Source organism: Coffea arabica, chromosome 6c (assembly GCF_036785885.1).
Source record: "Coffea arabica cultivar ET-39 chromosome 6c, Coffea Arabica ET-39 HiFi, whole genome shotgun sequence".
In the NCBI taxonomy this organism is placed as follows: Eukaryota; Viridiplantae; Streptophyta; class Magnoliopsida; order Gentianales; family Rubiaceae; genus Coffea; species Coffea arabica.
In genome coordinates this window covers 36,750,809-36,822,897 of record NC_092320.1, presented here as the reverse complement: position 1 = coordinate 36,822,897, position 72,089 = coordinate 36,750,809, and the positions used below count along the sequence as shown (strand labels likewise).

At 39.6% G+C, this 72,089-nt stretch overlaps 1 protein-coding gene and 2 long non-coding RNA genes across 3 annotated transcripts; 2 read left to right on the top strand and 1 right to left on the bottom strand.

Annotated features, from left to right (window-relative positions):
• Positions 1–19,701: 19,701 nt before the first annotated feature.
• On the bottom strand, positions 19,702–21,310 carry LOC140008051 (uncharacterized). Its single transcript, XR_011815466.1, has 2 exons — positions 21,249–21,310; positions 19,702–19,936 (listed from the first exon to the last, which is right to left on the bottom strand). It is a non-coding gene; the product is annotated as an uncharacterized lncRNA (long non-coding RNA).
• A 24,081-nt stretch (positions 21,311–45,391) lies between these two features.
• Positions 45,392–46,572, top strand: LOC140008745 (uncharacterized). The gene is made up of 3 exons (XM_072053609.1): positions 45,392–45,493; positions 45,593–45,617; positions 46,115–46,572. The coding sequence occupies exons 1-3, from the start codon at positions 45,392–45,394 to the stop codon at positions 46,570–46,572; spliced, it is 585 nt and encodes a 194-aa protein (XP_071909710.1).
• An 18,857-nt stretch (positions 46,573–65,429) lies between these two features.
• On the top strand, positions 65,430–67,282 carry LOC140008596 (uncharacterized). Its single transcript, XR_011816100.1, has 3 exons — positions 65,430–65,459; positions 66,526–66,589; positions 67,265–67,282. It is a non-coding gene; the product is annotated as an uncharacterized lncRNA (long non-coding RNA).
• The last annotated feature ends 4,807 nt before the right edge of the window (positions 67,283–72,089 follow it).

The following is a 72,089-nucleotide window of genomic DNA, read 5'->3' as shown; positions in this document are numbered from 1 at the left end:
TTTATTTTGCAAATCTGGTCGTGTCTCTCTTTGTGTCAAGTCCGATTGTTATTACAAAAAAAAAAAAAAAAATTCTGTCCGCCTTTGTTGTCTTGTTGAGTCACTCTTTGATTTCTTTTGCTTCGTGTCCACTTCGTGCATTACTTGTTGTGTGATTCTGTCTTGAAGCCTGCCTTCAAGTGTAGCCGTGTTTTGTTCGTTGCATATTCTGTTTAAATATAAAAAAAAAAAAATCTGCGACGGCTAGGGTTTTCACTTGCAACTAGGGTTTTCCTTGGGCACAAGTTTCTTACCGAATCTGTCCAAACTTTAGTTTATTCCACCAAGTTGTTTTCATTAATTTCCTAAACTGATTTTTGTGGTTAAACTTGTTAGGGGTTGGAATCTTGAAGGGGGACTACAATAATCTAGGGTTTCTTGAGTTCCTTGAAACTAATCTTGAAGTCTTGAAACTTTGATACATGTCTTGATAGTTGTTGGAGGATTGAAGGAGAACATTGGTTTGACATTAACATTCTGGAATTTTACCCAAAAACAGCCAAGTAATTGTGTGTTTTAGAGTCAAAAAAAAAAGAAGAAAAGAGAAAAGGCATTCGGGTAGCAAGCAACAAAGAAAGAAGCCGAAATTTTATTGACCAAGCTGTCTTGTTACTCCTTGTTCCAAACCAAACCAGAAACTACACCAGGAAAAAAAAAGAAAAAAAAAAGAAAAGAAACTCAAAAATTCTGTCCAACCTCTTCTTGAAAGTCTCGAACACCTTGCGTTTTGATCACTTGAACAACCCTTGCTTGAGGTTCTTGATTATCTTGGGCCTTAAAAACTTGCACTTGCCTTCGTATAAAAAGTTTCTTGTACGTTCTTGCATCCATACGGGGCTTCCTTGGTTTAGGAGTAAATCTCTTGGGAATTTCTTGAGCAAGCCGCTTGGGGGACTCTTGAGTGACAATACTCTCGTTGTCTTGAGAAGCCATTTCCTTGAAACAAGAAACAAAACTGCCGTGGCCTTGTCTAAGGAAGAGAGAACAGAATTGTGCGTTGCGTCTTGAAGGAGAAAGGCCGAATTGTTGGCAAGCTAAGGGCGGCTGGAGAGAGGAAATTTTAGTGAGGGATAGTCGATTTTTTTTGAAGGCTTAAAGAAGACAAGAAATCTGGAATTTTTTTCGTGGAAGCAATTCTGATTTGATAAGGTAACAAATCTGGAAATTTTCAGCGGTTAGGAAGCTACCAAATTCTGTTTTGCAGCCGACTTTGGAAGGTTTAAAAGGAGCAGAAATCTGGAAATTTTTTTAGCTACCAAATTCTGTTTTGCAGCCGACTTTCGAAGGTTTAAAAGGAGCAGAAATCGGGAATTTTTTTTAGCTACCAAATTCTGTTTTTGCAGCCGACTTTGGGAGGTTTCAAAAGAGAAGGAAATCTGGAAAAATTTTAGGAAGTTCTAGCCGACTTTGAGGGGAATTTAAGAAGAGGGAATTCTGGAAAATTTTTGGGGTTAGGAAGCTACCAAATCTGGAAAATTTTAAGGAAGTCCTAGCCGACTTTAGGGAGATTTCCAAAGAGGTTGTACACCTAACTTGATTCCTAAAATCAATTAGGAAATTAAGTAAACACTTGGGAAACTCCATCATTGTACTTGGACATTTTTTACATCAATTCTTCCTCGTTCCATTACTTGTCGAATTCATATTGTGACGCCCCGAAAAGTATGAGTGTGAGAACCCGGAAATTTTCGATTGAAATGTTACTTGCGCATGAATGTAAGCCTTTTGGGCTAAACTGGCCATTGCCCCTTGTTACCGGTCGTCTTGAGCCAGAAGCGGACTCGGTCAGGCGATTAGGAACTTGGGTGAACGTTTGGTATACTCGAGTATTATCTATGTAGGTTGGTGGAGCCTGGCCAAAAGCCAGGGACGGGGTGAATGAAATGAGATGAATGACCAAATGAGCGAGGAAATGTCAGGAGAATGAATGTATCATTTCATGAATGTTACTATCGCTTTCCATTGTAAATGTTTCTTGAATTATTGATAATCCATATTTACTGTTTTGCAAATGATGTAATTGTTTCTGGACTTATCATTTGATTCATGACATCATTGAAATGAACTATTGTGAAACCGATTTGATTACTGATTTTAATGGTTACTCGCTGAGCTTCTAGCTCACCCCAAAAATATTTTATTCCCCTCCACAGGGTTCAAGGCGAAGGCAGGACTTGTTGTGCTTATTCACGTGAATGGATGGCCTGTATCTTGTACAGTTTTGGATTTGGAATCATTTGATGTATAGTTGGGAATTAGTTTCCGCTGCATTTGTGACATGTAATTATTGGAGACTTGGATGTATAATTGTGGACCATGTGATGTATATTTGAGGTTTATTCTTGTAATTCATTTGAGGACTTTAGTGAACGACTAAGTCCCGGCGAGAGCCGGGCAGGCGGCCCGCCGAACCCTCTGGTTCGCCTTAGGGGAAGGTGGGGCCGTCACAGTTGGTATCAGAGCCATATGCCGACAGTTGGGACTTTAAGTCCTTCGTCTGGAAAAACCCCGAGCCTCTCGTTCGTCAAGAGTCACGAAGCGAAACTCTCCGTAGGGGATGCCCGCGTGCGGGTGGCAAGCTGATAGGTACCCTGTGATGTGACCCTGAGAACTATCACAGTTGGTATCAGAGTCTAGGCTTCAGATCTCTGTAGTGTATCCTAGGCTTGAAGTTTAGGATGCCGGACTGTGGGTTTGGTTTGAAATATTAGTGATTCTTGCCGGATGTCTTGATTGATTAGTACAAGAGGGAATGTCGAGGACGATATTCTTTTAAGGAGGGGAGATTGTGACGCCCCGAAAAGTATGAGTGTGAGAACCCGGAAATTTTCGATTGAAATGTTACTTGCGCATGAATGTAAGCCTTTTGGGCTGAACTGGCCATTGCCCCTTGTTACCGGTCGTCTTGAGCCAGAAGCGGACTCGGTCAGGCGATTAGGAACTTGGGTGAACGTTTGGTATACTCGAGTATTATCTATGTAGGTTGGTGGAGCCTGGCCAAAAGCTAGGGACGGGGTGAATCAAATGAGATGAATGACCAAATGAGCGAGGAAATGTCAGGAGAATGAATGTATCCTTTCATGAATGTTACTATCGCTTTCCATTGTAAATGTTTCTTGAATTATTGATAATCCATATTTACTGTTTTGCAAATGATGTAATTGTTTCTGGACTTATCATTTGATTCATGACATCATTGAAATGAACTATTGTGAAACCGATTTGATTACTGATTTTAATGGTTACTCGCTGAGCTTCTAGCTCACCCCAAAAATATTTTATTCCCCTCCACAGGGTTCAAGGCGAAGGCAGGACTTGTTGTGCTTATTCACGTGAATGGATGGCCTGTATCTTGTACAGTTTTGGATTTGGAATCATTTGATGTATAGTTGGGAATTAGTTTCCGCTGCATTTGTGACATGTAATTATTGGAGACTTGGATGTATATTTGTGGACCATGTGATATATATTTGAGGTTTATTCTTGTAATTCATTTGAGGACTTTAGTGAACGACTGAGTCCCGGCGACAGCCGGGCAGGCGGCCCGCCGAACCCTCTGGTTCGCCTTAGGGGAAGGTGGGGCCGTCACACGTTACTTGAGCTTTCCATTTCTACTTTTGTTCGTTGTTCCTTTGCTACAATTGGGAGCTACTTGATTAAAGTTTGATTGAATTTCCTTGAGAAATTTCTGATTTCTTCAAAGGAAACAATCAATTGGCTTGAGGAGTGAATTGGTAAGAGCATTAGAGTGACATAGGCATTTGAGTGAAAACACGAGAGGAGTGAAACACTTAAGGGATCGAGTGAGGACTGTTCTACTAATTTTTGTTGAGTTTTACAGGTAATAAAAGTATGAGTCAAACGAATGCTCAACTGGAGCTTCACCATCTTGTGCCTAAAGGAGTAAATACTGTGGCATTGCGTGAGATAACTGAGCAATTGGAAATCATCAAAGCTCAAAAAAATTGTGAGGCCCCAGTTCGTTCTACGTTGATATATTCATTAATTGGGCGGTAACGTTTGGTTTTGGGAGTATTTAGAAAACCCTAAGTAGGGATTAAGATTTAAACCCTCAGTTCCGGTTAAGATTGAAAACCCGTTTTCCTACATTTTCTTTATTAGAAAATTCCCCAGATAATTTTTATTGAGTAACTAGAGTTTTTAGATGATTTTTCTAGTATTAGTTAGTTTTTGAGAAATTAAGAACGTATATCGGACGTGGGACCCACTAGTGCGAAAAGTTCGAAAAAATTCGGCCGATTAGGTTAAGTTTCGGATACTGGGTTTAATTTACCGGGTGTTAAGAGATAAGTAGAGGTTGCAATTTGGATTGATATGAGAGAGAAAAGTTAGGTAGATATTTAATAAAAGGTGACAAGTGTCACCATAAGATTTAATCTTACCATAAGACCACTATTCACCTTTTTCTATTTTGACCAAATAAATCACCAAAAATAACCAAAAATTCCTCATTCTTTTCTCCCTCTTGGCCGACTCTCTCTCCAAGCAAAAGAAGAAAAACCTCTCTCAATTCCTTGCTCTAATCTTGCCCAAATCAACAACTTAACCGTTTAATCTTGAACTTACTCCATAAAACCTCTCCTATTAGTGTTAGTAAGTTGTTTAGTGAAGCTTTTTGGAAGAGCTAAGGTGACCAACATCTTCCTCTCTCTTGTTTCTTGGTAAGTGAGGCTTGAAACACCCTACTACACCTAATGATGCTTATGTTATGCTTATTGGTGATTCAAGTGCTGAAATTTCTGGTTTTTATCTTGGTTTGGAGTGATTTGGTGAAGTTTTCTATTTTATGATGATTTTTCTGGTTTAATTGGATTATGATGGTGTGGTTGTTTATGATGATTGGAAATGGTATATAATGATTCTAAAGGGTGGAAAAAGTGGAAGATTTCAAGTAATTTCTGTTTTGGAAGAAATCTGGAAAAATTAGGGTTCTTGGTTCTTCATTCTGTCTGAAAATTTTGGTCATAGATAGAGGCCGAATTTGTAACGACCCCATTTTCCCCTAAGGCGAACCAGAGGGGTCAACGGGCCGCCTGCCCAGCTCTCGCCAGGACTCAGTCATTCCACAGTCCTCGAATGAATTACAAGATAAAACTCAACTTTTACATCATATTCTCCAAAATTTACATATCACAATCGAAGCGGAAACTAGTTCTAAGCGAAAAATGTAGATTTACATCCGATTCAATTCCAAATATTTATACAAGCCCAAAAGTACATAAACCAAAACCAAAACCAAACTATACAAGATGTACGCCATCCAGCCACACAAAGATCCAAATACAAGGTCTTCCTTTACCTCGATCCCTGTGGGGAGAAGAAGATAATAGGGGGTGAGCTAGAAGCTCAGCGAGTGACCAGTAAAATCAACAGCCAAGTATATTTCACAATAAAGCATTAATATGATGTAATGATGCAGTAATCAAATGTTCATTTATTGCTCATGTGAGCCAGTGAAGTTCTTGTACTTAAATATCCAATGCTCGTTTAGATCATGTAACCATGAAACAGAAGTAAGGAGCCATCGTGCTCCAAAGAACGTGTAAACAATAGTGGAGACATTGGTTCTAAGCACAAGACTTTCCAGGAACTCATTGGAGCCAAATTATGTCATGGCACACACCCGAACCCCCAAATGATATGCAATGGAGTAATAAATGCAAGAATTAGTTCAAAAGTAACTTTGGGACAGTCGAGGGATCACTCACACAAAATATAGTGCTTCAAGTATTCACGTTCAACTATACTCCAGGTTTGAAGTCCAGCTCTGCGATAAAAATCCAATTTGAGAACTTGAAACACGAGTAAGATTCGAAACTTAAACGTTCCGTTCATTAAGAATCAACCAATTGAAATTCATTTGAAAGGCATTCGTGAAACACTTGCTCGCTTTTCAAATCATAAGGTTTTGTAGTATAGATACTTGGAAATAACACTTGAGTTGAAAGTACAAGGAAATACAAGTTTACATTGGCCATTATGTCTTTTCCTCAAGGGTACAAGTTCGGCCAAGTCCTAATGTATAACCCTCGTTAAACAAAGTAGCAAAGGTGCTTGCTAGTTCAAGTAATAATCACTTAACTTTACACAAGTTACAAGTCTCGTTTCCTAGTCCTCGAGTATAAATTCGGGCAGCATGCCCTTTGTGTTTACCTAATTTTCCAGCCTTTTAGGCTTCATTGTTTTTCTCAAACACAACCCAACATCATACATATCAGCAATTTATGTCAAGAGCCGTTCCATAGGCTCACAATATCATAATAACAAGAATCGCATTAAGTACAAGTGCAGAAATTCAATTTAGTTCAAGACAGATTTGACGTACAAATGCGGAAATAATATATCCGAGGCTATGCTTATCGGATTAAAAAGAAACCTACTCCGTTTCGAAGCTAAGACACAGAGCTACAACATTCATGAAGATCACTTAGTCCAGTTCCTAATGTAACTTAGTCAAATTCTCAAATTACTAAACCCGAAACCAATTCGTCGGCTGTTTAAATGCAGAACACTGTAATGGACATAACTCAGTGTACAAAAGTCCAATTCAGGTGTTCTTAGAGGAATTTTAAAGCTACTTCAGAACACTACAACTTTCATGTTTTGACCCAGAGCTAAATCAGAATGGATCCTGGTCAAAAAAATGCGATAAACTGAACTTAGCTGAAGAAACGGACTGCTGGGAAACAATTGAAACAGTAGGGGTATTTCGGACCTTTCATGACCTACGTTGCTCCGATTGAGCTGAAATTTTATAGGCACCTATAAAATACCATTCTCTACAACTTTCCTTCTTTGACCCAAGGCCAAATCAGCCTCTAACATACAGTTAAAATTTCGGACAGAAAGTTGGCAATAATTTTCCAGATTCTGAAATTTTCGGTTTCTAGTGAATCTTTCCTTAATTTCTTGGTCTAATCACTACCACAACACCTTATGAAACCTCAATTGCAACATATAAGCATCTTACAATAATTTGGGCAGAATTTCCCCAAGCCCTAGTTCATCAGATAAGAAAGGGGAAAACTACTAAAACATGTTAATCATCCATGATTTCACCGTAAAATCAAGTTACCAAGCTTAATTGAACAAGATTGAAACTAAAACTTGGAGAGATAAGCTCTCTTACCTTGGTTAAAGATCACTAAGGGCAGCCCCAAGCTTTCCCTTGCCAAACTTTCACCACCAAACACTATCTAACCCCTCAAAGACAAGATTAATCGGTTTAGTTCTTTGGATTCCTCACTTTGTAGCTTGAATCAAGAAGAAATGAAGAAAGCTCACTCTTGTTCTTCCCTCTCCCTCTCTCGGCTCCCTTGGCAGAAAATGAAGAGAAATGAAGCTGATTTTTGTCTTATAAGAAGTAAGAAGGTTAGAGTTAATTAAGACCACAATTTGGCTAACACTTGGACAATTCTTAGCCACTAATTTTTTCTCTTTCTTCCCCTTGCTTATAAGCCACAAATTTCGGTCCCCTTAGCTGTAATATAAGAAGATATTTTGGCTCAAATATCAATAAGCTTGTGGTGCAAGAAAGTGGTGGTCCAGTGGTGCGTTCAAATGGTAGTGCGCGGGACCCGTCGTTTCGCGCCGTTTTCCTTAAAAACACCCGCACTAGGGTTTTCACTTCCCATTCACTAACTTTATTTCATTTCTCCTAATCACATATTATTTCTCACTTAAAAGTCACTTTTATTCACCAAATTTAATCCTTGCTCCATACCGAAAATTCATCCGGCGAGAAAATCGAGAAAACCTAATTTTGCTCAATTTGAAACCGAAGTAAAAAATCCTATTTTCTAGGTTCATTGGCACTTATTATGGGGTGATTGAGTAGTATGGCCATTATAAAGTGGTATTTGTCAAAGAAAATGGAATTTTAAGAAAAATATAACGAATTTGCACGGCTTCTGGCCGGATTTTCCCACAAAACTCTATTCACCAGAAATTTTTCCCTTTTCTTCTGCCTCGGGGCGTCACAAACTCCCCTCCTTAAAAGAATGACGTCCTCGACATTCCAACTTGTACTAATCAGATTAAAATAGTTCTTGAAAGTCGATCACGTATTAAGAATCATTTCAATCTCGCTTATCATAATCAAATACTAATCAGATCAAGTATCTAAAAAAAATCAATCACATACTAAGAATCACTCTAATCTCACTTATCGTAATTCATGATCCAGTAAAGCATGGCTTATCAAATAATCACTTATCAAATTCAAGTACTAAATATCACGCCGATCCAACTTATCCAATAGTCATGGTCCACTAGGGAGTTAATCAAGTGATTAGATAAAACAGGCAAAAAGCTTGAGGTTGGACGTAAAGTCCCAGATATTCGGAAGAAATGCAGGATATAGCGAAACTTTAGATCAAATATTCATCCTTGGTGGTGCTGGACAACACAACAAGCTAGCACAACGGCTATGCTTCACCAAAGAATTTCAGTTCAGTAAGTTGGCCCTGGCGGTGATGGACAACACAACAAGCTAGCACAACGGCTATGCTTCACCAAAAGCCTCAGTTCAAGTATTTGTCCCTGGCGGTGCTGGACAACACAACAAGTTAGCACATCGGCTAAACTTCGCCAGAGAATCTCAGTTCATGTATTCGTCCCTGGCGGTGCTGGACAACACAACAAGTTAGCACATCGGCTAAACTTCGCCAGAGAACCTCAGTTCATAATTCCATCTCTGGTGGTGATGGACAACACAACAGGCATGCCTCGCCAGAAGAATGGCGGTGCTGGACAACACAACAGGCAATGCCCCACCAGAGAGGTTCAGTTCAACCGCTACAGAAGAGTAGTAGCCGGTCTACAACCATATGAGTACGAGTAAGTTCACGAGTAGGGTAACAGTAGAGTTCAAACAAATAGGTTCAAAACAGGACGGAATATTTCAGGTTCATGCAGCACGAATAGAAAGAGGTTCAAAAGCAGGGTCAAATGCTTTAGGTTCATGGAGCACCAGTACAATTAAGAACTCACTCGTCCAACTTATGCCCAGCAAATCACATTCTTAAGCAGTCACAAGATTCAAGTTCACATTCCATATATTCAGCCAAATTAGGTCCATCAAGGTACGTAAGGCACACTAGCCTAAACAGGTTCAAGTCTCAAGTAAGCTCAGTCTAATCGGTTTCAGGCAGTTCGAGTTCTCTTATCAACCCAGTACAATACTTTCGGGGTTCAAACTTCCTAAGGTTGTAATATTGGCACAGAACCAACCCTAACATATGTTACGCACAAGAAAATTTCACCAAGTTTCCGACTAGATTAATCCATTATACACTAGTAGATCTGATCTTCGGGTTTATTTTCGATTCATATTCAGTACTAGGGACCTATTAAATTGTATGAATCTGTCCATCAATTTCTCCCATGAATACGGAGTTGGCTAAACCCTCGGTCACAGCCCTTTACTCCTAGCCCTGCTACCATACTTAATAAAAATCTGTAAGTGCAGGAAAAGGATTAACTAAGCATGAAAGAACTTAACACGTATACTAGTTGCAAAAACATTTAAAATCAGGTCATGATTTATTACATATATCAAAAGTTATAACCTGAGTTAAAAGTCATAAAATAGGGCCAATATGTCGGAATTTGTATATAAACACTTAGGTACCATAAAAGATAAAAGCATAGGTAAGCTAGATACAAAAGTCTCACGATGTGGACCACCCTTCCTAGGTCTTCCACATGGTCCAATTATTGCTCATTTCAATCAGATTACATGCCTTCACGACATTAGATCCAAGAAATCCATAACACAAGCCGAAGTCAAAGGTTATCCATGTCGAAGTTCAAAATGCCATCATCTCCAAGAATAACCAATCTTAGGTTCTATAGTACAGTCGCAAGTTCCAAGTTCAAACCCAAGAAATGAATACACTTGCTAACTAACGTGCCAAATGGAACCCAAGTCAATTCACACTAACTTCGTACTCTTGAATACAACCACTCTATATCTCAAAGTTGTCTCAATCCATACATTTTAAAATTGGCTCACTCTTCTTGAAAGTCAAGAATTTTAAAACATAAGATGAGTGTTTAAAGTAATCAAAATCTTATCAAGTTCAGGATTCACATTAGTAAACATAAGCTTGCCATTCTCTCGAAAACTCAGGATATATATATATTTTTCTTCGTATAAAGCATGGACCAATTCAAGTGTGAGAATATGCCGGTATACAATCAAGGGGAAAACTTAGTTTAGAAATTGTTATCCTGGTATTAACCTATCATATACAAAATTCAACAAGCTCATCAGGTATTCACAACTTTTCAAATTTGAACTTCAAGTAAAACTCACATTTTTACTAAAATCGGCAAATTACACATACTTAAAGCATATATATCTTATTTCCAATCATTGCATACAAATAAAACTAGTACATCCTAGCTTTTCTTCAAAATCCCAAAACAAAATTTCTTTAGAAAGTAGGGGGCGAAAATGCATTTTATTCCTTTGGTACTTTTATCTTGGTTCAAAATCATTACTCATAAAATTTGACTATCACATCTCACCTTTTATCCATGGCCATGGCCAGTACTAGGAATCACCTCAATTCCTTCCACACTTACAAACATAATAGAATTCAAATTCGTCCAATCTTTCACTAGTCATCTAATTCCTCAATTTTTTTTCTACAAGTCCCAAATAAGGAATTCTCAAACAATCAATTTCTTTGTACCACTAGGATACAATAGCTCCTCGTTCACATAATATTCAAATTACTCTCACAGCCAAACATCCTAAACTTTAACTCTAGGATACGCTACAGAGATCGGGAACCTAAGCTCTGAGACCAATTGTAACGACCCCATTTTCCCCTAAGGCGAACCAGAGGGGTCAACGGGCCGCCTGCCCAGCTCTCGCCAGGACTCAGTCATTCCCTACAGTCCTCGAATGAATTACAAGATAAAACTCAACTTTTACATCATATTCTCCAAAATTTACATATCACAATCGAAGCGGAAACTAGTTCTAAGCGAAAAATGTAGATTTACATCCGATTCAATTCCAAATATTTATACAAGCCCAAAAGTACATAAACCAAAACCAAAACCAAACTATACAAGATGTACGCCATCCAGCCACACAAAGATCCAAATACAAGGTCTTCCTTTACCTCGATCCCTGTGGGGAGAAGAAGATAATAGGGGGTGAGCTAGAAGCTCAGCGAGTGACCAGTAAAATCAACAGCCAAGTATATTTCACAATAAAGCATTAATATGATGTAATGATGCAGTAATCAAATGTTCATTTATTGCTCATGTGAGCCAGTGAAGTTCTTGTACTTAAATATCCAATGCTCGTTTAGATCATGTAACCATGAAACAGAAGTAAGGAGCCATCGTGCTCCAAAGAACGTGTAAACAATAGTGGAGACATTGGTTCTAAGCACAAGACTTTCCAGGAACTCATTGGAGCCAAATTATGTCATGGCACACACCCGAACCCCCAAATGATATGCAAAGGAGTAATAAATGCAAGAATTAGTTCAAAAGTAACTTTGGGACAGTCGAGGGATCACTCACACAAAATATAGTGCTTCAAGTATTCACGTTCAACTATACTCCAGGTTTGAAGTCCAGCTCTGCGATAAAAATCCAATTTGAGAACTTGAAACACGAGTAAGATTCGAAACTTAAACGTTCCGTTCATTAAGAATCAACCAATTGAAATTTATTTGAAAGGCATTCGTGAAACACTTGCTCGCTTTTCAAATCATAAGGTTTTGTAGTATAGATACTTGGAAATAACACTTGAGTTGAAAGTACAAGGAAATACAAGTTTACATTGGCCATTATGTCTTTTCCTCAAGGGTACAAGTTCGGCCAAGTCCTAATGTATAACCCTCGATAAAGAAAGTAGCAAAGGTGCTTGCTAGTTCAAGTAATAATCACTTAACTTTACACAAGTTACAAGTCTCGTTTCCTAGTCCTCGAGTATAAATTCGGGCAGCATGCCCTTTGTGTTTACCTAATTTTCCAGCCTTTTAGGCTTCATTGTTTTTCTCAAACACAACCCAACATCATACATATCAGCAATTTATGTCAAGAGCCGTTCCATAGGCTCACAATATCATAATAACAAGAATCGCATTAAGTACAAGTGCAGAAATTCAATTTAGTTCAAGACAGATTTGACGTACAAATGCGGAAATAACATATCCGAGGCTATGCTTATCGGATTAAATCGAAACCTACGCCGTTTCGAAGCTAAGACACAGAGATACAACATTGATGAAGGTCACTTAGTCCAGTTCCTAATGTAACTTAGTCAAATTCTCAAATTACTAAACCCGAAACCAATTCGTCGGCTGTTTAAATGCAGAACACTGTAATGGACATAACTCAGTGTACAAAAGTCCAATTCAGGTGTTCTTAGAGGAATTTTAAAGCTACTTCAGAACACTACAACTTTCATGTTTTGACCCAGAGCTAAATCAGAATGGATCCTGGTCAAAAAAATGCGATAAACTGAACTTAGCTGAAGAAACGGACTGCTGGGAAACAATTGAAACAGTAGGGGTATTTCGGACTTTGCATGACCTACGTTGCTCCGATTGAGCTGAAATTTTATAGGCACCTATAAAATACCATTCTCTACAACTTTCCTTCTTTGACCCAAGGCCAAATCAGCCTCTAACATACAGTTAAAATTTCGGACAGAAAGTTGGCAATAATTTTCCAGATTCTGAAATTTTCGGTTTCTAGTGAATCTTTCCTTAATTTCTTGGTCTAATCACTACCACAACACCTTATGAAACCTCAATTGCAACATATAAGCATCTTACAATAATTTGGGCAGAATTTCCCCAAGCCCTAGTTCATCAGATAAGAAAGGGGAAAACTACTAAAACATGTTAATCATCCATGATTTCACCGTAAAATCAAGTTACCAAGCTTAATTGAACAAGATTGAAACTAAAACTTGGAGAGATAAGCTCTCTTACCTTGGTTAAAGATCACTAAGGGCAGCCCCAAGCTTTCCCTTGCCAAACTTTCACCACCAAACACTATCTAACCCCTCAAAGACAAGATTAATCGGTTTAGTTCTTTGGATTCCTCACTTTGTAGCTTGAATCAAGAAGAAATGAAGAAAGCTCACTCTTGTTCTTCCCTCTCCCTCTCTCGGCTCCCTTGGCAGAAAATGAAGAGAAATGAAGCTGATTTTTGTCTTATAAGAAGTAAGAAGGTTAGAGTTAATTAAGACCACAATTTGGCTAACACTTGGACAATTCTTAGCCACTAATTTTTTCTCTTTCTTCCCCTTGCTTATAAGCCACAAATTTCGGTCCCCTTAGCTGTAATATAAGAAGATATTTTGGCTCAAATATCAATAAGCTTGTGGTGCAAGAAAGTGGTGGTCCAGTGGTGCGTTCAAATGGTAGTGCGCGGGACCCGTCGGTTCGCGCCGTTTTCCTTAAAAACACCCGCACTAGGGTTTTCACTTCCCATTCACTAACTTTATTTCATTTCTCCTAATCACATATTATTTCTCACTTAAAAGTCACTTTTATTCACCAAATTTAATCCTTGCTCCATACCGAAAATTCATCCGGCGAGAAAATCGAGAAAACCTAATTTTGCTCAATTTGAAACCGAAGTAAAAAATCCTATTTTCTAGGTTCATTGGCACTTATTATGGGTTGATTGAGTAGTATGGCCATTATAAAGTGGTATTTGTCAAAGAAAAGGGAATTTAAAGAAAAATATAAGGAATTTGCACGGCTTCTGGCCGGATTTTCCCACAAAACTCTATTCACCAGAAATTTTTCCCTTTTCTTCTGCCTCGCGGCGTCACGGAATTGGCCTTGGCTTAAAACATGAAATTTGTAGGTAATGACATTTTATAGGTGCCTGTAAAATTTCAGGTCAATCGGAGTAGCGTAGAGTGAGAAAAGTCGAATTTACCCTTGCTGTTCTGGTTTTGGCCGAATGTAAGAACTGCGATTGTAATTGGTTGTTTTGGTTGGGATTGCTTCTGAATTGGTTGTTATGGTCTTCTGATGAAATGTAGCCTTAAATCTTAGCTTTCATATGGCTTTGGAATGTAACATCCCGAATATTAGGAGGTTGGTTATGAGGAAATATTAAAGTGCATTTCTTTGGGTTTGATTTAAAACCTAGTTTTGTTTAAAAAAAAAGACTAGAAACCCTAATATTGTAGCCAAAAACCCTAGTTTACTTGTGACTAACCGGTTTTCCTAAATCTCTCACATTTTAATTGAAACCCTAATTTTAAATTACTGGAATTGGAAAATTCCTCACGTTTTCTTAAAAATTTCTTTTATTTGAAAATTATCAATTATTAAAACCATACTATCCAATTATTCCATGATAAGTGTAAATAAACCTAGAACATAAGGTTTTACACTTCGGTTTCAAGATTTGAGCAAAATTAGGGTTTTGCGATTTTTCCGCCGGATGAGTTTCCGGTACTGGCCGAGGAGCAATTTGACGATTAAAAGTGACTTTTAAGTGAGAAATAATATGTGACTAGTAGCAATGATATAAGGTTAGTGAATGGGAAGTAAAAACCCTAGTACGTGAGTTTTTAGGAAAAACGGCGCGAACCGGCGGGTCCCGCGCATTACCGATTGAACGCACCGCTTGACCACCATTTTTCTTACCCAACAAGTTTGTTGACTTTTGTACATAATATCTTCTTATATTGTAGCAGCCTTGACCAAAAATTAGTGGCCAAGAAAGGCAAGAAAGAAAGAGAAAAAAGAAAGGGTGGTGGTGGTGACACTTGTCACCACCTCATGGCTTCTTAACCAAGACCATTACTAACCATTTAACTCCAACACTTAGCAATTTCTTCTTCATTTCTGCTGGGCTGGCCGAGAACAACAAGGAGAGAAACTCCAAGGGAAAATCTTTCATTTCATCTCCAAATCCAACAAATAAGTGAGGAATCGAGCAAAGTAAACCGATTAAACTTGTTTTCTAGTGACTAGCTAGTGAGTTGTGGAGTGATTCTTGAGGGGGAGAGCTTGTGCTACTCTTGGTGACTTTTATTCAAGGTAAGAGAGTTTATCTCTCCAAGTTTTACTTCTAATCTGGTTATATTAAGCCTAGTAACTTGATTTTATGGTGAGATTATGGATGATGAGCATGTTTTAGTAGTTTTCCCCAATTTATTTGATGCACTAGGGCTTATGGAAATTCTGCCCAAATGGTTGTATGATGTTTATATGATGCAATTGAGGTTTCATATGGTGTTGTGGTAGTGATTGGACCAAGAAATTAAGGAAAGATTCACTAGAAACTCAAAATTTCCAAAATCTGAAAAATGGTCTTAACATTCTGTCCGAATTTTTATCTATATGTTAGAGGCTGTTTTTGTGACGACCCCACTTCTCCCAAGGGCGAACCCAAGGGTATCGGCGGGCCGCCTGCCTAGCTCGCGCCAGGACTCAAAACTTAAAGTTCGAAAGAGCACTAAATACAATATATACAACCCCAAAAGAGTTATAATTACATTCTCCAAAAGTATCGAGTCAAACCACCAAAACAAAAACAAACATCCTAACTGTTCAACTATTACAAGCCAATCTAACTATACTAGTATACGAGCCAAAAGTCCCCGCGTCGGCCCCTATTAAGGAAACAAAAGGAATGGGGTAAGCTATATGCTTAGTAAGTAAACAGGGGCGAAAGCATAAATTTCACGTAACAGTTACACAATAAGAGTAAAGCAAAAGCAGAAAAGTAACATCACATAATAAGGATACAGGTGGCTCCAAAGCCAACTCATGTGCCATGCGTGATCTCCTGCCGACACTCCGTCGACTGCAAATAATAGTCCGTAGAACTTCACTTGTACACCCACCGACACCTTATCACCCTCACTGGCCAGTCACCTCACAAACTTGCCCGGGCGAACGAAATCACAAACTTGAGCTTGAGTCACAAGCTCGGGTCACAAACTTGGTCACCTTCTCGGTGAACCGGATTCACAAAATTGGTTCATAACATGAACCTACAAACTTGGTGACCTCAGACTAAGTTGGACTGACTTCGACCAAGCCCTAACCGGCTCGAATAGTCCAACCAGGTCAAGAGTTCGCCCCAAACTCACAAACTTCACAAAATTATTCAAAATCACAAACTTTGCAAACTTCACAAACTTTATTCGAAAGTCGCCCCGAGCCACAAGCTCAAGGGTTTTGGTTCCAAAAGGTTCATATACATATGCCAAGTACAATTATACATTCAAATTAGGGTTTAGGTCGAGTGCGATAAAGTACACCCTCGCCTAAGTGCCCTTTTCACATATCTCAAACACATAGCAAAGAAAACACACCAAACCGGCCTGAATACTTACTCAAAATACCAAAAGTAGTACGAAAGCAAAATCGCTTCGCGCGTTCGCTAGTAGTGGGCCCCACCGGCTCCGCCTAGCTCACCGCTGTCTGAAATAGAAGATTTTATCACAAACGGCCACTAACATGCCCAAAACAAGCAAAACGGCAAAACAACACGCGCGCACGTAAATATGACAGACGGAAACGGAAACGGCAGATTTGACACTCGTTTCTAGTTTACTCATAAGTTGAGCTACGAATATTGGATTAAGGCGTATGAGACGCCATATCGAAGCTTAAAGGATGAACAACAACTGTTATGAAGACATCCAGAACTGAAACTAGAGGCTTTAGTCCCAAATGAACCAAACACAATCACTTACGAAATCTGGCCAATGCACAAATGGTCAGTTTTGAGTGCTAACTGTTTTCTATGCTACACGTGGTCAAAAGAGCTGAAAATTGGCAGTTAGATAGTTCATTCCAAATGGAACAACTTTCATGAAGGTCGGCAATCCAAATTCGGAACGGAAATTGGTCATCAGGACCAAAACAGATTTCTGGTCATTTTCACGGGCAGGCCTTGTTTGCTCGGCTATATCTCAGGTTTTATAAATCCGATTCATGAAATTCCAAGGGCGTTAGAAAGCTCTGATATAGGGTTATAAGTTTGGTGTTTTGGTCGGAAGCCCAAACAGCTTGTAACTCAGTCAAAGGTGAAGTCAAAGTTCCAGCCATAAACTTTCCAAAAACGTACCAGAATCACAAACCGTATTTGACCTCAATATGCGGTAATGGCACCAAATTCACTACGGTTATCGGATGGGGGTGTAAGACCCACCGTTTCGAAGCTAAGAAACAGGGGTACAACAATGTAGAAGGCCACTCAGTCCAAATCCTAGCACAACTAGGTCAAATATGCAAAATACGAAACCAGAATTACCAAAACAGGTTTGCAAAACACAGAAAACTGTAATCGGTATATCTCAGTCCATACAAGTCCAAATGCCGAAATTCCAAAGGCATATGTTAGCTAAGACATCTAGCTACATTTCATCAGAAGACACCAACTTCAAAATCCAAACCAATTCCAGTCAAAATGGCCAATTACCAGTACAGTTTTCGCATTCTGTCCAAAGCAGAACAGCTACAGTAATTTCGTCATATCTCATTCTACACTAAACCAAATGACCTGAAATTTTACAGGCACCTCAAACACATCAATACATACAACTTTCATGTTTTGAGCAAAGTCAAATTCGGCCTCTATCTATGACCCAAAATTTCGGACAGAATGTTCAACCAAGAACCCTAATTTTCCAGAAATTCTTCCAAATTCAAAATTGATTGCAATTTCCTATCAAATGCACCTACTAGAGCCAAAACCCCTTATTACCAACCATCAAAAACAACCACACCATCAAGATCATATGAAACCAGAAAATTCCAAAAAAATAAAAATAAAAACTCAACCAATCATTCCAAACCATGAAATAAACCACAATTTCTAACACAATAGCCACCATTAGGCATAAATTCAACATCATTAGATATAGGAGGGTGTTCATATACCACTTACCAAGTAACCAAGAGAGAGGAAGATGTTGGACACCTTAAGTCTTCAAACAAACTTCAATAGACCACTCACAAGCACCCAAAGGATAGATTTTATGGAGTAGAATCTAAGTTATGTGGTTGGTTTTGGAAGATTGAGTGAAATGGAAGCTTGAAAGTTGAAGAATTTCTTTCTTCTTGAGCTTGAGAGGTTCGGCCATCAAGAGGTGAAAAATGGTGATTTTTTTGTGAATTTTTGGAGATATTAACTAATTTTGGTCAAAAGTCAAAAATGTGAATAGTAAACCATAAAGTCCAACCAATCATATTGTGACACTTGTCACACTCATTAATGCATTCTTATCTTTCTTTTTCCCTCTCACATCAATCACTTCTCACTCTCTACTTATCTCTTAACACCCGATAAATTTTACACAGTATCCGGAATTTAACCTAATTGGCCGAATTTTTCCGAACTTTTCACACTAGTGGGTCCCACGTCCGATATACGTTCTTAATTTCTCAAAAACTAACTAATACTAGAAAAATCATCTAAAAACTATATTTACTCATAAAAATTATCTGGGGAATTTTCTAATAAAGAAAATGTAGGAAAAAAAACGGGTTTTCAATCTTAACCGGAACTTAGGGTTTAAATCTTAATTCCTACTTAGGGTTTTCGAAATACTCCCAAAACCAAACGTTACCGCCAAATTAATGAATATATCAACGTAGTACGAACTGGGGCCTCACAGTTTTGGCCTTAGGTCAAAGAATAAAAGTTGTAGAGAATGGAATTTTATAGGTGCCTACAAAATTTCACCTCAATCGGAGCAACGCAGAACGTGAAAAGTCCAAAATACCCCTACTGTTTTAAGAATTTCCCAGCAGTCCGTTTCTTCAGTTCAGTCCAGTTTATCACGATTTTTGACCAGGATCCATTCTGATTTAGCTCTGGGCCAAAACATAAAAGTTGTAGTGTTCTGAAGTAGCTTTAAAATGCCTCAAAGAAAACCTGATTCGGACTTGTGTACACTGAGTTATGTCCATTACAGTGTTCTGCGTTTAAACAGCCGGTAAATTGGTTTCTGGTTTAGTAATCTGAGATTTTGACTAAGTTACATTAGGAAATGGACTAAGTGACCTTCATGAATGTTGTAGCTTTGTGTCTTAGCTTCGAAATGGCACAGGTTTCGTCTTAATCCGATAAGCGTAGCCTTGGATATGTTATTTCCACATTGGTACGTCAGATCTGTCTTGTGCCACATTGAATTTTTGCACTTGTACTTGATGCGATTCTTGTTGTTATGATATTGTGAGCCTATGGAACGGCTCTTGGCCTGAATTGTTTTTATGTGTGATGTTGGGATGTTGTTTAAGAAAAATAATGAAGCCTAAATGGCTGGAAATTAGGTAAACACAAAGGGCATGCTGCCCGAATTTACACTCGAGGACTAGGAAACTATACTTGTAACGTGAGTAAGGGTTAAGTGATTATCACTCGAACTAGCGAGGACCTTGATGCTTTGTTATCAAGGGTTATATGTTAGGACTTGGCCGAACTTGTACCCTTGAGAAATGAAATCATGATTGTGGCGACCCCACTTCCCCCTAAGGCGAACCAGAGGGTTGGCGGGCCGTCTGCCTAGCTCTCGCCAGGACTCACGCAAGCAAGCTAGCAAAAATCCTTCCGAAGTATAACCTAATCTATTACAACATCGTTTCCCTCCAAATAGGCCAGTTTCTAGAATCACATTAATTTCAGAGATAACAATGCCTTAAGATAGCCAACGTCGATTCTTAAAATACCTTCCTGATTACAAACCAAGAAACAAGACATACAATTCAAATACGTTCGTACAAGCCACATACAAACCCAGGGTTTACACCTTTCCAACTTCAAGTGGCAACCCGAAAACAAAAGCTACATTGTTTAATTCAAACTACATGCTTAAAGTACAAGTAGATCTCAAGTCTTCCTCAGTTGTCAGAACCTGTAAAAGAAAACCACAACATGGGATGAGCTACACAGCCCAGTGAGGTTCCAAGACGCTCTAACAGTTCAAATAGGTCAAGTAAGTTATGCATATCGTATGCATGATTCTAGATTACACAATGGCATGTTACCATGAGGTGATAATCATTACAAGGGTAATTGCTACTTTGAAAACACATGTAGAACTAGTACTTTTGGAATGAATGGCCATATATAAATTTTCAGTCAAACAAATAGTGGCTCGTCCGACTAGAAGGACATTACAAGGATTGCTTCATCTCAGAGGTTAATGCTCATGAGGAGTCTTACCCGAGAATGCCAACTAGGAGAGCAATAATATTATTAATAGTAAAGCAAGCACGAAAGGATACGGTGTTCCAGTGGAACTTTGTCGGTCATCTGCACCTTATAACTCCCGGATCCCCACGGTTGACTGGCCATCACCTTATCCCTCCAGTGGTAATACTCGAGTATACCGAAACGGTTGTCCAGGGTTCCAACCTACCCGACCGAGCCCAGTCCTGGCTCGAGTAGGTCAGTAACCGAGGCGGGGCCCAAGTTCAGCTTATAGCTTACAACATGCACAGGTAACAAAGTAATTCGACAAAAGTAAAATTCATCATTTGAATAGGTCGAGGGAGGTAAAGTACACACTCGCCTAACAATGATGGATAACTTCATATGAGCATATAATTTATGATAATCAAGAAATCAGTAACCACATATATTAGAAAACGGTAAGTAAACACGGTAAACGATAAACGGTAAACGGTAAACGGTGGTAATTACGGTTAATTGGTAGACATATGTCATTTTAATAGGCCGCCATTGGCCGTTTTGCACTTTTACCACGTAAGAGTCGAGGAGACTCACCCCAACGAAGCAACCACATTTAGATTCACAGATTCATTAGTTATGGTAGTTGATTTACATGTCGAGGGATTCACCCAACGACGAAACTACATTTAGATTCACGGATTCATTAGAAAATATTTCACACACTTCACCACTCGAACGGCTAGTGTGATAAAGTACACACTGCGCACTTCGATGGATCGGAACTCATTTTCCAAATTGTCACATAACGAGTTACAAGAGCACTTTAACCGAATAAGCATAAAATAAGCAGGCTAAGCACATATTGAGTTTACAAGATTATTTGACAGGGTTAATCATTTAACCAATTCATGTCGATATGCAATGCATATATATATTTCTTAAATAGACACGAGTATGGTAAATACTTAACGATCATGAGATGAGCATGTCCTAGACTTACTCAATTACGTATTCCTATATGGAACACTCACCTAGTCAAACAAGCGCAATAGGTCTCAAACAAACGTTTTAGGCGTCCGTTCCGAGTTCCTCTTGGAGATCTCCTCGATTGCCTGAGCAAACAATAATTCAAGTACTACTCAAAATCGCTGCGAATTCTCTAGTTTTCGATGAAGATTGTACGCTAGTGCAATCTAAGAAATTAACGCGGAGACAAGCCTAAGAATTCATGTAACTCGAGGTTCAAAAGTGGGGTTTTAAAACACAAGACAAATCTAATTTCCATCTCTGGATTCAAATGTAAAACAATCAAATGATATTGAAAGAAATGAAGAGTTCGAAACCCCTTAGTTTCCTTTAAGTTAGAAAATTCCAGATTTAACAAGTAATCTTTGAAAAATCATATCTTACTCTCTACAAGCCCAACATTGGAAAACTTGGTACTATTGGAAACCTCTTTGAAAGTACTAAAAGTTCCTAGAATGTACTTTTCCATGATTCTAAATGGAAGATAGTCAAAAATGGGCTCAAAGTTACTGTTTTGGTTCATAAGGCAGATTTAAGTTGGTTTTTGGCTAACTTTGGAAATTCGGCAAAATTCACTTGTTTGGAACTAGCCTTTTAAATTTGATACTCTATTAGTGTTGTAATCCAAGAGTATAACAAAACAAACGGAATGAGAAATGGAGTTTTGAGTACTATGATATGGCAACTCAAAGTTACCAAAATTTCCTTGTGAAACATGGGTTTTTCAAACTCGAGTCATGAACTTTGGTAATTTATTTGACCCATGAAACGGCCTCAGAATAACACCATAATTAGCAGTATAATACTACCATATAAGGGTTGTCCCTCTACCAAATTTTGTAGAAAAATATGCACGGAAAGTTGGTGAACTAATTCACCAAAGTTTCAAAGTTTCCAAGGCAATTTGCCTTGTGAGCTTCGTTTTGCCGTTTTCAAAACGTTCAACCCAAAGGTTACCTCAACCATGGTCCATTTACATAGAAAAGGTTTAAGGGTCATCCCAGAACAACATTTGTGGTGATTAACACCAAGAGATTTAATTTGCAAGTCTACACCGAGCCTTGCGTCAAATCTGTCTAAAAATCAGGGTTTTCAAGGACAGAGCAGGTTTCCTATTTTGATCATAGATCACTCAAATTAACTCAGAATTGAGCATGGTTGGTGGCGTTGGAAAATACATTTGTAGGGCTATACTTTCACAGAAGAAGTCATTTTGAAATTCGGCATACAACTAGCTCGAATTCGAGCCACAAGTTGCAGCCTCAGCATTTCGTTCTTGTAAAACAGAGAAACAGAGTATTCAACTTTAAATGGTTGGTTCGGCTCACACACATGGAACCAGAACATACATTTTATACCGTTGGAAAGGCTGGGATGTCTAGTTTCAAATGCCGCTGACGGTACTTAATTTCGACATCGGAGTACAAATTTATAGCCGAAATACGAAAACTGGTCAAAGTATTACTGAAATAGTTCCAGATTTACTAGCTTTGCGAAATCATTTTATTTGACCAACCAAAACTCAATATTTTTCAATGAAACTTTGTACACCACATATTTAACATATAAACATAATATACAAGTCATGAAACTCTCAAAATTCTACAAAAAGAGGTGCGATTAACACAGGGCAAAACTGGACATTTTTAAACTATGCATCTCTTGGAGCCTAGACTAGCTAGGTATCATTAATCTATCTATTTAAACACTAAACTAGCATTATAATTATCATTAACCACAAAATCAACAACAACCCAAGATTGGGAGTTCATAGAGCCCACCATCAAAATTTTCCAACCATCATTTACCAAAGAAAAATTCCAGAACAATTGCAAAATTTCAGTTTCACTCCCTTGGCTTTCACAAAAATTTCCAGCAGCTAATTGGTCATAAACCCAACTTTTCCTTCGGTTAATTCATGGTATTAGGTGCTCAGAATTAACATGCAAATACTTAATTAGCTAATCAACATTTCTTGTTCAGAAATTAGATTCGGACAACAGTAACATTAATCCAAAAAAATTCCAGAAATTCCGTTTGCTACCTTCGGATGAACTTGCATGCGGACAGATTGCATTTTATTCTTATTTCTTCTTGCTTAACCGAATCAAGGAGCTGCATGTAAAGCTTAAACATCTTGTTCTTAGTTAGTTAATTATATTTATAAGCTGAGATTACTACAAGAAACAAGATTAGCGCTGCAATTCTGTTTTAGTTCTCGGCAAAACCCGTTGCCGACGCAATTCAGATTTTCTTTTCTTCTTAAACTCATCATCCGAGCCTAACTTCACATGCATGCTTATAATCAGCATTCTCTACCTAATATCAGCTAATCTGAGACCGAAAATTACCTCAGCTGGAGGCTCAACTCACACGACAAGCTGCTGCAAATTTTCTCCCTTTCTCTCGGCTCGCACACGGACTGGATGGTTGCAGCTGCTCTTGGTTGGGTGCAGTGGGTCACGGTTGGTGGAGGTGAATTGCAGCTGGTTAAAGTGAAGGTGGAGAGTGCAGCAGCAGCTCACGCACGGTCTCTCTCCTTTCACTCTAGCTTACGGCAGAATTGAAGATGGAAGCTTACTCTCTCGGACAGCACCAATTTTCTGATCGCATGACTTCCTTTCTTTTCTCTCTTCGATATTCACAAGGTGAAGAATGGAGTGGGTTGTTGTTGTGAGTTGAGGTGCGGTTGTGGAGAGATAGAGTGTTTGAGAGGATGGTTTGCTGAAATGGAGAAGTTGCGTGGTTGAGAGGAGCAAAGAAAATGACATCCGGCAGAGAATGGGATTGGGTGATCTAAAGGTTGGCCAATGGAGCTTCGGTGGTTGCATGGTAAATCCGAGATGGTTGCGGGCCAATTTGGTCTATTCACAAATCATTCGAATTTCCACTTAAACTCTCATTCATAAACTAACTCCGAGATTTTACTCCAAATAAAATTCGATAGCCTACTAGTGTACTAATCTCGCGAAAAAAAATTCAATTATCGAGATTTAACGTCCTAAGTATACTTGGTGTACTTGTAACGATTTTGTCTAAAATTTATCGATTGCACCTTAATACTAAGGTTCCTATTAACATTTAACATTCTTGCTTTATTAATTAAACTAATAAAATCAAGGGTGACCTTAATATATAACTCTAACATTCTTAATATTCATTTATCTTAATAGAAAACCAAGTGGTTTAATATTGTTGCTCCATAATATTATTTATCGCATAAAAAAATTGTTTAAGAAGGTAAAGATAGTTTTCTATTGGTTTCTAACTAACATGGAAAATCAACATTTAATCTTTGTACATGTTAGGCATCTACATGCTTCAAAACGAGTGTTTTTCCATGTTTATTTTATTATTTATTTTCATAACAATAATTCTAACTAGTACTAATATTTAATGGGGTAGGTGATACAAACTCCAAGGTATTACTAGTTTATTTGTTAACGTAAAGAAATAATTAAACATGTATTTTAATAAATAAAAGAAAGTGGATCATGTGTGAAATTTTAATTTAAGGAATAAAATTTTCAAGCTCTCACTCGAAATTCTTGCAGTTATCTTAGGTAAATCAGGATATTTCTAAATTCTCAATTTTTATATAACGATTCAATTAGGCTTTTAATTTAACCACTTATTCGTTATATGTAATTTTTCGAATCGATTATTAACTGCAGTCGCGTATTTACTATTTTCACTTAACGAGCCTACAGAAATTAAATTTCGAAACGAAACGCTTTAAAAATATAACTAAGCTATGGATATATTTAATTAAACCTAAAAATGTTAGAAAATAATAATCGGAGAGATCGGGTGAGTAAATACTTATTTGAGCCAGCAAAATAAATGAAGTAAGCAAAATTTTCGGGTTCTTACAACCTACCCTCCTTAAAGAGAATTTCGTCCTCGAAATTCATACCTTCTGGAATCTCGGATAACCCTGAACCGTGTGATCGGTTCCTCCTTCCATTGACTTGTCGAGGAACAGCTCCATTTCCCTGTTGAGCAGTAGTTTCTCGTGAATATCTCCTTGGACAGTCATGAACTTTATGGCTGGTACTTCCACAACCCATACACTTTCGTCCCTTTAGCCAACAGTTTTCTTCAGTGTGATTCGTCCTTCCACAATATCCACAAATTGGACGAGGTGTTGTGGCCTGACTTGCTTGCGAGATTTTCTTTAATCGTATCTGTCCTACTGAAGTCCCTTGCGACATAGTTCCTTTTGGTTCCTTTATCATGAGTGGTGCAGGAGGTAACAGTCCTACTCCATCCACTTCTTTTCTAACTTTGGGTGGTGGTTCATTTTCTCCTAGTGTACTGTCAGATGCATCTCTTTTCCTTGCTTGAAAAGCTCTCAGTTGAGATTTTGTGATTTCTACCCTTTGTGCTTTTTCGAGAGCGTCACTAAATGTTTCAACCTGTGCTGCGGCAAGGGCATCTTGGATTTCCAAATCTAATCCTTGAATAAACCGTCTTATTCTCTTTCTTTCAGTAGCCACCAATTCTGGGGCATATGTAGATAACTTCGTAAAGCGTGTTTCATACTCAGCTACACTTAAAGTTCCTTGACGAAGCTTTATGAAATCATCTTCTCTCTTTTCTTGGACTAGTGGTGGAAGAAATTTTCCATTAAATTCTAGGACAAAGTTCATCCAAGTTCTAGGAGTTTGTTCCCTTTCCCACTTATTTCTTATAACGTTCCACCATGCTCGAGCCGGTCCTTCAAGTTGGAACACAGCGAAATTTACTTCTCTCTCCTCGGAATAATCTAGTGCATCAAATATATTCCTTATATTTTTCAACCAATTTTCAGCTATATCGGGGTTTGGACCCCCAGAAAATTTAGGAGGGAAAAACTTTTGAAATCTCTCTAAAGCCCTATCCTCCCCTATTTCTTGGTTTCCAAGTTGGTTCACTTGTCCAATTCCCTGGCCTTGTTGGGGTACCAATCGCTCTAGTATGTCTGTCATGCGAGTCAAAACTAACCCAATTTGGTTTTCTACCCCAACCCTAGGTTCAGCGTTTCGGTCGGCGGTAGGTTCTTTATCTCCTCCTTGATTTTGAGGTCGTCTGGGTTGACGTCCACGTCGTCGTCTCCCAGCTTCCATTCTCACAACTAGTCTCTACAAGTATGTGCAAATGGCTCACTAAACTAAAAATTATCTATGCACGCGTATTTTTAACAATTTTCAAAATGAGCAAATAAACTATATCCACAGATAACATTTTCACAAATAGCACATTAACAGTTAACATAGAATTTAAACTAGTCTCAATTAAGTTGCATGCCATTACAAAATTAGGGCTAATCAAGTCATAATACAAGTTGAAATCAAAGGTCATTTATCCAAAGTTTAAAAATCTTTAGCAAGCCAGCCAATAACTAAAGTGCATTCATCTCCAAGAATAACCAACCTTGGGATTTCTAGTTAAAGCCTCAAGTACCATTTTCAAATTCAGGGAATATGTACAACTGGCTCACTTAAGCGTCAAGTGGGAACCAAGTCAATTCGCACTAGGACTGGCCATCTCCAGATGCAAATCAACTCAATCACCACCATTCCTCAAAGAAAATTTCACAAAATGTCTCAATCAAGCAATCGATCTAAGATTCTCATTCAATTTCATATATATACTTACGAAGATTACAAGCCTAGAGGATATCTCGAATCTTATAATTTACCCAATCAAATTCAATCTTATAGATATCAGCTAGTACCAATGTTCAAAAACTCAACTATCACTTTTCAAATCAAATCTCACACGATTCTCTCCAGTTTCTTACAATATAAGAAACCCTATTGTATAAACCCCCTTAAAAACAAACACTTCAATATTACTCAATCAATCATCAAGTATTAAGATCACATTCTACTTACTAAACAATCAAACTCCACAGTCCGGCATCTTATGCTTAAAGCCTAAGATACACTACAAAGATCTAGAGCCTAGGCTCTGATACCACCTGTGACAGTTCTCAGGGTCACATCACGGGGTACCTATCAGCTTGCCACCCGCACGCGGGCATCCCCTACGGAGAGTTTCGCTTCGTGACTCTTCACGAACGAGAGGCTCGGGGCTTTTCCAGACGAAGGACTTAAAGTCCCAACTGTCGGCATATGGCTCTGATACCACCTGTGGCGACCCCACTTCCCCCTAAGGCGAACCAGAGGGTTGGCGGGCCGTCTGCCTAGCTCTCGCCAGGACTCACGCAAGCAAGCTAGCAAAAATCCTTCCGAAGTATAACCTAATCTATTACAACATCGTTTCCCTCCAAATAGGCCAGTTTCTAGAATCACATTAATTTCAGAGATAACAATGCCTTAAGATAGCCAACGTCGATTCTTAAAATACCTTCCTGATTACAAACCAAGAAACAAGACATAGAATTCAAATACGTTCGTACAAGCCACATACAAACCCAGGGTTTACACCTTTCCAACTTCAAGTGGCAACCCGAAAACAAAAGCTACATTGTTTAATTCAAACTACATGCTTAAAGTACAAGTAGATCTCAAGTCTTCCTCAGTTGTCAGAACCTGTAAAAGAAAACCACAACATGGGATGAGCTACACAGCCCAGTGAGGTTCCAAGACGCTCTAACAGTTCAAATAGGTCAAGTAAGTTATGCATATCGTATGCATGATTCTAGATTACACAATGGCATGTTACCATGAGGTGATAATCATTACAAGGGTAATTGCTACTTTGAAAACACATGTAGAACTAGTACTTTTGGAATGAATGGCCATATATAAATTTTCAGTCAAACAAATAGTGGCTCGTCCGACTAGAAGGACATTACAAGGATTGCTTCATCTCAGAGGTTAATGCTCATGAGGAGTCTTACCCGAGAATGCCAACTAGGAGAGCAATAATATTATTAATAGTAAAGCAAGCACGAAAGGATACGGTGTTCCAGTGGAACTTTGTCGGTCATATGCACCTTATAACTCCCGGATCCCCACGGTTGACTGGCCATCACCTTATCCCTCCAGTGGTAATACTCGAGTATACCGAAACGGTTGTCCAGGGTTCCAACCTACCCGACCGAGCCCAGTCCTGGCTCGAGTAGGTCAGTAACCGAGGCGGGGCCCAAGTTCAGCTTATAGCTTACAACATGCACAGCTAACAAAGTAATTCGACAAAAGTAAAATTCATCATTTGAATAGGTCGAGGGAGGTAAAGTACACACTCGCCTAACAATGATGGATAACTTCATATGAGCATATAATTTATGATAATCAAGAAATCAGTAACCACATATATTAGAAAACGGTAAGTAAACACGGTAAACGATAAACGGTAAACGGTAAACGGTGGTAATTACGGTTAATTGGTAGACATATGTCATTTTAATAGGCCGCCATTGGCCGTTTTGCACTTTTACCACGTAAGAGTCGAGGAGACTCACCCCAACGAAGCAACCACATTTAGATTCACAGATTCATTAGTTATGGTAGTTGATTTACATGTCGAGGGATTCACCCAACGACGAAACTACATTTAGATTCACGGATTCATTAGAAAATATTTCACACACTTCACCACTCGAACGGCTAGTGTGATAAAGTACACACTGCGCACTTCGATGGATCGGAACTCATTTTCCAAATTGTCACATAACGAGTTACAAGAGCACTTTAACCGAATAAGCATAAAATAAGCAGGCTAAGCACATATTGAGTTTACAAGATTATTTGACAGGGTTAATCATTTAACCAATTCATGTCGATATGCAATGCATATATATATTTCTTAAATAGACACGAGTATGGTAAATACTTAACGATCATGAGATGAGCATGTCCTAGACTTACTCAATTACGTATTCCTATATGGAACACTCACCTAGTCAAACAAGCGCAATAGGTCTCAAACAAACGTTTTAGGCGTCCGTTCCGAGTTCCTCTTGGAGATCTCCTCGATTGCCTGAGCAAACAATAATTCAAGTACTACTCAAAATCGCTGCGAATTCTCTAGTTTTCGATGAAGATTGTACGCTAGTGCAATCTAAGAAATTAACGCGGAGACAAGCCTAAGAATTCATGTAACTCGAGGTTCAAAAGTGGGGTTTTAAAACACAAGACAAATCTAATTTCCATCTCTGGATTCAAATGTAAAACAATCAAATGATATTGAAAGAAATGAAGAGTTCGAAACCCCTTAGTTTCCTTTAAGTTAGAAAATTCCAGATTTAACAAGTAATCTTTGAAAAATCATATCTTACTCTCTACAAGCCCAACATTGGAAAACTTGGTACTATTGGAAACCTCTTTGAAAGTACTAAAAGTTCCTAGAATGTACTTTTCCATGATTCTAAATGGAAGATAGTCAAAAATGGGCTCAAAGTTACTGTTTTGGTTCATAAGGCAGATTTAAGTTGGTTTTTGGCTAACTTTGGAAATTCGGCAAAATTCACTTGTTTGGAACTAGCCTTTTAAATTTGATACTCTATTAGTGTTATAATCCAAGAGTATAACAAAACAAACGGAATGAGAAATGGAGTTTTGAGTACTATGATATGGCAACTCAAAGTTACCAAAATTTCCTTGTGAAACATGGGTTTTTCAAACTCGAGTCATGAACTTTGGTAATTTATTTGACCCATGAAACGGCCTCAGAATAACACCATAATTAGCAGTATAATACTACCATATAAGGGTTGTCCCTCTACCAAATTTTGTAGAAAAATATGCACGGAAAGTTGGTGAACTAATTCACCAAAGTTTCAAAGTTTCCAAGGCAATTTGCCTTGTGAGCTTCGTTTTGCCGTTTTCAAAACGTTCAACCCAAAGGTTACCTCAACCATGGTCCATTTACATAGAAAAGGTTTAAGGGTCATCCCAGAACAACATTTGTGGTGATTAACACCAAGAGATTTAATTTGCAAGTCTACACCGAGCCTTGCGTCAAATCTGTCTAAAAATCAGGGTTTTCAAGGACAGAGCAGGTTTCCTATTTTGATCATAGATCACTCAAATTAACTCAGAATTGAGCATGGTTGGTGGCGTTGGAAAATACATTTGTAGGGCTATACTTTCACAGAAGAAGTCATTTTGAAATTCGGCATACAACTAGCTCGAATTCGAGCCACAAGTTGCAGCCTCAGCATTTCGTTCTTGTAAAACAGAGAAACAGAGTATTCAACTTTAAATGGTTGGTTCGGCTCACACACATGGAACCAGAACATACATTTTATACCGTTGGAAAGGCTGGGATGTCTAGTTTCAAATGCCACTGACGGTACTTAATTTCGACATCGGAGTACAAATTTATAGCCGAAATACGAAAACTGGTCAAAGTATTACTGAAATAGTTCCAGATTTACTAGCTTTGCGAAATCATTTTATTTGACCAACCAAAACTCAATATTTTTCAATGAAACTTTGTACACCACATATTTAACATATAAACATAATATACAAGTCATGAAACTCTCAAAATTCTACAAAAAGAGGTGCGATTAACACAGGGCAAAACTGGACATTTTTAAACTATGCATCTCTTGGAGCCTAGACTAGCTAGGTATCATTAATCTATCTATTTAAACACTAAACTAGCATTATAATTATCATTAACCACAAAATCAACAACAACCCAAGATTGGGAGTTCATAGAGCCCACCATCAAAATTTTCCAACCATCATTTACCAAAGAAAAATTCCAGAACAATTGCAAAATTTCAGTTTCACTCCCTTGGCTTTCACAAAAATTTCCAGCAGCTAATTGGTCATAAACCCAACTTTTCCTTCGGTTAATTCATGGTATTAGGTGCTCAGAATTAACATGCAAATACTTAATTAGCTAATCAACATTTCTTGTTCAGAAATTAGATTCGGACAACAGTAACATTAATCCAAAAAAATTCCAGAAATTCCGTTTGCTACCTTCGGATGAACTTGCATGCGGACAGATTGCATTTTATTCTTATTTCTTCTTGCTTAACCGAATCAAGGAGCTGCATGTAAAGCTTAAACATCTTGTTCTTAGTTAGTTAATTATATTTATAAGCTGAGATTACTACAAGAAACAAGATTAGCGCTGCAATTCTGTTTTAGTTCTCGGCAAAACCCGTTGCCGACGCAATTCAGATTTTCTTTTCTTCTTAAACTCATCATCCGAGCCTAACTTCACATGCATGCTTATAATCAGCATTCTCTACCTAATATCAGCTAATCTGAGACCGAAAATTACCTCAGCTGGAGGCTCAACTCACACGACAAGCTGCTGCAAATTTTCTCCCTTTCTCTCGGCTCGCACACGGACTGGATGGTTGCAGCTGCTCTTGGTTGGGTGCAGTGGGTCACGGTTGGTGGAGGTGAATTGCAGCTGGTTAAAGTGAAGGTGGAGAGTGCAGCAGCAGCTCACGCACGGTCTCTCTCCTTTCACTCTAGCTTACGGCAGAATTGAAGATGGAAGCTTACTCTCTCGGACAGCACCAATTTTCTGATCGCATGACTTCCTTTCTTTTCTCTCTTCGATATTCACAAGGTGAAGAATGGAGTGGGTTGTTGTTGTGAGTTGAGGTGCGGTTGTGGAGAGATAGAGTGTTTGAGAGGATGGTTTGCTGAAATGGAGAAGTTGCGTGGTTGAGAGGAGCAAAGAAAATGACATCCGGCAGAGAATGGGATTGGGTGATCTAAAGGTTGGCCAATGGAGCTTCGGTGGTTGCATGGTAAATCCGAGATGGTTGAGGGCCAATTTGGTCTATTCACAAATCATTCGAATTTCCACTTAAACTCTCATTCATAAACTAACTCCGAGATTTTACTCCAAATAAAATTCGATAGCCTACTAGTGTACTAATCTCGCGAAAAAAAATTCAATTATCGAGATTTAACGTCCTAAGTATACTTGGTGTACTTGTAACGATTTTGTCTAAAATTTATCGATTGCACCTTAATACTGAGGTTCCTATTAACATTTAACATTCTTGCTTTATTAATTAAACTAATAAAATCAAGGGTGACCTTAATATATAACTCTAACATTCTTAATATTCATTTATCTTAATAGAAAACCAAGTGGTTTAATATTGTTGCTCCATAATATTATTTATCGCATAAAAAAATTGTTTAAGAAGGTAAAGATAGTTTTCTATTGGTTTCTAACTAACATGGAAAATCAACATTTAATCTTTGTACATGTTAGGCATCTACATGCTTCAAAACGAGTGTTTTTCCATGTTTATTTTATTATTTATTTTCATAACAATAATTCTAACTAGTACTAATATTTAATGGGGTAGGTGATACAAACTCCAAGGTATTACTAGTTTATTTGTTAACGTAAAGAAATAATTAAACATGTATTTTAATAAATAAAAGAAAGTGGATCATGTGTGAAATTTTAATTTAAGGAATAAAATTTTCAAGCTCTCACTCGAAATTCTTGCAGTTATCTTAGGTAAATCAGGATATTTCTAAATTCTCAATTTTTATATAACGATTCAATTAGGCTTTTAATTTAACCACTTATTCGTTATATGTAATTTTTCGAATCGATTATTAACTGCAGTCGCGTATTTACTATTTTCACTTAACGAGCCTACAGAAATTAAATTTCGAAACGAAACGCTTTAAAAATATAACTAAGCTATGGATATATTTAATTAAACCTAAAAATGTTAGAAAATAATAATCGGAGAGATCGGGTGAGTAAATACTTATTTGAGCCAGCAAAATAAATGAAGTAAGCAAAATTTTCGGGTTCTTACAATGATTGCTCGGAGTATATTTTCCTTGTACTTTCGACTCGCATGGCATTTTCAAGTAAAAAATGTTACAAAGTTTTACTGTTTAAAAAGCGAGCAAGTGTTTCACGACTACTCTCCAAGTGAATTTAAATTTCTTGATCTTTATTGACGAAACGTCTAAGTTTCGAATTCTAGACATGTTTCAAAGTTCTCAAACTGAGTTTATCGCAGATTTGGACTCCGAACCCAGAGTATAACCTGAAAGTGACCAGTAAAGGCACTATATCTTGTGGTGAGTGCTTTCAAATACTGAATTGCACTAGATACTTGAACTTGATACGTGACCAATATGAGTACATGTTATATACGTGAATTGACAGGGCAAGAGTGTACTTTATCGCACTTGCTCTTACGTGATATACTTGTTTATTGATTGCAATTGACTTGATATACTTGATGTGCGCACTTCCTGGAATTCCAGAAACCCTGTGGCGAGTTACTCTAGTCGAGCCGGAAAGGGCTTGGTCGATTGGGTAACGAACCCTGGGTCTCTTGTTTTGTCGAGTGGAGTGATACCTCCTCGGCTAATCGGTATACTCGAGTATTACCACCCATGTTTATTGAGGATTTTGGGCCCAGTAGGGGTGTGAATGGTGGACGGAGAGTCGTGTAAGTGGTGCTCTACTGGATTGGTTCCTTTACTTGAAAGTTGACGGAGTGTCAACTACTATGTGATCAAGCTCCTGATGATGAATGGAAGTTGGCTCCTGAGGGCCATCCGTATCCTTATGCTTTGGAATGATTATTGCTTATTGGATTATTGTTTCTTCTGAAAACTTTTACACTCGCTCATTTTGAGATTTCTACTTGACGTGTTATTGCTCACATTTATGAACTCTTCATGCTCCTTACTTTGCTATATCGAAAACTTGTACTTATAAATAATGGTCAATTTGCTATTTGGAACCTCACTGGGCTTTTAGCTCATACCACGTTATTTGTTTTCCTTACAGGGGTACGAGCGAGGCGTGAGATATGTAAAGACTAGCGTAGTCTAGTTGTTTGACTTTTGACTTTTGACTTGTACTCGCGCTATTCCTCGAATGGAACATTTTGTATTTGGATTGTATACGTTTTGAACTAGTTTAAGTATATCGAGACTTTGTACCCTGATCTCTATCAATGTAAATTATAAGCTTGAATTGTGGATGTTATTTATGGTCCATGGATGTGTGCACGTGATTTGAGTGAGTGAGTCCTGGCGAGAGCTGGGCAGGCGGTCCGCCAAACCCTTTGGTACGCCTCAGGGGGAGGTGGGGTCGTCACATGGAATCTCGGAATTTGGACTTAGGTAGCCTGTTTTATGATGTTTGTGCTAGAATACATTTTGTGAATCTGTTTTTGCAAGGCTGGTGTAGTATCTTGCATTTTTGACCTAGTTACACTTGAAACTGGATTGAGTGGCCTTCTTCAACATTGTAGCCTCTTAGGTCCTGAATCTACTTGTAAAATTTCAGGTCAAACGGATTAGTGTATCCTGAGTTATGGACAAAACCATCAGGCCTGTTTTAGACGTTCGTTTGTGTACGTTTTGAATTTCAGTTTCTGACCGTGGGTTTTTCCGTATTGATCCCATTCGATCTGGGTGTTGACTCCTTCATAATAAATTTAGATCTTGGTCTTAGCTTCGAAACGGTATAAAGTACGTCGGAATCCGAGTTCCGTAGCTTCTGTTATGACCAAAACAATATAGATCGTCAGAACTGCCTTGTATCTGGACAGTTCTGACGGGTATTTTGGCACTCGATTTTCGTTCTATTCTGAGTGGATTCAGATCTTGGCCAAAACATCAAAGTTTTAGCCTTATGTTTCAGCTTTCTAACGCCTCTGGAATTTCTTGATTTCGATTTCTGAGCCGTGAGTTACGGCCTTGCAAACAGGGCCTGTTTGGTAAACCGCAATGAAACAGCTGGCACTGTTTCGTGCATTTTTGACCTATACCTATTGAGATCTGGGTTGAGATACCTAAATTAAAGTTGTAGCTCTTCCTTTTAGCTTCGAAACGGTGTCTCACCCACCTTGATCCGACACTCCTAGCCAAACTTTTGACCAAAACGGTTTGAGATGGCAGATCTGGCCGTCCCGTTTGCCGTTTCCGCACTGGCGCGTGCCAATTTTGCCGTTTTGCTTGTTTTAAGTACGTTAGTGGCCGTTTGTGATATATTATGACACAATCTTCTATTTCAGACAGTGGTGAGCTAGGCGGAGCCGGTGGGGCCCACTACTAGCGAACACGTGCGAAGCGATTTTGCTTTAGTACTACTTTTGTATTTTGGGTAAGTATTCAGGCCAGTTTGGTGTGTTTTCTTTGCTATGTGTTTGAGATATGTGAAAAGGGCACTTAGGCGAGGGTGTACTTTATCGCACTCGACCTAAACCCTAATTTGAATGTATAATTGTACTTGGCATATGTATATGAACCTTTTGGAACCAAAACCCTTGAGCTTGTGGCTCGGGGCGACTTTCGAATAAAGTTTGTGAAGTTTGCAAAGTTTGTGATTTTGAATAATTTTGTGAAGTTTGTGAGTTTGGGGCGAACTCTTGACCTGGTTGGACTATTCGAGCCGGTTAGGGCTTGGTCGAAGTCAGTCCAACTTAGTCTGAGGTCACCAAGTTTGTAGGTTCATGTTATGAACCAATTTTGTGAATCCGGTTCACCGAGAAGGTGACCAAGTTTGTGACCCGAGCTTGTGACTCAAGCTCAAGTTTGTGATTTCGTTCGCCCGGGCAAGTTTGTGAGGTGACTGGCTAGTGAGGGTGATAAGGTGTCGGTGGGTGTACAAGTGAAGTTCTACGGACTATTATTTGCGGTCGACGGAGTGTCGGCAGGAGATCATGCATGGCACATGAATTGGCTTTGGAGCCACCCGTATCCTTATTATATGATGTTGTTCTTTTCTGCTTTTGCTTTACTCTTATTGTGTAATTGTTGCTACATGAATTTACGCTTTCGCCCCTGTTTACTTACTAAGCATATAGCTTACCCCATTCCTTTTGTTTTCCTTAGCAGGGGCCGACGCGGGGACTTTTGGCTCGTATACTAGTATAGTTAGATTGGCTTGTAATAGTTGAACAGTTAGGATGTTTATTTTTGTTTTGGTGGTCTGACTCGATACTTTTGGAGAATGTAATTATAACTCTTTTGGGGTTGTATATAGTACTCTTTTGAATTTTCTGGCTTTGATTGTTTTAAGTTTTGAGTCCTGGCGCGAGCTAGGCAGGCGGCCCGCCGATACCCTTGGGTTCGCCCTTGGGAGAAGTGGGGTCGTCACAAAAATGATTGGTTTTATACACGTTGCCATATCAAGGATAAAGTTTGCAGCTTAGCCATTGATAAGGGTTGTGAAGTTAATCTCGCAAGTACTGTCTTGGTTGAGAAATTGAATCTTCCAACCATTGATCATCTTCGACCTTACAAGTTGCAAAGTGATAGTGGTGATATTTGGATTACTAAGCACACACTTGTTCCTTTTCGTATTGGTCAATACGTGGATGAGGTGTTGTGTGATGTGGTTCCCATTCAAGTGACGCATGTGCTGTTGGGCCAATGGTGGATGTTTAATCGAGAAGTCAAATATGATGGATATACTAATAAGTATTCCTTCACATTTAATGGCCGTCGTACCAGGCTTGTGTCGCTTAACTCTAAGCAACTTTGTATTGATCTAGCATACATGAAGAGTGAGCATGAGCGTTATAGTATGAAGAAAGAGCTGGAGGAGAGAATTGTGACTGAAAAGGTAAAATTCGAGGGAGTTGAAAAGGAGAAAGAGGTTGAGAATAATGAGGGGAAAAAGTCAGCTACTGAGCATGAGAAAGAGATAAAAAATTCTAAGAGTAAGCTGATTGCGAGAAAGGATGTGAGATCATATGTTTTTTCTAACGATCTTAACTCTACTTTGTTTAGTGTTTCTACTTTTATGCAGGTTAAGCAAGGAAAAATTGAATTGATCTTGGCATGTTCTATGCCTAAATCCATTGGTGAATATCAAACTTTTCATGGATTTTGCATCTTAGGTGTTGTATCCCTTTGTCATCCATTGATGTTCAACTTCAACCATGAGCCTGACTTGCTTGTTGGGAGGAATAATGAAGTTTCAAAGGGAGTTTCTACACTTGAAACTTGTTATAAATTTCCTTCTTATTTTGTTGGTGACAATCCTTTCCTCATTGGTCCAAAATCTGATTCCTTACAACCTGATTTTATTCTTCAATTTGAAGGTTCAGAAGCTGCCTATCTCGATCTTACTCCATTTGTGCAAGATAGGTCATACCAACAACAACTTGCAATGAATTTTGTAACTGTGCAAAATCATGTCCGGGACTTTTCTAACCTGATTGAGCATCACTATGAAGATCCTTATCTTGTGAATGTGAATGGTAAGCTATCAAGTGATTTTATACCTATAAATGCTAATCGTGTGATTTATTGTGTAGGTCCAAATTCGACCATTCATGACACAGGACTGATTAGAGAGCTTTGGAGTGGTTGGAGTCAAGCCTTGAGTTTCCCATGGCAGATTGTGAGCATTTTCAAGCTGACCAAGAGACATGTGCACCGAATTACAATAATCATGACGTATGCAAGTATCATTCATTCTAAGAGAGCCAATATGTGGAGATTTGAAGTTTCATACTGCCAATTCTTGTAGTACTATTCATTTCCAAACACGATTTGAGGACACATCTTTTTCAAGAGGAGGGGAATGATACGAAATATGGGCCGCTTATGGGCCATGTTTTGGGCTGCAAGAGATTGAATCTTTTAGTAATAGTTAGTAGTTTATTTTCTAGATTTCTATTTTATTTGCTAGGAATAAATTCGGTCCGAGACCTCATGTTGAGTTGGATCCGATTTATAGAGTCTAGGCTCACTATAACTTAAGTTGGTTAATTAGCTTTTATTGGGTTATGTTGGGCCAGCTTAAAGCCTTCATTGGATCAATTATAAGCTGACCATTAGATAGTGGATTTGAGTAGTGGAATTGGGCCAAGGGCCTAGCCTAGCCGAGTTAGGGTTTTGTCTTGTAAGGCTATATATAGCCTAGGTTTTCATTCATTAGGGGACAGTTTCAGATTTTATAAAATATATGTGAGTTTATTCACTCTCTCTTGTCTCAAGAGAATTTCCTTTGAATACTTGAGAATTAATCTCAAGTTGTTCATCGAACTTATCAATCAAGTAGTCTCCTTGATTGTGGTGTTCTTCTAAATATACTTTGGTTCACTAAACTGGCTAGTCTTGGGTTAAGGATTCTCCTTAGTTCGTGGCTCGTGATTATAGAAGGGTCAAAGTTCCGCAAATCCACTCAACTTGGTGTTCGTCTAGATCCGTCTCACATCAATTGGTAAAGTTTTACATTTATGGGTGATTTTTCAGTTTTAATATGATTGTTATGGTGTGGCTATGTATGATGATTGGAAATGATCTAGAATGAAGCTAGTTGGTGTGAATGGTAGTTAATTGCAGAAAATTTCTGGTTTGGAAGAAAAATTGAAAAGTTAGGGTTTCATTGTCTTACACTCTTCCCGGCACTGTACCTCATAGTTAGAGGACGAATTGGCCTTAGGTTAAAACATGAAAGTTGTAGAGAATGATATTTTAGAGATGCCTCCAAATTTCAGGTCAATCGAAGCAACGTAGCTTGTGAAAAGATTGAATTACCCCTGCTGCCCTGTTTTCACCCGAATTTGATAATTGCGTCTGTGATTGGTTAATTTGAGTGGGAATGCTTCTGATTTGGTTGTTGATGTCTTCTGATGAATTGTAGCCTTGTATCTTAGCTTTCGGATGGCTTTGGAATCACCTGATTTGGACTTAGGTAGCCTGACTTATGATGTTTGAACCAGAATACGGTTTGTGAACCTATTTTTACGGTTCTAGTGTAGTATATCGCATATTTGACCTGGTTACACTCGAAACTGGATGGAGTGACCTTCTGTAACTTTGTAACCCTATCTCTTAGCTTCGAAATGGTATATCTTACACCTCCATCCGATAATCGTAGTGCCAATGGTACCAAAACCGCATAATGACATCAAAAACTATTTTTTTCTAGCTTAGTGCTTAATGCCATTTCCGGATTTTCCTGGTTTACTCTAGTGTTTATATATTCTCGTGGAACCTTATTTTGGTAGTATGTGGACTTGGTTATGAATTGTAATCAAGTCTTATTATGCTTATTTGAATGTTTTAGGACGTGACGGTGGTACAAGACGCTCTTAGGCGGAAGTGCATGAAATATCATTTGCTTGAGTAGTGAGTGTACTACTCACTTGTTTGTTTACAATGTGGCTTTGCTATATGTGAATGTGATGCCTTGAAGGCTTATTTGGCTATTGAATTTGATTAAGGTGAGGGTGTACTTGATCGCCCTCACCCCCTTTGATATTATTACTGACTATCTACTATTTCACTGTGATACTGGAAATGTACATGGAAAAACTGATTTTTGGTGTTGTTTGGACGAGTATCCAACGACCTTTACTGTACTACTAAGCTCAACCCCATTGGTAATCGATTGAATCGAGCCGGCAAGGGCTTGGTCGTGAAAGTCGATGAGCCATGGGGACTGTTATATGGAATCTTGTAGTAGTGAGACTCTTGATTCCGGTATACTTGAGTATTACCAAATTTCTACTGTTTGGAGTTCGGGCCCGGTAGAGGTATGTTGGGTGGAAGGAATGGAAGTAAAGTGGAGCCTACAGTTGGTTACTTTGTAAACATTGACGGAGGGTCAATGAAGTTCGATCAAGTATACGAGCGAGGAAAGGGGCTCTTGAGAGCCGTCCGTATCCTTTTACCATCTTGTTAATGTGTCATCTTGGTTTATTTCTTTTGACCGCTTTATGCCTATATGACTTGGTTGCTTGAGTGATAGTATACCACTGGGCATAAGCTCACTCTGTTCCTTTTGTTTTCCTTACAGGAAAATAAATACTTTTGGGCTGGATTTGATAGTCGGTTGCCGATTCGAGCTAGTTGTACATATCTTTTGTATAGCTCATTGATTGAAACCCTAAATGTACTTTTGGTTCCGATTTCTCTTTTGATTTGGCAAACCGTATATGTATAAACTTATGGGATAATTTTGTATGCCATTTTAGTTTGTAAATGCTGAATTTCAAGATGCGTGATGTTGGGCCGGATTTTGACGTGTCGGTTACTATTCATGACCGGCTCTGGTTTCATTTTTTTTTATTTTGATTTTGACGTGTTTACGCGCGTTGTATGTTCCGGAACGTATTAGATCGCTCTAAACTGCACCGTTAGTCCTGGCGAGAGCTGGGCAGGCAGTCCGCTAACCCCTTTGGTTCGCCTTAGGGGAAGGTGGGGCTGTCACAGTACCACTCGCATGACTTGTTGCTTAACTAGTTTACTTGTACTTGCAATCTATGACTTGAATGACTGTGACCTCTGTTTATTTTGAATGAGACGAGGATGTACTTTATCACACTCGCTCTCTCGCCTATTTGTCTGGTTCCTGTATTCCTGTATATATCTGAACCTGTTACTTGTGCATGATCTGATGTCGTTTGGAGGCTTGTATCCAACGACCTTCCTGTTAAATCTGAGCTCAGCCCCATTGGTAGTTAATTGAATCGAGCCAGCAAGGGACTTGGTCGAGGAAAATTAACAAACCATAGGGGTCTGTTTCTTTGGAATCTTGGAGTATTGGAGACTCTGGATTCCTGGTATACTCGAGTATTACAACCTCTGTTCCTGTTGAGGCATTCAGGCCCGGTAAGGGGTATGTTTGGTGGACAGAATTTGGTGTAAAGTGGTGCTCTACTAGACTGGTTACTTCCTTGAAAATTGACAGAGTGTCAACTACTACTTGATCAAGCTCTGGTGATGCAAAAAAGGAAATTAGCACTTGAGAGCCATCTGTATCCTTGTACTTCCTATTTATCTGTGGTGTTCATTACTCTATATTTGATGGCTATATTTGATTGAATACAATTGTACTTTTGTGATTCTTGGCTGCTTGTCGCGCCCCATTTTTAAAATAAAAACGAGTTTAGAAAAATGGCTTTTGATTCAATTTTGATTGGAAAATGAATTTTTTATTAGAGAATGAAAAACGTGGGTCTAAATAGGATTTGAAAATGCGACGATTTGACCCAAAATATAGTTTAAAAAAGGTTTTTGAATGAAAAATGGAGTCGCCACTTGGTATAGAATTAAGGTGTACCAAGTCACCTAAAAAAATGAATTTTTAAAGAAAAAGTAGAAAAACCCTTTTTAAACGACTCCAAGTCTACGAAAATCAGAGAAAAAGATTCGGGAGTCGCATTTGAAGAAAGGGAAGGCAAGGATAAGAATCCAAGGCACCCTTTCAACCTAGCCAAGGCTAGTTGCACGATTTAGTCAAAGATTTTCTTATTTTACCCTTAAGATTTATCACATTTGGATGTACTATATGAATGTATACCCTAGACCTAGGAGGGCATCGGGAGTCGAAATGTATCTTTAAAGCTTACTTGGTACCAATCACATTAATTGTGATGTCCAATAAAGACTCTTCGAAGAAGTCACGAATAATGCAAGTCATGAGACTCGAAAGAAAGAAAAAGTAAAGAAAATAATAATATATAAATGTGTATGACTTAAAGGAATGCATCATGTCGGGTACGAGGACTAATGTTCGTTGGCTTTCAATGTTCCCTTTAATAGAGGGAATACGAGCGTGCTAAGACTAGAGAAGCCAAACTCGTCCATATCCCATATCCAAGGGGTTTTCCTAGTCTAATCAAGCAAATGTATTACCCTAGGTCTAATGCTTAGATGACATGCAAGTCTAATGTCATGTTTCATACAAAGGGGTAAGTTATATACATATAAGGAAAAATATGGGGGAAGGGGTATACGTATAAGGAGGGATGATAAAAGACCCTAAAAGTGAAAAATATGCATGAGAATGTAATGTAGTCATACAAACATGATCTAGCGTAGGAGGTCCCTAAGGGTCTAGCGTTGGACTAGCCCATATCTATGAATTCCTACTAGCATTGGACTAGTGGAAAAACGGAATGAAGGGCCACAACTAGCGTTGGACTAGTGTGGTGACGGGAAAGGGGGCCACGACTAGCGTTGGACTAGTGTGGTAACGTCACACATTCATTACAATCAAATAAATCATGTAAAGCCTAATAAAGCAAATAAACACATAAATCACATATAGCACATAACACATAAGCATGGTGTCCAGATGCAAGACCCTAGGAAAGCGAGTAACACATAACACATAGGCATGCAAAAACACACAAGGCAAATAAAGCAAATAAAGCCCTAACTATTACATTCGGGGAACCCTACTACAATCTAAAAGGGGGAAAAGGACTTATAAAAGTAAATCCTAACTATTACATTGACTAGCTAAGACATATCTTCAAGAGAGGCGCCAAAACCTAGCTATTACAAATTGGGGTTCAAATGCCCTCAAATGAATTGCCAATTAAAGAAGGCGAAATAAAAAGAAAGTGAAACAGGCAATTAAACATAAAATGAAAAGCGAATTAAAGCATGCATATTCACATATAGCACGTAGGAGCACATAGGAGAAATGAAAATCAAGGAGATAAAGGTTACCTCTCTTGCAATGGTAATGAAATGAAGGAAATATTAGCTTCAAAACAATAAAAGGGTCAAGGCACCAATTAAATAGTAAAGTATAAACAAAATCACCAAATTCCTCCCAATTGCAACTTAAATGAAACCAAATAATGCATAATTTCCAAGAAAAGTAAATTATTGATCAAATTTCAAACATAGAAAAACTATTAAGGACCCAATTGCAAACATTAACCAATCATTCAAGTCCAAACAAAACATTTTGGGACTTCAAGGGTCTAAGAGCAAAGAAAAGGTCAAGTAATGGTTCCAATTGCAACAACTTTAGGATCTAATTGCAAGAATGTTGGAGCATGTTTGGGCTTTTGCAGTATAGCTAGAGATTAAGGGGGAGTAAGGTGCAATTTTAAAAGCTATTTTTTTGCATGCAAAAACATGCAAAAAACCATGAGGAAACAATTTTCTGCAAACAGAAAGGCATGCGGCAAGCTTAGGAAACTTTCCTCAGCAGTTTCAAGCTTTCAAACACAGGTTTCATGCAAGACTTCAAACAAAAGCCAGCAAAGACCATCACTCAATCACCATTTAACAACTAAACACTTTGATTAACACAACACAGCTGAACATGCAACAAAAGGAGCAGAAAACACCCCCAAAAGTTCATGCAATTCAGCCGAAGCTGTGTTGCGTTTTTTTTTTGTTGCAACTTTCGGGTTTTCTGATGCAATCCAAACGCAAGGAACAACTTAGACAACAAAGGTTTGGACTGAAGGATCAAGATTACCAAACATTTCCCACTTTTAGCCAGAAAATCCATATGTTTAAGCACAAAAAAAAAATCAAACGAACAGATCAAGTAAGCATCCAATAACAATTTTCTTTAGCCATTATGCTTCTGCAACTTCACTGGTCTCCAGGTTTCAACAATTTCATGGACTTCAATCACATCTCGACCAGTAATGATTTCAATCACAGAAATACAGTCCTCTTCACAAAAAAATCTGCTGCAACAATCGAAAAGGAAAAGAAACCCGCATGTACTGCTGTAACAAACTAAAGACTTTGAACTTGTTGCAGCAGGTTTTGTGCACCATCCTTCCCCAAAAATCCAAGACTTAACCATTATGAGGAGTTAAAAAACAGCCACAAACTCAAACAACAATTCAGGACACTAGCTTTTTTTTAAAGAAAAACCTGAACCTCTAGCCCCCACAAAACCAGCATTAAACAAAGCCCAACCACAGATCTGTACATGCCCAAAAAAAAATCTGAATAGAAATCAATCAAAGTTGGAAACTTTCAGCAATTTCCTTTCGGCTAAGACCCAACCATACAGGAGCTGACTCATTACCCCAAACATCAGATTTATCGTTACCCAAACAAGTGCCATCAAACCCAAGCAAAAGCCATCAATCAACGTTGAAGCAAAAACAGAACTAGAAGACAGCAACGGAATGCAATTAATAACTAAAGGAAACAGCTTTTAGCTATAAAAGATGAAAACAATACCTGGAGTGCAGAATGGAATGTGGGATGACCAAGAAACTCAGATGATCTTCCCAAGTATTAAACGTTGAGGATGGCTCCGTCACCTTCCCTTTCTGCAAACCCCTAGCCGAAAATCCTTCTTGCCTCGCCCTTCCGTTTCCTCTATCTCTCTACCCAAGCTCGCCTCTCGGTCTCTCTTTCTTTTACTCTATCTCTCCAACCCCAGATTCTCCAGTCGTCCCCTTTTTGCTCTCTTTTATCAGCCGTCCAAACTCTCCCTCCTTTCCAAAACTCCAGCAGCCTCTCTCTATTGCAGATTCTAGCTGTCACTCCTCTTCTGTTTCTCTCCGGTCCCCCCAGCTGTCAGCCCTCAGATTTTACTCCCTACTCTCCCTCATCCGTCATAAGCCTCCCCCTTTTCCTTTTCTTGCTTTTCTAAAACCTAGCCGTCACCCCCCTAGATTCCTTCCCCTTTGCTAGCTACCTTTTCAAGCATTTAAAGGAACCTCGAACCTAAACCTACGATGGAAGGCTGAGATCTCAAATCCCAAAATGGATTTATGTGGCCTGCTCTTGCCCCTTTGATTCCATTCATGAATGGAGTGAGCTGGACTTATCCTGAGAATCGCTCGGAAGAACGAATGAAATGGGAAGAAAAAGCCAGCTACAATTTTTCTGTACTGTACACGTATTTGGTTTCTGATATGAAGTTGAGGAAGGGCTTGGATCTAGTGCAGCATGGTGCATGAGCTCTTTTTTTTTCTGAAATTTGATATGAAGGCAAAATAAATAATAAAATAAAAATAAAAATAAAATAAACCTAAAATTGAAAACAAGTAAAGCTAAAATTAAATAAAAAATTTGGTGTCTACACTGCTTGTACTTGTGGTACCTCATTGAGCGTAAACTCACCCCCGTTACCTTTTGTTTTCCTTATAGGGAACAATATTTTGGAATCGTGATTTTGAAGAAAAGAGTAGAGCTAGTTATCGCTATTCTTTTGTTAATCTCCTCTGTAATAGTAAACCCTAACTGTATTTTAATCAAGTATAACATTTTGGGCTTTGTAAAGACTCCAATGTCTATATTTCTGTAAGCATATGGTTACGTATATTAATTGAAATGCACGTTTCTCCGGCTATGTGTACTTTTCCTGTACCGTTGGAAAGAATCCAAAGTTCTATTGCCCGTTCAGTAGGGTTTACGCATGTTTCGGCTTAGTAGTCCTGGCGAGAGTTGGGCAGGCAGTTCGTTAACCCTTGGGGTACGCCATAGGGAAAGGTAGGGCTATCACACTACTAGCTCAAAACCTCCCAAGGGACATAGCTATGATCTTACAGCATTTGACCCCAGAGGATGAGCGGCCAGATGAGGTTGTATGGGTGCCAACAACATCCGAAAAATTCTCGTTATCCTCCGCCTTCCAGGAGGTAAGGCAAGCTTGGAAGGCTTTTTGGATCTTCCCCCACATTTGGCATCCCTAGATCCCCTTAAAAGTGTCCTTCTTTATGTTACGTCTACTAATGCAGAGGCTTCCACTAGATGATATCTTGGGTAAGTTTGGTGTCCAAATACTGTCAAAATGCTTTTGTTGCTCAATGGTTGCTGGGGAATCTATTGAACATATTTTTGCAATGGGACAACTAGTGGTAGAGATTTGGGACTCCTTTGGGTCCACTTGTGGAATATTTCTGCCTAAAGTTCCACTCTGAGATAGACTGATTGCTTGGTGGCTTTCCGCGCATTTTGATGCTCAGAGACGATTTGCTATTTCCATTCTTCCAAGCTGCATATGCTGGCACATCTGGAAGGCGAGGAATAAAGAGGTTTTGGAAGGGCTCAAACTGACTTGTGGGGAGATCTACCATGGCATTCTCTAGGACATCACTAAGGTGGTTGAGGTTAAGTTCCAAAAATTGATTGTAGCGCAGACTTTTGGTCAATTTTTTGAAAGAGTTTCCCAGCCGTCATCCCTACATCACTTCAGACTAGTCTGGTGGCAGGCAGCTAGTATGGGGATCTTGACACTGGATGCTCTAAGGGCAACCCAGGAGTAATTGGTGGAGGTGGAGTACTACGGGATTCAAATGGTCGGGTATTGGTAGCATACTCAGCTTTCCTGGAGGTCAACACAAGCTTGTGCGCTGAAGCCTTGGCTTTATTAACGGGTCTTCGACTCTGCTTTCAGAAAAGCTATGCACAGGTTCATGTACAATCAGACTCGACGGTAGTAGTAGGTATATTACAACGGCGGTTCCAGTGTCCTTGGCACATTCGTAGAGAAGTAAGACAAATATGGCAGTTGGCTACGGATCTTGGACAGTTCTTTCATTGTTTTGGAGAAGCTAATAAAGTAGTTGACATACTAGCTAATATAGGTCTCTTGCATCCGCATGATCATGTTAGGGTTTATGAACAACCATACTCCCTTCCACAGCTAGCTAGGAGGGAAGCCAGGATGGATAAGTTAGGTTTTCCTTCTATTAGAACTATCAAAGGACCGTCTTGATGACCAGTCCTGTGTCCGTCTTGTAAGATGATATTTTAAAAAAAAAGATAAGTTTTAGTAAATGGGTCATCCCTTGGTATTCTTTTTGTTTTCACTTTTATTTCTACCAATGATTTCTCAAATCATGTGGTAGCGGTTTAAACAAATCTATGTATCTATGATGAGACCTTAGTTCCTTTACTAGGACAAATTTCTATTATAGTCATAATATAAGAAAAAGAACTTCTAATATAGAGAACCAAATTAAGCTCAAATTGGATTTGTAGATCCAAATGCTTCATTTTGCCATTTCTCAAGTTGTAACTTGTTAAAGTTTAATTGTAGAAACTTTAGTTGTATTTTACTTGTGACTCTTCCATCATAAAACACCAAAATTATGAGTAAATGCATAATCACTTGCAAATTATATTTGTAAGATTATTTACATTACATTCTCAAACTTCCAATTTTAATTCTTCATGGACCAAAAGAGATAATAAACATAGTACATTTAAAGGATTATTCTATACTGTAGATAAAAATGCCCTTTTTAGATCACTTCATGCTAGATGTCTTCAACATCTAATCCATGTACTTTGAAAAGCATATCAATTATGATTTATTGACATAGATCTTTATTTCTAAAGAGAAGGTTGTTTCTTCTTAATATCATGGAGAAAATCTTGGGTAGCTATACTTATAATTTTGGACCATAGGTGTGCTCTTTCCATATATCATATGTCAACCACATACATAACAAGGATACTATGATGGCTCCCACTAAATCATATATAAATACAAGACTCATCTACATTTTCGATAAAATCAACCACTTTGATGATCTCATCAAAACGGATGATACAACTATTGGAGACTTGCTTTATTAGCACACAAGATGTAGAAACCTTTAACTTATGTTACATATAGAAGCATTTATTGTTTTCATTAAAGAAAAGCGATTTTAACATCTATTTGTGATTCGCATTATTTTACCTATTTTTAGTGTGTTTTTTAGTTAAAATTGAAGAATTAAGTTCCTTATTAGTTAATTTCTATACAAGTAGTGTGCCTTAGCAAAAACATGCAAAAATATGGGTTAATGTCCAAATTTGTAGGTTTAATATGTTGTGAATTGATTCAAATCAAGAAGAATTTGATAGCTTTGACAAACTTTGGTATTTTGACTATATCTTGAGTTACAGGTATCGGATTGAAGTAATTCTTGAGCCATTTTGAATCTAAGCTATAGGCTTCAATTCTTGTGAAGATATTGAAGTTCATTTCATGCATATTCCTAGTCAAAAAGTGAAAATAAAGTCAGGCAAAATTTCTATCAAAAGCTGAAACAAGGGATGACCAGTAAGGGGTATTTTGGTCATTTCACCAACTATAGATCATTCTTGATGCATTGGAAAGCTAACTCAAATGGGTACAACTTTGATATTTTGTGCAAGAGCTAATTCCACTTTCATCATCGAGAAAATTGTAGCTGAATTTGAACAAAAAATAGAGCAAAATCGAAAATTGATGCAAAAAGTGCAAACTTGCAAAGAGAGTAGATCCATGAGGTGATCTGCAATGTAAATCACACGGATCTACCACCATGGATCTCTTAATCAGTGCTGCAAGTTGTTCTGCAACATGCACTTATTTCACACTACTTTGTGTTCTAATTTTTCTGATAACATTCGGCTGGATCTAACTAAACTTATATTGAAAAAGTAAAAAACCGCTTCATGACAACATTATGAGCACATTTTCATCTAAAAAAAACCTATAAATACCCCCTTATATCTCATTGATTTGAATATCTTATAGCATGAAGTAGTATCAAGAATTAGAGTTGAAGTAAAGATAGAAGTAGTTTTAGCTCTATTTCATTTTGTGAAGTTCAAAGTTGGTATAAGATTTGAGAGGAAAGTGAAAGCACCCTTGTACCAAGTTTATTTGAGAGATTAACTTGTAAAAGAATTCAAGGATTCAACCTTCAAAGCATTGAATAAGAATTCTTCTTCCTAAACTTTGTCGCTTGTTCTTTTTTGTCATACCTTGTTATAAGTTTGTTTCATATTGGAGAGCTTTAATAAGCTCAATCTCAGCAAAAAAACTCCCTCTCTCTCGGCTAAATAAGGAAAGCTAGGGTTTGCATTGGCAGTCGCTCGCCATGGCAGCACTCCAGCCACCGGAGGGGGCTGTGGGAGAGGCGCCACCCTTGTCGAAGAGCTTCGCAGCTGTGGTTACAGCCAGCAGCAATGCTGAGGCTTTCAACCCAAGGAAAGTCTCTTCGTATTGAGGGGAACCAGCGCTCAGAATAGCGAAGAGCGATGTCCTGCAATTGGCACGTCCATTCCAACAAGCACTAGTAGGCAGATTCTCATACAGTCATCCTCTTATGGAGACTATAAGGAGGTTGTTCCTGTCGCTAGGGCTGAAGGGGGATTGTGCGGATGCGAACCATGTCCTCATCAGGCCATCAGTGGAAGAGGATTATACCAGGTTATTCATACGCCGCACATGGTTTATCAGGAGTTTGCCTATAACAATCTCCAAATGGTCCCTGGATTTTCCAGCCAACAAGGAGATCTCGATTGCTCCTGTATAGGTATGTTTTCCAAGCCTGCCGTTGCCATTTTCGGAAAGAACCCACTCAATAAGCTGGCCTCTGTCTTGGGTAGACCGCTGAAGATTGATGTAGCTACGGGAGATCTGAGGAGGTCATTGGTCGCAAGGGTGTTGGTGGAGATCGATATAGCCCGCGTACTTGTGAAAAGGATCTGCATAGGTGATGAGGAGTATGGTTTCTAGCAGAACGTGGAGTACGAGAACTGGCCAGCGTTCTGCTCCTTCTATGAGAGGTTTTGTGACGGCCCCACCTCTCCCTAGGGCGTACCCCAGGGTTCGGCGGGCCGCCCGCCCAACTCTCGCCGGGACTCAGTCGTTCACTACAGTCCTCAAATAAATACAATACAAATCTCAAGTATACATCAAATGATCCACAAATACACATCCGTCTCCAATAATTACATGTCACAAATGCAGCGGAAACTAATCCCAAATATACATAAAATAATTCCAAATCCAAAATTGTACAAAGTAGGCCATCCATACACGTGCACAAGTACTACAAGTCCTTCCTTCGCCACGAGCCCTGTGGAGGGGAATAAAATATTTTTGGGGTGAGCTAGAAGCTCAGCGAGTAACCATTAAAATCAGTAATCAAATCGGTTTCACAATAGTTCATTTCAATGATGTCATGAATCAAATGATAAGTCTAGAAACAATTACATCATTTGCAAAACAGTAAATATGGATTATCAATAATTCAAAAAATATTTACAGTGGAAAGCGATAGTAACATTCATGAAAGGATACATTCATTCTCCTGACATTTCCTCGCTCATTTGGTCATTCATTTCATTTCATTCACCCTGTCCCTGGCTTTTGGCCAGGCTCCACCAACCTACATAGGTAATACTCGAGTATACCAAACGTTCACCCAAGTTCCTAATCGCCTGACCGAGTCCGCTTCTGGCTCAAGACGACCGGTAACAAGGGGCAATGGCCAGTTCAGCCCAAAAGGCTTACATTCATGCGCAAGTAACATTTCAATCGAAAATTTCACATTTATCGAGGTCGAGTGCGATAAAGTACACACTCGCCTCGAAAACTCGTTTTGGAAATCATTATAAGCGCTTAACACGTTATCAACCAAAATACAAGTCTTGAAGTCAAAAAAAATATAGCAAACAAGGCACACTCACATGCCAGCACGCATGATATGCAAGAAAACATTTCAAAAGTAACTTTGGAAACAGTTCAAAAGTAAATAATGTAAGAAACGGTTCATAAATAACTTTAGAAGTAGTTTGAGGTCACTCACCTCCATGGCTCAGAAATCATCCATCATGTAACATTGCCTTGCTCAAATCCAAGTCTTAGATCACAAACTCAATGTAAACAAGTCCTTTCAAAGTTCGGATAGCACTTCCCCTAAATTTGCTTACTTTCCCAGCCATCATGGCTTCATTATTTCCTCAGCCAGTTCCAAAGTCACACAAATAAGTTCATCCAATAGCCATTCAGCAAGCTCCAAGTAGTACTAGCACAAGTCAAGCTAGGGAAAAGTCCGGAAATGAAAGTTAAGCTCAAAACCAGAAAAATAGTTTTGATGTCATTTTGTGGTAATGGTACCAAAGGCGCTACGATTGTCGGATGAAGGTGAAAGACCCACCGTTTCGAAGCTAAGAGTCAGGGCTACAATATTACAGAAGATCACTCAACCCAGTTTCGAGTGTAACAAGGTCAAAAATGCAAGAAACTATACCAGAATGACAAAAACATATTCACAGAACGCATTCTATCGGAAACATCATAAATCAGGCTATCCAAGTCCAAATCTAGAAATTCCAAAACCAGCTGAAAGCTAAGAAACAGGGCTACAATACATCAGAAGACCTCAACAACCAATTCCAAAGCATTCCCAACCAAAATAACCCATTACAGAAGCAATTCCCAAATTCGGGTAAAACCAGGGCAGCAAGGGTAATTCCATCTTTTCTGAAGCTACGCAACTCCGATTGACCTGAAATTTTGCAGGCACCTCTAAAATATCATTCCATACAACTTTCATGAAGACCACTCAGTCTAGTTCTCACCCTAACTAGGTCATATTTACCAAAACAACCCCAGATTTTCCAGTTCGAAATTCACTGCGGAAATCAACTAGCAGTCCTGCTTTATTCACTCATATCTCAGCACACACAACTCCAATTCAGGTAATTCCAAAGCCATTTGAAAGCTAAGATATAGGGCTAGAATTCTTAAGAAGACATCAATAACTAAATCAGTAGTATTCCTAGTGAAACTAACCAATTACCAAAGCTGATTTCCAGGTTCGGACAGAAATAGGGCAGCAGGGGTAGTTTGGTCTTTTCACAGGTTACCGAACTTGGATTGAGCTGAAAGTTTGCAGGCAACTATAAAACATCATTCTCTACAACTTTCATGTTTTGTTCTCAGGCCAATTCGGCCTCTAACTATGATGAACAGTGTCAGGCAGAATTGGGGAAATTGAAAACCCTAATCTGGAAACTTTTGCATTCAAGTGCTAATCTTCCACTAAAACATCTCATTAGCCATCACAAGTCATTAATTTAACAAAATCAAGATCAAAGAAAGGATGGTTAGACATGATACCTTGAAATATCAAGAAAGGTGATGGCTTAGGGATTTTTCTTCCAAAACAACTCCACCAATAGCTTCAATCTTCCTTAGCTAGCAAGTTTATGGAGTGATTTGCAATTTAATCGGTTAGAACTCAAGATTGGAGGAAGAAATTGAGGTGCAAGATGCTGGATTTTCTCTCTCTTTCTCTCAAAATTTCGTCCATCATGCTTACAAGAAAAAGAAATGATGAAAACAAAAGGTTTGGTCAAGATAAGAAGAAGAAATCATGGTCTTAGTCAAAGGTCCAACTTGCAATGGGTTTGTGACACTTGTCCCTTCTAGTATTTTCTTTAATCCTTTGGCTTCCAATGGTTACATCATATAACCACCCTCTAATAATTTCCTAGCACCTTGTAAAATAATAACACTTAGCACACAATTCACTTAGTCACCAAAATTATGTCACACTAGCGGGTCCCACGTCCATATACGCTCTTAATTTCTCAAAAACTAACCGATACTAGAAAAATCATTTAAAAACTATATTTGCTTATAAACTTTATCTGGGGAATTTTTCTAATCAAGAAAATGTAGAAAAGGCGGGCGTTAAAAAAAATAAATCCTAGAAAATTAGAAAATTTCCGGGTTCTCAAACTCATTTTTTTCGGGGCGTCACAGGTTTGGCCATGCCCAACAGGAGTGTTATAGGAAGTATCCGGCTCTAAAGCCTGCAAAAAATTCCCAGGCACGCCTGCCGCAAAGCAAGGACCCTCTTCCCAAATGAGATCAAGGAATGACCAGAGCGAGGGGGAGAATGTTGGCGAGGGGAGGGATATCCAGCAATCTTCGACTGGGGCGGAAGTAGGGGTGGGAAGGTCACCCTTGGCTCTGGACCATGTGCAACTAGAGGCACGGGATGAAGAGGTAGTGCAGCAGCAACAACTGGACCTGGTCGAGGGGTTGGAGCAGACTGGAGACAAAGGTGTACAGCAGCAGTCTGCTATTGGAGGCACGACTGAGGGTGGAGGAAACGCAGGTGGGCAGGCACATGTTGAGTTAGGTACGACAACAATGGCTGTGGCTAAGAAGGAGTGAAACGTAGGAGTATAGACACATGATGGGTTAATTGCAGCAATAATGGCTGCGGCTGGAGTGGGGGAGGCAGATGTGAGGAGTCTTGATGCATTGTTGCTCGCGAAGGCTAGGGATAAGGGGGCTGGGCAAGTGTTAATGGCGTTTCAACTACAACTCAGCAACTCATTTGGGGTTCTTGATGGGGTAGGAGATGAGGTAGGGGAGAAGAGAGCCAAGAATCTGAGAGGCGCTGTGTCACTTAGCCAGTGCGTGGAGAGGCATCCGAGGCATCCGAGGCATTCGAGCCATGCAAGTGCAGTTGACACGTCGGTTGGAGCATACTGGCAGCCTGGAGAAAAATGGGAGGAATTCTGAGTTGCTGGATGTGCAGCTCCTGAGCCATTTGGACAATAAAGTTGGGACGGAAGGAACGGGCAGGCTCCCAAAACTAAACGCGATGGGTGGGGAAACTCACAAGAGGTATGCTCTTCATTCCAATGCTAGGTCCAATTAATTTTCTGGTATGGAATATACGAGGTGCATCAAAGATGGACTCGCTCCGATACTTAAAAAAGATGAAGTTTGATTTTAATGCAAAAATTCTAGTTTTGTTGGAACGTATGTCTGATGAGGGGCGATTAGATTTTGTGAAACAGTTTGTAGGTTGTAAGTCGGCAGCCTCCTTTGTGGATGGCAAGATCTAGGTCTTATGGGACCTTGCTCCCACTATTTCATTTACCACTTTTGTGGACCAGTTGGTTGATATGGAGTTCAACTCTCTAACTGGTACCCTCTTTCTCTCGGTAGTCTATGCTCGATGCACGGGGGTAGCTAGACAGCCTGTCTGGAGTGCCATGGAGGGTTTAGCGAGTTCACGCCAAGGACCCTAGTTATTTGTTGGGGATTTTAACATTATCTCGGAGGCCTCCGAGCGACTGGGAGGGCACCGCCGAATGCTCAAAACATGGAGGAGTTCAATCAAACGATTTTTAATTGTGGCCTTGTCTCGGTAGATTTCAAAGGGGCGTCGTTTACATGGACGAATGCGACTATGTGGCAGCGTTTGGATCGGGTGTTGGTTAATCGCGAACGGGCCGAGCTATATGCTATATCAAGAGTGCTGCACCTTGCACGGGGACAATCTGATCATGCGCCCCTATTGATTAAGTGTGGCTTGGCGAGACAAGGGGCCTATTTGTGAGAACCCTCACTTTAAAATATAATTTCCCTAAACTGCATGCCTTGTCCTAAGATTTAAACCACTCATTATATGCCCTAGCATTGCATTTTACATGTGTTACAATAATTCCCTTGTATTGACCTCACTTTGAAACACAATTTCTCAAAATTACTTGCCTTACCCTAGGATTTAAATCACTTATTCTATGCCATTGCATGATATTTCCTATGTGTTACAACATTTTCATGTATTCCATTTCATTTCCTTTTTACTTGAAGTAAAACATTTACTTGGATTGGTTTTAAATAATTCATCACTTGCATTTTACCAAGTGTCCTTATATTAGTGGTAGAGACTTTACATGTAGGATTAGAGGTGTTAAAGAATTATTGGTACATTTGGAAAGGTTAGTGTATCATTAGTCAAAGATTAAGAAAGGATTGGACAAGGATGGAGCCAAGTGGCAAAACCCTAGCCATGGATCTTGTTTGACCAAGAGGTTAGAAAGAATTTAAACCATCTTGGAGCTTTTCTTTCCTAAGCTTGGCCGACTTTCTTAAGCCCACCAAAGAAGGAGAGAAACTCCATTTTCTTGCTTTCTAAACTTAGTTTGATCTTGAGAGAAAAATCAAAGAGAAAGATCTTGAGTTAGAGAGAAATTTTCCTCCAACCCTAAGTGTTTGATTCAAGCTTGAAGCTCTCATTTTGGTGGATTGATTTGGTGATTCAAGTTACCTACAAGAGAGGTAAATATTCTTTAAATGATGGTTTTATGGTGTTTTATTATATACTTGAGATTTTAATGGCAATATATGTGACAGCCCCACCTTCCCCTAAGGCGAACCAAAGAGGTTAGCGGACTGCCTGCCTAGCTCTCGCCAGGACTAACGGTGCAGTATAAAGCGATCTATCACGTTCTGAAACTTATAATGCGCGCAAACAAGGCAAAAGGGCAAAATAACCCAAAATAAAAGAAATGAAATCCAGAGTCGGCCATGAATAGTAACCGACCCGTCCGAAACCCAACCAAACATCGAAATACATATACAACATAACATTTACCATTTACAAGCCACAATGGCCTTTAAAAGTGATACAAAAGTCACTACATATGTGGGTTGCCAAAACAAAAGCGAAAACGGCCCTAATGATACATTTAGGGTCCCATTTTATATACAATACAAAAGAGGCATTCATCTAGTTCATTCGGCAACCATTTAACAAAATTCATTCCAAAAGTCACATTCCTGTAAGGAAAACAAAAGAAACGGGGTGAGCTAAATGCCCAGTGAGCAACTATCACAATAGCAGCTATGATCACATAAGCATAACCATTCAATTCAAGTATGCAATTAGAAAGTAAATCAAATCAGTGAAAGGATACGGTTGGCTCTCAAGAGCCCATTTCCACGCTTGCAATCATGATCCAATCTCATTGACCCTCCGTCAATGTTTAGGAATACACGACCGTAGACCTCACTTCACTTCCATTCCTTCCACCCAACATACCCCAACCGGGCCCGCACTCCAATTCAGTAGCTTTTGGTAATACTCGAGTATACCGGAACCAAGAGTCTCATTACTACAAGGTTCCTCAGTACAGTCCCCGTGGCATGACAATTTTCACGACCAAGCCCTCGCCGGCTCGATCCAATTGACTACCAAACGGGGTTGAGCTCAGTAATACAGTAAGGCCGTTGGACATTCGTCCAAACGACACCAAAGCAGTTTCCATGAAATGGAATTCACCAACCAATATATCAAGTTCAGTAATGCAGTAAAACGGTAGCTAATCAGTGATACTATCAAAAGGGGTGAGGGCGGTCAAGTACACCCTCACCTTAATCAATTCCAATATCCAAGTAAGCCTTCAAGGCATCACATATACATTTAGCAAAGCCACATAGTAACAATTAAGTGAGTAGTATACTCACCAAGTGAGAAAATGATGTTTCATGCACCGTCGTTAAACGAACGTCGTGCACCACCGTTTCCTCCTAGAACAAGCAAGCAAATACAATGAGACTCGATAACGATTCATAAAACAATGCTGAACACAACCCCAATAGGGTCTCATATGCATAAATAAGCATGATAGCAAACCAGAAATTAGAAATAGCATTAGTCTTGGCCCCGAATAGAAAAACTGTTTTGCCCTTATTTTGCGGTAATGGCGTCAATTTCACTATGATTATCGGATGGGGGTGTAAGACCCACCGTTTCGAAGCTATGGAACAGGGCTACAACAATGTAGAAGGCCACTCAGTCCAAATCCTAGCACAACTAGGCCAAAAATGCAGAATACCACAACCTGAACCGTAATTGCAGGTTCACAAATCACATTATGCTGTAATTACTATAACTCAGTCTATACAGGTCCAAATGCCGAAATTCCAAAGTCATATGGTAGCTAAGACATCCAGATACATTTCATCAGAAGACACCAACATCCAAATCCAAAGCAATTCCAGTCAAAATGGCCAATTACAAGTGCAGTTTTCGCATTCTGATCAACCCAGAACAGCAACGGTAAAATAGACATATCTCACTCTACACTAATCCAAATGACCTGAAATTTTGCAGGAACTTCAAACTCATCAATACCTACAACTTTCATGTTTTTAGGAAAGTCCAATTCGGCCTCTAACCCTATGATAAAAAACCGGACAGAATTAGGGGTTTTGAAACCCTAACATTTCACAATTCACTCCAAAGCCAAAATTAGTTGCTATTATCACTAATTCACACCTACTAGAGTCTTTCCCCCTCATTATCAACCATCATAGATGATCACAACATCACATTCATATTAAATCAGAAAATTCCTCAAAAAAATAAAAACTTCACTACATCACTTCAAATCAAGAAATAAATCACATAATCCATCACTTTAGGTCCAATTAGGCACCATTTAAGCATCATTAAGTGTAGTAGGATGTTTAATCATCACTTACCTAGGAAACAAGAGAAGAGGAGTTGTAGACCACCTTAACTCTTCAAGAAAACTTCACCAAACCAACCACTATCACCAACTAGAAAGATTTTATGGAGTAGAAATGGATGTAAGCAAATGTTTTTGGGTGATTTGCACCAAGTAGTAGCTAGAACTTGAAGAGTTTCTTCTTCCTTCCTTGCTCAAGATGGCCGGCCAACAAGAGGTAAGAAATGGTAATTTTTTTTGTGAATTTTAAAGATATTTAATCAAATGGGTCAAAAGTCAAAAAAAAATGAATAGTGTTTCTTAAGCCATGTCCACTCTAATGGTGACAAGTGTCACCTCATTAAATGCAATCTTATCTTTTCTTTTTCCTCTCACATCAATCATATCACACACTCTACTTATCTCTTAGCACCCGATAAATTTCACACAGCATCCGGAATTTAACCTAATTGGCCGAATTTTTCCGAACTTTTCGCACTAGTGGGTCCCACGTCCGTTATTTATCCTCAATTTTTCAAAAACTCTTCAATACTAGAAAAATTATCTAAAAACTATATTTGCTCATAAAATCCACCAAGAAACTATTTCTAAGCCAGAAAACGCAGAAAACATGCTATTCAAGCGGTTAAACCCTAGGAAAATAATTAGGGTTTTACGGGTTCTCATACTCTCTCCCCCTTAAAAGAATTTCGTCCTCGAAATTTCTCACCTTAATTCCTGAAAAGGTTTGGGTATTTCTTTTGCATTTCCTCTTCCATCTCCCAGGTAGCTTCCTCAACTCCGTGGTTTCTCCATAGCACCTTCACTAGCGGAATCCGCTTGTTTCTGAGCTCTTTGACTTTTCGATCGAGCACTTGGACCGGTTTCTCTTCATAGGCCAGTGATTCATCTACTTCGATATCCTCCGGTTGCAATACATGGGATGGGTCAGGATGGTACTTCTTTAGCATCGAGACGTGAAACACGTCGTGGATTCGAGAGAGACTGGATGGCAGTTCCAATCGATATGCGACCGCTCCAACCCTCTGAAGAATCTTGTAGGGTCCGACGTACCGCGGTTGAAGCTTCTTTCCTTTACCCGCTGTAAGACTTCGTAAGGGTGTGATCTTGAGAAATACGTAGTCTCCAACTTCAAACTCCAAGTCTTTTCTTCGATTATCTGCATAGCTCTTTTGTCGACTCTGAGTTGTTTGAAGTCGTTGCCGTATCAACTTGACCTTCTCTTGAGCCTCTTCCATCCATGGAATGGTTGCCAGGTCCAGTGCTTTCTTTTCGCCAACTTCGTCCCAGTAAATCGGTGACCGGCACTTGCGTCCGTAGAGAGCTTCGTACGGAGCCATTTGAATCGACGAATGGAAGCTGTTGTTGTACGTAAACTCTACTAAGGTCATGTGCTGACCCCAGTTGCCTCCAAAGTCCAGAATGCAAGTTCGTAGCATGTCCTCGAGAGTTTGAATGGTCCGTTCCGACTGGCCATCCGTCTGAGGATGGTAGGTCGTGCTCAAATTGAGTTTAGTCCCCAAAATTTCTTGAAACTTCTGCCAAAATCGAGATACAAACCGTGGATCCCGATCGGAGACGATGCTCATAGGAACACCGTGTAGCCTTACTATCTCGTCCATGTACAGTCGGGTCAGTTTGTCCATTGAATATTTCATGTTCGCCGGCAAGAAATGGGCCGATTTGGTTAATCGATCAACGATCACCCAAATGGCATCATGTCCCCTTTGTGTCCTCGGTAATCCTGAAACAAAGTCCATTGTGATGTTTTCCCACTTCCATTCGGGTATCTCCAAGGGTTGTAACAAACCCGATGGTTTTTGATGCTCTGCTTTCACCTGTTGGCAAATGAGACATTTCTGCACGTACTGAGCGATTTCCCTCTTCATATTGTCCCACCAATAGGTTCCTTTCAGGTCTTGATACATCTTGCTGCTGCCCGGATGGATTGTATACTTCGACCGATGAGCTTCCTCCAGAATCTCCATTTTCATCGACTCTTCCCTCGGTACCACTATTCGGTTTCGATACTTCAAAATACCCTCAGGACTCAAATTGAAGTCCGTAGTTTCTTCCTTTTCCACTTTCTCTCTCCACTTTCGTACCATCAAATCTTCTTTTTGTGCCTCTTTAAGACGTTACAGTAGAGTGGAGGCCACCCTAACATTGCTAAATGTGACGGCCCCACCTCTCCCTAGGGCGTACCCCAGGGTTCGGCGGGCCGCCTGCCCAGCTCTCGCCGGGACTCAGTCGCTCACTATAGTCCTCAAATAAATACAAGATAAATCTCAAATACTACAATGTAAATCTCCAATATACATCAAATTCTCCAAAATTTACATATCAAAAGCGAAGCGGAAACAATTCCCAACTATACATAAAATGATTCCAAATCCAAAATTGTACAAAGTTTAGGCCATCCATACACGTGCACAAGTACTACAAGTCCTTCCTTCGCCACGAGCCCTGTGGAGGGGAATAAAATAGTTTTTGGGGTGAGCTAAAAGCTCAGCGAGTAACCAGAAAATCATTAATCAACTCGGTTTCACGATAGTTCATTTCAATGATGTCATATAGCAATGATGTCATAAATTAAATGATAAATCCGGAAACAACTACATCATTTGCAAAACAGTAAATATGGATTATCAATAATTCAAGAAACATTTACAATGGGAAGCGATAGTAACAATCATGAAAGGATACATTCATTCTCCTGACATTTCCTCGCTCATTTGGTCATTCATTTCATTTCATTCACCCCGTCCCTGGCTTTTGGCCAGGCTCCACCAACCTACATAGGTAATACTCGAGTATACCAAACGTTCACCCAAGTTCCTAATCGCCTGACCGAGTCCGCTTCTGGCTCAAGACGACCGGTAACAAGGGGCAATGGCCAGTTCAGCCCAAAAGGCTTACATTCATGCGCAAGTAACATTTCAATCGAAAATTTCACATTTATCGAGGTCGAGTGCGATAAAGTACACACTCGCCTCGAAAACTTGTTTTGGAAATCATTATAAGCGTTTAACACGTTATCAACCAAAATACAAGTCATGAAGTCAAGAAATATAGCAAACAAGGCACACTCACATGCCAGCACGTATGATATGCAAGAAAACATTTCAAAAGTAACTTTGGAAACAGTTCAAAAGTAAATAATGTAAGAAACGGTTCATAAATAACTTTAGAAGTAGTTTGAGGTCACTCACCTCCATGGCTCAGAAATCATCCATCATATAACATTGCCTTGCTCAAATCCAAGTCTTAGATCACAAACTCAAAGCAATCAAACCCTTTAAAACTTCGGATAGCACTTCCCCTAAATTTGCTTACTTTCCCAGCCATCATGGCTTCATTATTTCCTCAGCCAGTTCCAAAGTCACACAAATAAGTTCATCCAATAGCCATTCAGCAAGCTCCAAGTAGTACTAGCACAAGTCAAGCTAGGGAAAAGTCCGGAAATGAAAGTTAAGCTCAAAACCAGAAAAATAGTTTTGACGTCATTTTGCGGTAATTGTACCAAAGGCGCTACGATTGTCGGATGAAGGTGAAAGACCCACCGTTTCGAAGCTAAGAGTCGGGGCTACAATATTACAGAAGGTCACTCAACCCAGTTTCGAGTGCAAACAGGTCAAAAAGGCAAGATACCACATCAAAAACGTAAAACAGATTCACCAAAACGCATTCTAGCGGAAACATCATAACTCAGGCTCTACAAGTCCAAATCCAGAAATTCCAAAGGTATATGGTACCTAATACATCAAGCTACATTTCATCAGAAGACCTCAAAGGCCAAATCGTGCATTTTCATGATCGAAAATGGAAGACTACACGAAAACAAAAATCTGGGCGCGAAACAGGTTTCAAAAACAGTCAAGGGTATTTCGGTCATTTCACATGCTACAGTGGTTGGATCAAGCTGAAAATTTACAGGAAACTATTTTATAGCCTTGGCTACAACTTTCATGTTTTGGCCAAAATCTAATTCGGTGAGGATCAGGGTGAAAAGTCACGGTCAAATTGAGTGAAAAGGCAACCCTGTTCGCAGCACCCCTTCCCAGACTAGTCTCAGTATTTCCGACTTTTCTCACTCCACACTACTCCAATTGACCTGAAATTTTACAGGCACCTTTAAAACATCAATACCTACAACTTGCATGTTTTAAGCCAAGGCCAATTCGGCCTCTAACCATGAGATACAAAACTGGACAGAATTGGGGATATAAAACCCTAACTTTCTCAAATTCCTTCCAAACCCAAAATTGGTTGCAATTACCAATCATTTACACCTACTAGAGTTATTAAACATCATTTCCAACCATCATGGACAGCCACAACATCATGATCAAATTAAACCAGAAAAATCATCAATAAATCAAAAACTTCACCAATTCATCTCAAACCAAGAAATAAACCACAAATTTCAGCACTTTAGCTCCCACTAGGCATAACTTAAGCTTCATTAAGTGTAGGAGGAAGTTCAATCACCACTCACCTTAACAATAGAAGAGAGAGAACAACTAGGCACCTTAACCTTCCAAATAACTCCACCAAGAGCTCCAATCTTCCTTAGCTAGCAAGTTTTATGGAGTGATTTGCAATTTAATCGGTTGGAACTCAAGATTTGAGCAAGAATTGAAGTTGAAGTTGAAGAAACCCTCTCTTGTTCTTTCCTCACCAAAAATTTCGGCCAAGACAATAAAAATGGAAGAAATTGGGTCAAAATTTGGTTTAGTAAAGGTTAAGACAAGTCCAAGTCAAAGTCAAGGTTCAATAGTTAGGTGACAAATGGTCCTCTAGGATTTTAATCTTATCCTTTTGTCTCTCCAAGATTAAACCATCTAAGTAACCTCTAATTATCTCTTAGCACCTTGTAAAATAATATCACTTAATACAAAATTCCAACAAGTTGTAAAAAATATAATGCATTTACCGCACTAGCGGGTCCCACGTCCAAAATACGCTCTTAATTTCTCAAAAACTAACCGATACTAGAAAAATCATTTTAAAACTATTTTTGCTCATAAACTTTATCTGGGAAATTTTTCTAATCAAGAAAATGTAGAAAAGGCGGGCGTTAAAAAAATTAAACCCTAGAAAATTAGAAAATTTCCGGGTTCTCAAACTCATTTTTTTCGGGGCGTCACACTAAATATCACCTTATGGCTTCCAAGACAGGGTCTCCACTCGCACACAAATTCTAACAAATCCCACTCCTTAATCATCAATCCTGCTACTTGCACCTTACGACTCAAAGCATCTGCTACCACATTTGCCTTTCCCGGATGGTAGTTGATTGTACAGTCGTAGTCCTCCAGAAATTCCATCCACCTTCGTTGCCTCATGTTCAATTCCTTCTGGGAGAAAAGGTATCTAAGGCTCTTGTGATCCGAATACACTTCGAAGGTCACCCCATATAGGTAATGCCTCCACTTTTTCAGTGCAAAGACAACTGCGGCTAGTTCCAAGTCGTGAGTCGGATAATTCTGCTCGTGAAGCTTCAATTTCCTAGAGGCGAAAGAAATTACATTCCGGTTCTGCATCAATACGCACCCCAATCCTTCTCGCGACGCGTCTGCATACACCACAAATCCGTCCACTCCATTTGGCAGTACTAGTACCGGAGCCATGGTCAACCTTCTCTTTAGTTCCTGAAAAGTTGATTCACATCGGGCGTTCCAGATAAATTGACCATGTTTCTTCGTCAGGTCAGTTAAAGGTCCTGCCAGTTTGGAAAAATCCTTAATAAACCTTCGGTAGTACCCAGCTAGCCCTAGAAAGCTACGAATTTCCATGGGGGTTTCTGGTCTCTTCCAATTTGTCACGGCCTCAACCTTCGCCGGGTCCACCGAAATACCTTCGTGGGAGATCACGTGACCTAAAAATGCTACTTTCTCCAACCAGAACTCGCATTTACTAAACTTCGCATACAGTTGATGTTCCCTTAACGTCTGCAATACCACCCTCAAATGCTCCTCATGCTCTTCGCGTGTCTTAGAGTAGACCAAAATGTCATCAATGAACACAACGACAAATCGGTCTAGATAGGGTTTAAAAACCCTATGCATCAGGTCCATAAAGGCGGCGGGAGCATTAGTCAGTCCAAAGGGCATAACGGTGAACTCGTAATGCCCGTATCTTGAATTGAAAGCAGTTTTCGGAATATCCTCCTTCCTAATTAACAACTGGTAGTATCCCTGTCGGAGGTCTAACTTGGAGAAGACCACTGCTCCTTGCAACTGGTCGAACAACTCGTCGATGTGGGGCAGTGGAAATTTATTCTTGATCGTAACATTGTTTAGACCCTGGTAGTCAATGCACATCCTCAAGGTTCCGTCCTTTTTCTTCACAAATAGGATAGGAGCTCCCCAAGGAGACTCACTCTCGTGAATGAATCCCCGCTCCAAAAGATCTTGTAACTGCAACTTAAGCTCCTTAAGTTCTGCAGGCACCATTCGGTAAGGGGTTTTCGAGATAGGTGCGGTTCCAGGCAACAGGTCTATTCGGAATTCTATCTCCCTTTCCGGCGGTAAAGCTACTAACTCATCAGGAAATACATCCGGGAATTCCCTCACTATAGCCACGTCTTCCACTTTTAACTTATCCGTAGGGGTATTAATCAAAAAGGCCAAAAATCCTTGCGCCCCTCTACTTATCAGTTTCCTAGCTCGAATGCCCGAAATTAGAGCAGACGAAGCTAACCTACCCCTTACATCCAACCTTAAGGTTGCCTCGCCGGGAATGCGAAATTCTACTATTTTCGTTTTACAATCCAGTTGGGCGTTATATTTGGCTAGCCAGTCCATACCCAGAATCACATCGTACCCCTTAATGGACAAGCTAATCAGGTCTCCTAAAAATCTCTTTTCACCTACCCATACATCGCAATCCCTATAAACCATACTAGTCACCAAACGTTGATTCCCCGTAGGTGTACTAACTTCTAGGTCATATGGTAAACTAGCAGGTTTTATATCGATGCCACACATGAGATCAGGGTTAACAAACGAATGAGTGGCACCAGGATCAATTAAAACTTTGGCAAAGCGGTGGAAAATAGGGATCGTACCTTCTACAACCTCAGAAGATTCTGGAACCTGATGGGGCTCTAAGGAATACACCCTAGCCGGCACCTTAGGTTTGGACCCATCTCCCTTCGCTGGTCTAGTATTGGCCCTCGACGATGGTTGGCTCCCCTTTCCATCTTGTTTCAGGACCGGACAAGTAGCTAATTGATGGTCCGCACTTCCACACCGCAGACATTTACCCTGTTTCCTCCAGCAGTTATCCTCGGTGTGGTTTGCTTTCCCGCAGTGCCCACAGGGACCGCGAGGTGCCGAAGCCGAGCCACTCTGAACATTGCCCCTTTGTCCTTGTCCAGCTTGACCACCCCTGAATGGAGTCCCTCTGCCTGAGCCAGATTGTCGACCACCACCCGTACCTCGTCCAAATTTAGAGGGAGTGCTCTTTTCACCCTGTCCAGACGTACTCCCAGGAAAACCACGCTTCTTAGCCTGGAAGTTTCGGACCTGCAGCCGTGCACTTTCAACTCGTTGGGCTTTTTCCATTGCCTCGCTAAACGTAGTGATTTGAGCCGCCGCGAGGTCTTTCTGGATCTCAACGTTCAAACCCTGAATGAAGCGCCTAACCCGTCGTTGCTCAGTCATGATTAGCTCCGGCGCAAACTTGGACAGGCGGGTGAATTGACTCTCATATTCCGTGTGAGAACCCTCATTTTTAAAACACAATTTCCTCAAATTAATTGCCTTATTCTAGGATTTAAATCATATATTATATGCCATTACATTTGCTTTTCTAGGTGTTACAATAATTTTCATGCATTACACTTTATTCCTTTTACTTGTAGTAAAACATATTTTTAAGATAATTTTAATTAATGCACCACTTACATTTTACCAAGTGTCTTTATATTAGTGGTAGAAATCTTACATGTAGGATTATAGGTGCTAAAATATGATTGGTACACTTGGAAAGATTAGTTAAAGGTGTTAAAATATTATTGGTGCATTTGGAAAGGTTAGTTAGAGGTGTTAAAATCTTATTGGTGCACTTGGAAAGATTAGTTAAAGGTGTTAAAATATTATTGGTGCATTTGGAAAGGTTAGTTAGATGTGTTAAAATCTTATTGGTGCATTTGGAAAGATTAGTTAGAGGTGTTAAAGAATGATTGGTGCATTTGGAAAGGTTAAGACACCATTAGTCAAAGATTAAGAGAGAGTTGGACAAGTAAGTGGACATGTGGCAAAATCCTAGCCAAGTATTTTGTTGGAACCAAGATTAGAAGATTATTTAAACTAGCCAAGGCCTTTTCTTTTCTTGTGTTGGCCGAATTTCTTGGCTTCAAGAGAGAGAGAGAGTGAGCTCCATAAACTTGTTTTCTTACTCTAGCAAACCAAGAACAACAATCAAGAGAAAAAAAAATCTGAATTAGTGAGAGAGTTCCTACAACTCCAAGTGTTTGATCCAAGCTTGAAGACTTACTTTGGTGAAGTGATTTGGTGGTGCAAGCTCACTATAAGAGAGGTATATGTCCTTTAAATCTTGGTTTTTGATGATAGATCATGCACTTGAATTGTTAATAGCAAACATATAAGTTGTTTGGTTGAGATGTTGAGTTAGTTTCCTGAAGTAAACAAGTAGTAGCTAGGTTTCTTAGTATGTATACCAAGTGTTTGATGAAATGTTTGATTCTTATTCATGTTTGTTTATGAGGTATTATTATGTTTTAAACCTCTTTTGAGCTAGAACTACCACTTGATATGACGATTGAGTAGAAAACATGTAAGGGTGAAGATTGAACAAATGTTGAAAAGTATGGGCTGGTTGCTTTGTCTAGGCTGGCCGGTTCTTGTAGGAGGGATTTTCCCTCAATTTTGCTGTTAAATTTTGTCCTCATCAAGCCTAATAAACTAGGTTAACTATTGGTTAAGCCTATGAGCAAGTTGGAATGGAGTTGAAGCAAGTAAAGTGGTGATTTTGAACCATTAGTAGACTGTTTTGGGATTCTTGTGGTTATGGGATCATTATGGCTACCTTAAATCATGTTGTATGTTATATTGTAAACTCCATTGATTCTAAGTGACTTGAATCCTTATATATGATCACTTGAGGAGTGAATTGGGTGAATTTGAATCAAAACTAATGAGTTAGCCCTAGAACTATAGTAGTTTGGTATAGGATTAATATTGATCCAGGGTTGGAAAAACAGCCACCTTGTCTGAATTACTGTTGTTGATAGGAGACGAACCACAGTGTGATCTTGGTACCGTTGGAAAGCCCATCGAATCTAGTTTTCAACGCCACTGACGGTACCTAATTTCGACTTTTCTACAGTGAGTTATGACCGTTTTCCTAAGACTGCCAGGGCATGACTGTGCAACCCGAGAAGAAATCCTTAAGCATAATTGGAACTTTTCTTTTGCCAAACTTTCATGCACCTTCTAAACCTGTTTTCTCATGAACTTTTACCATGGTTTGGACCTTGTTTGCATGACGGATTAAGTAGCTTAGACTACTCACTTGGTCTCTTATTAAGCCTAACCTAGTGGGGCATGAATCTAATTGTTAACGATTTCGCTCGTTGCCCTAGGTTTGGGAAACGAAGGTGACCGTAACTAAGACGTTTGACATCGATTGCTTCTTTTGATTGACAGGTGAGTGTTCCACTACCTGCTACCTGCTTATGTGAAATATTTGAATACTTGATTTACGACTGTTTGAGCCAAACCCTGATTTGATAAAATTAGAGGCGAGTGTGTACTTTATCGCACTCGTCCTCCCTTACTTTCCATTGAGGCTCTGTATACTGCTATTGTGAAATGTGAATCCTCTATATGTGATTGTTCTTGAGTTGTTTGGGTGATATCCCATCAACTACTACTACTGTTTGGGTACCCAACCTCATAGGTGAGTCGGTTCTATCGAGCCGGCCAGGGCTTGGTCGAGAAGGCCGATAAACCTTAAGGACTGTTTACTGTTCACTGAAACCAGTATACTCGAGTATTACCTAACTACTGTTTATGAAGTGCGGGCCCGGTGGAGGGTTGATTGGTGGACGGAGGCAGGTGAAAGTGGTGTTCTACGGACTTAATATTCTGTGTATACAAGTGTTGACGGAGTGTCAACGAAGACATTTATGATCAAGCTCAAGGGGATTTTGGCTTTTGAAAGCCACCCGTATCCTTGAATTGAATTGTGGTTAATTGTTATTGTATCATACGGTATTTATTTGAATTATTCTATGCCTTAATTTGGCTATGTGTTTACTTGCTTTACTTGGAACCTCACTGAGCTTTAGCTCACCCCACTCCCTTTGTTTTCCTTAACAGATCGGGGATGGACTAACGGTCAAGAGCTTTCTTAGCTTTGTTTTGCTTGAACTTGTAACTTTTGTTAAGATGACTTTACTTTTACTTTTGTAAGCTTGAGTCTATAAGTTGACTTATGTCATGTAATTCGTAGTATGGAATGGTAAATGTGACTCTTAGCTTGCCGTATTAAGTTTTGAAAGTTGATTGATAGTTATGTGTTATTAGGGTCGTATGATTTAATTTGAAGCTATTTTTCCCAGTTATTTTGAGTTGCTAGTTCTTTGATCGACTGAGTCCCGGCGAGAGCTGGGCAGGCAGTCCGCTGATACTCTAGGGTTCGCCCTAGGGAGAGGTGGGGCTGTCACAGTTGGTATCAGAGCCTAGGTTTGAATTAGCCTGGGCGAATTAGAAATTTCCGACTTAAGGATTCTATTTTATTAATTCCCTTAAAAGTACTAAAGTTTATCTACACTTTTATGTAGGATGGACGGACCTAGCGGCCATAGTAATAGTCCTGTTGGTGAGAAGCCCCAAGGAGCCCTACCCGTGATTAAGTATCAAATCCGACATGGAGGATCTAGAGTTTATTGGAGCCCGTCAAACCGCTATAGGCGTTGCGAGTGCCGTCATATTTATGGCTACCCTAATGAAGTGGTATTGGCGGTAGTAAAAGAGCGTAAGGAGCTTGCCAGGGATAATGCTAGGCTTGAAGCCGAAGTGAAACGACTAAAGGAAGCCAATAAGATGCAAGCCGAGCAGATTAAAGAGCTCGAGTATGATAATGTTGAGGGCCAAGAAAGGATTGACGACCTTTGCGCACAGTTGGAGGAAACTCAAGAACGCATGGTGACTAGGACAATGAAGGTGAGGACTAGGGCGGAGTCCTTTCTGAATGTTTGTGACGACCTTCTAGGAGAAGCAAGCGATGAGGCTTCTTATATGGATATTGGTTCAGGAGATGAACCTACTGAGGCTGGGGGGTCAGCTAGTCCCGCCGTTGACTAGGTCTTCACCATTAGGCTAGGATAGTGGATGATTTTGACATTGTACATAGACAAGTTAGGGGATGTGGTGACCTGGTGGTTGTATAGCTCCTTTTGACTACTCGTGTTAGGTTTTGCTTGATATGACTATATCTGTACTTTTGGGACTCGTACTTGCTATTTTGGTTTCGTTAGCTTGTAAATGACTGCTATGAGTCTTTTAATGTATAATACCTTGACTGTTGATCTTGATCTTTGACTATTGACTGTTGACTATTGACTTTTGACCTTTGACTTTATTCCATCATTAATTTTAACTACAGTGCATTTCACTTGCTTGTCGTGTTTTCGATTTTCATTTCTTACTTGACTTTTCATATGAGCATCTATCATATATCATATTGCTTACCCGGTTAGTTATCGTACTTGGGCACTACGCCACTGAGTAATAATGGAGACTAGACAAAGGCGTACTCGGGGCCGTGGACGAGAACCCAGGCAAGTCCAGGATCAAGGGGAGGAACAAGGTTCGGTGGCAAATCAAAACCAGGGACCCCGAGGTGATGGAGGGGACCAAGTAGCAACAGATATTAATCGAATGACTGATTTGTTGGCCCGCTTGGTTGACCAGCAGGGTCAAGTACCTGGTAACCAACAAAGGGACCCCGAAGTAGGCGAGGATAGGGCCCAAGGATTGACGACCTTTGCGCACAGTTGGAGGAAACTCAAGAACGCATGGTGACTAGGACAATGAAGGTGAGGACTAGGGCGGAGTCCATTCTGAATGTTTGTGACGACCTTCTAGGAGAAGCAAGCGATGAGGCTTCTTATATGGATATTAGTTCAGGAGATGAACCTACTGAGGCTGGGGGGTCAGCTAGTCCCGCCGTTGACTAGGTCTTCACGATTAGGCTAGGATAGTGGATGATTTTGACATTGTACATAGACAGGTTAGGGGATGTGGTGACCTGGTGGTTGTATAGCTCCTTTTGACTACTCGTGTTAGGTTTTGCTTGATATGACTATATCTGTACTTTTGGGACTCGTACTTGCTATTTTGGTTTCGTTAGCTTGTAAATGACTGCTATGAGTCTTTTAATGTATAATACCTTGACTGTTGATCTTGATCTTTGACTATTGACTGTTGACTATTGACTTTTGACCTTTGACTTTATTCCATCATTAATTTTAACTACAGTGCATTTCACTTGCTTGTCGTGTTTTCGATTTTCATTTCTTACTTGACTTTTCATATGAGCATCTATCATATATCATATTGCTTACCCGGTTAGTTATCGTACTTGGGCACTACGCCACTGAGTAATAATGGAGACTAGACAAAGGCGTACTCGGGGCCGTGGACGAGAACCCAGGCATGTCCAGGATCAAGGGGAGGAACAAGGTTCGGTGGCAAATCAAAACCAGGGACCCCGAGGTGATGGAGGGGACCAAGTAGCAACAGCTATTAATCGAATGACTGATTTGTTGGCCCGCTTGGTTGACCAGCAGGGTCAAGTACCTGGTAACCAACAAAGGGACCCCGAAGTAGGCGAGGATAGGGCCCTGGAGCGGTTTCAAAAGTTTGCTCCTCCAAAATTTCTTGGAGGACCTGAACCTGAAGTTGCCGAGAATTGGTTCGAGCGAATGGAGGATATATTCGCCGCGTTGCATTACTCTGAAGAGAGGCAAGTTACCTTTGCCGTTTTCCAGCTAGAAGGCGCGGCCCGTTCCTGGTGGAACGTAGTAAGGGCCAAGTGGGAAAGGGAGCAAACTCCACGTACCTGGTTAAACTTCACGAGGGAATTCAATGAGAAATTCCTTCCACCCTTAATTCAGGAGAAAAGAGAGGATGAGTTCATTAAACTGCGCCAAGGCACTTCAAGTGTGGCAGAATATGAAACGCAGTTCACCCGACTTTCCAAGTTTGCCCTAGAATTGGTGGTAAGTGAGCAAAAGCGTATAAGGCGGTTTATACAAGGTTTGAATGTAGAAATCCAAAAGGATTTGGCTGCCGCTCAAATTGACACCTTTAAAGATGCGCTTGAAAAGGCTCAACGTGTGGAGCAGGCCCGATCTCAAGTTCGGACCTTTCAGGCTAAGAAGCGTGGTGCATCTACTAGTACTCCTGGCCGAAGTGATCAGAATGTGCCACCTCCGAAGTTTGGAAAGGGTACGAGTGGAGCCCGAATTGCGGGGACACCAAGAGGTGGAGCTTCATCTAGAGGAGCTCAAGGTGGAAGGGGACAGGGACAACAGAAAACTGTCTCCCTAGGAGTTCCCGCACCCACCACACGTGTAAGCTGTGGATATTGTGGTAAGCCAAATCATACCGAAGACAATTGCTGGAAAAAGTTGAAAAAGTGCCTTGTTTGTGGAAGTTCTGAACACCAGATTGCCACTTGCCCTGTCAAGAATCGTGACGGGAACGGGGGTACCCAGTCGGAAAAGTCAAACCCTAAGCAACCTACAGCCAGTACTAGTCGACCCAAAACCTCTGCTAGGGTTTTTGCTTTGGACCACCGGCGAGTTCCGGATTCCTCGGAAGTAGTGGAAGGTACGATCCCTATATTCCACCGCTTAGCTAAACTTTTGATTGACCCTGGGGCAACCCATTCTTTTGTGAATCCTGCCTTTATGTGTGGTATTGCTGTGAATCCTGTTAAGTTGCCGTATGATTTAGAAGTGAAAACACCTACTGGGGATCAAAGCCTAGTTACCAATATGGTCTATAGAAATTGCGAGATTTGGGTAGAAGAACGGAAGTTAGTGGGTGACTTAATAAGTTTAGACCTTAAGGGGTACGATGTAATTATAGGCATGGATTTGTTGGCCCGTTATAACGCCCAATTGAACTGTAAAACAAAGGTGGTGGAATTCTCGATACCCGGAGAGGCAACTTTAAGATTGGATGTGAGAGGTAGGTTAGCCTCGTCTGCACTTGTTTCGGGAATCCGAGCCAGAAAGTTGTTAAGTAAGGGGGCGCAAGGCTACTTAGCCTTCTTAATTAATACTCCTGGAGATAAAGTGAAGCTGGAGGATGTTTTAGTAGTGAATGAATTTCCTGATATCTTTCCCGATGAGTTGAAATCGATGCCACCAGAAAGGGAAATAGAATTTAAGATCGATTTAGTACCTGGAACTGCTCCTATTGCAAAAACGCCATACCGAATGGCCCCCGCCGAACTTAAGGAGTTGAAACTGCAGTTGCAAGATCTGTTAGAGCGAGGGTTTGTTCGAGAAAGTAAGTCACCGTGGGGAGCACCGGTATTATTTGTTAAGAAAAAGGATGGTAGTTTAAGACTGTGCATTGACTATCGTGGCTTAAACGATGTTACGGTGAAAAATAAATATCCATTGCCACACATTGAAGAATTGTTTGACCAACTACAAGGAGCAGTAGTTTTCTCTAAGTTGGACTTGAGGCAAGGTTACTACCAGTTACGAATTAGGCAAGAGGATATACCGAAGACTGCCTTTAATTCCAGATATGGTCATTTTGAGTTCGCAGTGATGCCCTTTGGTTTAACAAATGCCCCTGCTGCATTTATGGATTTAATGCATCGAGTCTTTAAACCCTACTTGGATCAATTTGTTGTAGTATTTATCAATGATATTTTGGTGTATTCCAAGACTCGAGAGGAACATGAACGGCATTTGAGGATAGTTTTGCAGACTTTAAGGGAACATCAGTTATTTGCCAAGTTTAGCAAATGCGAGTTTTGGTTGGAGCAAGTTTCTTTTCTAGGACATATAATATCTAAAGATGGAATTTCTGTGGATCCAGTAAAGGTGGAAGCTGTAGCTGAGTGGAAGCACCCGGAAACCCCGACTGAGGTCCGTAGTTTTCTAGGTTTAGCCGG

Excerpts from the sequence above, each read along its gene's own strand:
- LOC140008745 (XM_072053609.1), top strand. The coding sequence starts at position 45,392 with ATGATCTTACAGCATTTGACCCCAGAGGATGAGCGGCCAGATGAGGTT. Across the intron at positions 45,494-45,592 it reads TATCCTCCGCCTTCCAGGAG|AGGCTTCCACTAGATGATAT; the intron begins GTAAGGCAAGCT and ends CTACTAATGCAG. Across the intron at positions 45,618-46,114 it reads TCCACTAGATGATATCTTGG|GAGTAATTGGTGGAGGTGGA; the intron begins GTAAGTTTGGTG and ends AGGGCAACCCAG.